At 38.8% G+C, this 71624-nt stretch overlaps 5 protein-coding genes across 8 annotated transcripts in view; 2 read left to right on the top strand and 3 right to left on the bottom strand.

Moving 5' to 3' along the window:
• Positions 1-2996: 2996 nt before the first annotated feature.
• Positions 2997-20183, bottom strand: e2f3 (E2F transcription factor 3). Of its 2 annotated transcripts, XM_053490513.1 has the most exons (8): positions 19711-20183; positions 16187-16289; positions 13945-14164; positions 13620-13787; positions 13364-13478; positions 12439-12577; positions 12073-12328; positions 2997-3059 (listed from the first exon to the last, which is right to left on the bottom strand). In XM_053490513.1, exons 1-7 carry the CDS (start codon positions 19957-19959, stop codon positions 12081-12083), a joined length of 1242 nt encoding a protein of 413 aa, XP_053346488.1. In that variant the 5' UTR covers positions 19960-20183; the 3' UTR covers positions 2997-3059; positions 12073-12080. The 2 variants fall into 2 exon arrangements, with proteins under 2 accessions (XP_053346488.1, XP_053346487.1); XM_053490512.1 differs by lacking the exon at positions 2997-3059 and having other exon boundaries at positions 8415-12328.
• A 2749-nt stretch (positions 20184-22932) lies between these two features.
• srfbp1 (serum response factor binding protein 1) lies at positions 22933-26593 on the bottom strand. Its single transcript, XM_053489746.1, has 3 exons — positions 26519-26593; positions 24849-25488; positions 22933-24578 (listed from the first exon to the last, which is right to left on the bottom strand). Exons 1-3 carry the CDS (start codon positions 26545-26547, stop codon positions 23109-23111), a joined length of 2139 nt encoding a protein of 712 aa, XP_053345721.1. The 5' UTR covers positions 26548-26593; the 3' UTR covers positions 22933-23108.
• Positions 26594-26686: 93 nt separating this feature from the next.
• On the top strand, positions 26687-39091 carry maco1a (macoilin 1a). 2 transcript variants are annotated; one of them, XM_053489595.1, is made up of 11 exons: positions 26687-26954; positions 27714-27855; positions 29666-29792; positions 30536-30659; positions 32128-32306; positions 32879-33329; positions 34958-35116; positions 37111-37293; positions 37550-37670; positions 38101-38275; positions 38373-39091. In XM_053489595.1, the coding sequence occupies exons 1-11, from the start codon at positions 26875-26877 to the stop codon at positions 38573-38575; spliced, it is 1944 nt and encodes a 647-aa protein (XP_053345570.1). In that variant the 5' UTR covers positions 26687-26874; the 3' UTR covers positions 38576-39091. The 2 variants fall into 2 exon arrangements, with proteins under 2 accessions (XP_053345570.1, XP_053345571.1); XM_053489596.1 differs by lacking the exon at positions 26687-26954 and adding an exon at positions 27208-27294.
• A 1216-nt stretch (positions 39092-40307) lies between these two features.
• ldlrap1a (low density lipoprotein receptor adaptor protein 1a) lies at positions 40308-57073 on the top strand. Of its 2 annotated transcripts, none has more exons than XM_053490169.1 (10): positions 40308-40389; positions 48994-49136; positions 49383-49495; positions 49774-49888; positions 50789-50861; positions 50967-51056; positions 51778-51896; positions 51987-52021; positions 53422-53466; positions 56900-57073. In XM_053490169.1, exons 1-10 carry the CDS (start codon positions 40308-40310, stop codon positions 56949-56951), a joined length of 867 nt encoding a protein of 288 aa, XP_053346144.1. In that variant the 3' UTR covers positions 56952-57073. The 2 variants fall into 2 exon arrangements, with proteins under 2 accessions (XP_053346144.1, XP_053346145.1); XM_053490170.1 differs by having other exon boundaries at positions 53422-53453.
• Positions 57074-70001: 12928 nt separating this feature from the next.
• The window catches only part of fndc5b (fibronectin type III domain containing 5b), a 24106-nt gene continuing 22483 nt past the window's right edge, over positions 70002-71624 (bottom strand). The window contains exon 6 of the mRNA XM_053490149.1: positions 70002-70559. The gene's annotated coding sequence lies outside the window, so the exon portion shown is untranslated. The remainder of the gene's footprint in view (positions 70560-71624) is intronic.

The raw sequence follows: 71624 nt of genomic DNA on the forward strand, positions 1-71624 counted from the left end.
GTTCTTGGCTGCGTTCTTTTTTTCTTATCAACAAAATGTACTAGGTACTTTTGAAGCTGCAAGAGATTGGACTTGAGAGACAAGAGGTAAGAACTCCTTCTGTAGAAATACTGAAGTAGAAAAAGTGCCAGGTTTGATACTAGTAGTGACAAATTGGACGTAGCCGGCTCGCACCCGAAAAAGGTGTGATGAAGAATGCATGTCTTAGTAAAAGAACCTGTTCCTCATCAGCACCCTTTATCACTATGCTGGATTTAACAAATTAAGGCTTGCGATGGAAAGAAGGAAGGAAGGAAAAGGGTAATACGAGATTAGTTTTTAGGTTTAGTGAACTGCATGTTTAAAATGATGCAAAACATACAGTGCTCAAACATGTACATTTTCTCCAAAAGCAAGCACACTTTCTTTAGTTTTCTTCGAATTATGTCTGATGTCAGCAGGAAAAGTCTAGTCAAGCTCTGAAGTCTCTACATTACCTAATACCAAAATCCCTTTATTTATCAAAGCTGTTCTCTGATCTTGCACCTAATTTAATGAATGCGTCACTGTTTGGACTGCTGAGTAAGATTGATCATGCTGATAAGCTCAAGACCCATCAGAGCCAAGCCCAATTTTTCATCCTTATGAAAAGCATGACAGGACATCCATACGCGCAAAAGCCTCCTTGATTGGAAACAGCTTGCACATCCTGGTCCCAAATGCATGCTAATGTATTCTTCTGGTTATATTGATAATATGCTTAATGAAATTAATTGCAATCAGAGCTTGGCAAGGACGCAGGCGATTAAGGTCACCTATTGGAGCAAGCTCTGCAAAACTGTTCTTATGCAAATGAGGCGCAAACTAAAATAAACTAGTTCACTTGGCCTCTTGACATTCCCAACTGGCTGAGCTTGGTAGAGAAGAGGAGGGTCGTGTAAGTGTATGCAAATAAGATGCAGAAAAGAGACGCAGACTGTTTTTGTAATGTCTGAAATACAGATGCACCAATCCCGTTTTATCTTTCATGTCGAAGGTCAGAGTAACACCTGATACCCAAAACTGACATCCTTTCACTGTCCAAATGGACTCTCTACAACTTTTTGTTGCTGTCTTCTGCAAAGGCATTTGGTGTCTCATGTCAAAGTGGAAAACCTTGTGTTCATGGCACCAGTGGATAAGAATGCACTGGGCTGCTAAAGTACTGATTGAAAAGTTGTGAGTTCAAATCCCAGTTCCACCAAGCTGCCACTGTTGGACCATCAAGCGAGACCCCTAGCCTTCATCTGCTTAGTTGGATCCGGTTATACTGTGCAGAGAATAAACCAAGCTTAGAATCTCGGACCCGGGAACATCCACACTATGATGATGTTCTTTCTAAATACCTATTCAAATAAATCACAATTTGTGACCTTACCAAAATATTCAGAATTACAGAATTATTAAAACACCCTCTGGCCAAAATTGTATAAATGCATGTGAACGTCCTGTTTTGAAACCATGGGTTTATAAAAATAATTGATTGATCACATCTTCTATAACGCTTATTCTGGACATGCGAGGCCACAGTGCTAACCTCTACGCCACCGTTCCGCTGGTAATATAAGTGATCATTTATAAAAGCCTCTAAATTACTGAAAAAATGTTGGAATGTGGCTGTGTGGATTTGTCCATACAGTAGCAAGAACACAAGAGTTTGGGCAAGGTCTGGTGCAAAGGTGGTGTTCCCTTTCATCAAAAAAGTGTTTAGATCAGGTCACATAACTTCGTTTACACCAACCTTCATAAAACCATGTCTTGTGCACAAGGGGTAGGGTCATGCTGGAACGTGCTGGCATCAAGTCCTTAGGTCGGGTGAAGAAAAATTGCAGAGACATTCTAGGACAACTGTCTACCCAGTTCAACTCATGGGTCTGAATTGCAAATGCAACGTGTGGATCCTTGCACTTGGGTGTAACCTCTGCTTGCTAAAAGACTGATGCAAGCATCACACGCTTTAACATGTGGTTAGACAAACAACACCATGACACAACTGACGTTAGCTTATTGTTGCTTATTTCTGATTGCTAACCAATTGATTTGATTCAGTTCAGAAGGAAAAACATTTTTGAGATCACTCCATACATGAGTCATAGATGACAACCAGTTTGTCCTGTTATATAATTGAACTTTCAATCTTATAGCACACAGATAGAACAAGGATAGATTTGTGGTCATACATCTGATATCACCCAAATTAGGATGGGTTTCCCTGTAGGATCTGGTTCCTCTCAAGTTTTCTCAGGGCATTCGTTCCTTGCCACCATCACCCCTGGCTTGCTCAACAGCAACAAACTCATTTACTCACTCACCCATCGTCTGTACCAGTTAATCCTGTATGCAGGGTTGTGGGGGGCCTGAAGCCTTAGTTGGAATCTCAGGAGACTTCAGGTGTGAGTCGAGGATACACCCTGGACAGGGTGCCAATCCACTGCAGGGCACACACACTCCCACACTACGGACAATTTGGGAACGCCAATTAGCCTGATCTTCATGTTCTGTCTTTGAACTGTGGAAGGAAACCGGAGTACCCGGAGGAAACCCACCAAGCATGGGGAGACCATGCAAACTTCATGCACCATGGATTTATGTTGGATTACACAGATTAAGTCATAACCAAATACAAATACGGATACAAGTGTGGGATTCTACAGGATGCAACAGTATATGTCTGATTCTCCTTACTAACTGCCCAGTCAGGGTCATTTGGGTTTAAATCCGGTCACTAATGTGCATATATTTTCGGAAATGGAACCATGTAAAAGGTTGAAGAACTGTCCAAGCCACGGAGTCACACACTATGCTGGCATTTCTACATCTAACCTTTTCAGTATTTCCAGCATTTCTGTATTATTTGACATAGTCATATCCATAGTTGCTTTTCATAAGGACATGTATACAGTATATACAGGACCGAACTAGTGATGAAGCTTCATGCCCGAAAGGCGAAGATCAGCGGTGTGCCAATTTACACTGTCCTCTGAGCAGCTGCTAGTGAAGCAGGGGGCAGACGTTAGCTCATCTATACAGGAACAGGTCACCTGGAGAGAGCGAGAGTGTGTGTGTGATAGAGCGAAAGCACTCGACCGGAGGGGAAGTGTGAGACGAAGCTCAGTCAGATCACAGGGTTTAAGCAGTGGACCAGAAGGACACTCGACTCCCTGCTTGAAAAGTCATACCAGTAACTCCGTCCAGGGAATTAGCACATTTCCACAGTCAAGAATTTAATAAGAGCTAAATGGCAAATTCATTTGTTTGCCATTAGCATGAGCTGCATGAGGAACGCAAATCCATTAGAGCCGCACCGCCATATTGATCAGCGAGATCTTTGGGAGGACTTTGGGCAGCACTCAGAATGGATATGTTCAAACAGATGAATGGAGATCTATATAACAAAGTTGGCTTGTGACATTACGGTATTATTATTATTATTATTATTAATTTTATTATTATTATTATTATTATTATTATTCAGATTCACTATCTGTAGGCTCTAGCAAGATGGAGGCAGAAAACTGGCTTATGTGAAGCATTTTATTCAACCAGTCTTCATTCAAATGTGATTTTTTTTTTTTTTTTTCAGAAACAACTCAATACATCAAATCTGTTTCACGGATGATTCATCAGTCAAACAGACAGCACCGTGTCTCTGTGCTTTTCATCAGTTCGACGAACAAACCAAAGCAGTAAAAAGAAGCTAAAACACTCCGTAGTAACAATTCACTTAACGTCAGCATTCATAAGGCTACATAAGCCCTTCATGACAGTTGATGTTACACTGAATAAATGTTAACACAGGCTTCGCTCAACTGCTTCTTTCATATTTGATTTTAAAATGACAGATTTTTGACATCGCGGCCGTTTATAACAGCAACACTGATACTCATTAAACTGTTAGAACAGATGTATGAATAAGTTTCTCAAGCATGTTACCCGAGTTTTATATTTGTTTATAAGACTTTTATTAAGATGAAGTAAATTTTATTTCAGAGAAAAAACATCATACCAGCCTTAAAAATGCCATAACCTAATTAAACCGGCGTCACTTCACTATGCCATAACACCTGGATGACAACAAAATTGATAACAGCCTTTTTTTTCTAATCTGTCAGTTCATATGTTATAATGCATAATTATAAAAAAGCATTATACTTCATAGCATTCGAATTCATTATTATAATCATTAAAAATTGCTATAAGTGATTTACAGAAAATGCCTAAGCTAATCTCATTTATTTTAGAGAAAAACTCGAGATGGATCTTATGTCGGCATACATAGACCCTTTATTTCATAGGTATTAGTGTTCGAACTAGTGCTAATAGCGCATTATAATACATTTGTGTATATGTCCACGACTAAACATAATACATAAAGTAAACTGGTGCATTATAACATGTCATAAACTATACATAACTGCATTCTGTTAACAAGTTAGAAGTGCATGACGAACATTCTGATAAACTGTAACACCCTTAGTATGAGAAAAAAACTAATTATTATAACATGTTTATAAGGCAATATTGACGCATTATAACATGTTATGAATGTTATGGCATATTGGCTTCATGGAAAGTGTTTTTTTATCAAGAAAATCACATTGCGATATTTAACTATTAAATGTATCGTTTTTGTATTCAAACATTTATTTTGTCTAACGACAAATAACAGCAAAACCAATCTCATTAACAGCATGTTTGCCGATTTATTAATTTATCAACTCTAAATGGTTTGTTGTTGGGTATTGACGTTGATCTTACCTAAAATAAATTGAAGACTTTTTTTTCCAATTAAATTATTGCACAGACCCATATTGCGAGTCAGTTTTTTAATTAATTTATTTTTTTAAATGCAACTAATTATGTAGATTTGGACGTAGATGATCATGAACAGCTTATTTATTAAGTATCATGCATATTATAATACCTTTTATAAGGCATTATAATGTTTGTTTTTTAATACATACACATTTCCTTTATAGAAAGCCCTAATACACATTGTCACCTGTAGGAACGAGCTCTTACAAGCATTTATGTAGATTCAGACTCCAGTCGTGATAAAGGGCTTATGTCACCTTATGAATATTGAAGTTGAATGTTAATGCTACCTTTTTTTATTCTCCCGCGTCTCCTGCAGACATTGTACTTATTATGGACTATAAAAAGCTGACGGTCATGTCAAAATAAAACGGGACGGCTTTTTAGGAACGACTCTCATAACCTAACAGTGAATTAATCTGGCTTAACACGGGCACTGCCATAAATAATGACGCCTGAATTCCCAACACGAACAGAAACGTCTTTAATGGATGGTAAATAGACTCACACGTGCATTCTCCCTGAAGACCCGCATCATTCGCACACAGACAAGATTTTAGGCTCAACATGCACGCTTTGATGTCAGGTCAAAGGAAACACAGCGCAATGACATCGATAACAGCCTTAACACTGATCACCGTAGTACAGCGTCCCACTTAAGGCAAGGGTTTGTGTACACTAGACTAGAACAGGAAGTCACCAAACTGGCTGCAGATTGACTCGCCGCAGTCCTTTTGCTCCACATTACCCTCCGTGCTTACAGATAAAGCGCTCAACCGCTGCTCGGTGTGAGCGAGAAGGCTTTCCGGCGCCCTCTCACTCTCACTCCCGCAGCCTAAACATACCGAACGGAGCTCGGCTCTGATTGGCCACGTCTCGCAGCGTAGCTGATCCCCCGGCAAATCAGCTCCGACCAAAATACGGCGAGTGAGTTTTATGAATGGGGGAATGGAGTACGGCAGGCGTGTACGCGTGCACTCGGGTTTTACAGCTCGCATGAATTCCGACACGGTCCTGGTGCATAACAGTCACAGAGCAAAAGATTGTGATTTGAGGAAAAAAAAAAAAAAAGAAATGGGGGGAAAAAACAAGACTGCATTAAAAAAAAAATTTATTCTATTTAAAATTAAAATAAGCAGAAATATAAAAGACTGACAAACAAAAATTCCAATGTAGGATAAGTGAAATAACTTCAAACACGGTGTAATCACCGAATCTGACGTGCTTGCATTTATAATGACAATTCCCTCAAATTCGATTAAGCAACATGATCTACATCAACTTTCCATGAAGCCAAAAGTGGGGAACTGGGTTAAGTGCGTCTCGCACGCCTTCCGATGTAGACACAGTGCCACCTACGTGCAGACAGACGCAATGGTCCAGACGCTAAAAGAATTACATCACAGCTTCCCCGTCCATTCACCGCTGCGCCCGACCAGACAAAGAGCCGAGGAACATCATTCAGCTACGAGGCGAGATAAGGGGAGGCTGCACCCTACGCCAGTCATCCGGCTCCGTTCTAATTACGCCGTCTGCTCCCGTGCCCTGACTCACAATGAGACGCCTGGCACTCGGCGGCCTGCGCCCGAGACGCCGCCCGATGACACGGTGACACGCTCCAGCTGTCAGGAGACGTGGACATGAGGAAAAAAAAAAAGAATATGGAACATGCACAGGATTAAGGACGCGTCGCTTAAAACAGAGCTCGGGTTCACATGGAAACGCAGAGTCGTGAAAAAAAATTATTTCATTCCTGAATGTTTTTTTTTTTTTTTTTTTTTTTTTTTAAATAAGGCGATGGAAGCTTTTGGATGATGTTTTCAGAATTCTCATTTCACATCTCGGTTTAAGGACATTCAATTACAATTTTCACTCAAGCTCCTTTCATTTGGAGTGGCTGCCATCTAGTGGCAGGGGGGGAATGGGCAGATTGGGAAATTTCACCATATCATAGAAATTAATAAATGATAAATAACACTTCGGAAGGACTTGCACCTTCTTGTGGAAAAGAAAAAGAAATAAATAAATACAATTGACAATCTGATAACAGCATTAAACAAATGCCTGGAAAAAATTAACAAATATATATTTGGACTTTTTATACCAGTCATAATTTATTAAATCATATGGATCCAAGACTTATGCAACTTAACCAGGAAAGAAAGCCATAATTAGTCATAATTCCAAAGGGCTGTCATAATTATGAGCTAAACATTATGATTAACAGAATATCATTTTAAAGATGCTAAGTCGCACTTATGATACACCATTAATCTTCCAACCGAGACAATCACAAAATGATGAACTCTTAATTATGACTAATTATGAGATAGTACATCAATTATGAAATGCTTGTAGTAATTCAATAATAATCAGGTAGCTGGAAGGTGTTATTCTCATAAAATTATGAGATATATATACATATGTAATAATTATGATTTTGTATTTCAGAATCATGACTCGACATAGCAAGGTTATGACTTAGTGTCTTATAATAAATTATTTATTCATGCAGCTTTCGCATATTAATATAATTTAAAACAATTGTACTAAAATACAAGGGCTGTTCGAGTTAAACCGGGACTTCTGATTGTGCAGAATTACTGAACACAGTTATGAGAGTAATCTCAGTATATATAGTAGTAATATACAGTAATCTCCTGCTACACTAATGCACTTATCCCAGTGTCTCACTAGCGCTTGTACACCATCAAGGTAAATTGTTCTTTCAGTGCTCTAGATCCACGATCGGACTGCCTGCCTCACATCTGACACGCTGGCCTCCCGGGAACTCCCTTAATAGCCCAAACATGTGGAAATGGCTTTCTGTAATGTACAAGTGGTGTCGGTGAATGTAAATGTCAATCGGTTTTACGCATTTATTCAACAGAAATGTCATCACAAGTCCCGGTTATTATATAACTATTATATACCAATTTTTACCAGTGTAAATTTTTGTTGAACTTACATACTCTGCTTGAAACAAAATTAATTGAAATATGTTTGTTTGTTTTTTTCCCCATCTTTTTCAGCTTACTTTAAATTAGACACATTTTATACTTGAACAATAGGCTGGATTTTAGATTTTTAGATTTTTTTTTTTTAAACATTTGATGCAAAAGTTCTTTTATACAAAATGTGTGATTTTTGGTCATGTGACAGCTTCACTAAAAACTATCTGCGCATCACTATGGTTGGAACAGATGAGAGGGGAAATGAGGTCGCTGCTTAGGTTGTTACATAAACAACCAAATTTTAAATTCCATCTTTAGGTACTGTGAAGCCTTTCGAGGTAAAAATGATATACAATGTTCAATTTCTTTTAATATAAAAGAAATGTGTGTTTGGGGAGGTCAAAACTTTTGCACACTAACGTAATAACTATTTGACCCACTATGACACCCAGCAGTGCTTCTGAGACGTTTATACAGCACAGATCCATCATTGGTGGATTTTCTTCTGTGTAATTTTATATGACGATCAGTTTATTGTATTAATTAGCCATAAATAAATAAATAATAAAATCTGCCATAAAACCACCAGGACTTCATTTTGAAAGAGGAAGTGTATGGACTACAAACTTTGCATTCAAAACTTTATTAAAAACAGTTTGCAACAATGCACACACACACACTCACACACAGCCATGCCACAAGTATAAAACTGCATTTGGGAGAAAAAAAAATTTAAATTTAAAAAATTTAAAGCAGTTGTGGTACTGGAGAGAATTTAAATCGGACCCTGAATCATCTGCATTTTGCAATTGAATTTATTTAAAACACTCCAGACTCAAAACAAGAATAAAAAGACACATTTTAGCCATTTGTAGTCATTTCCAGGTTTACAGAAACACTTCCACAGTCTTTATTTATTTATTTATTTAGTTAATTAATTATTATTATTATTTTACATCATATTTTGGATAGTAAAGTGCAGGAAAATCAGCTGCCAGTGCAATCATATGCAGGACGTACAGAAGATTTTTCCCTTCTTGTCATGAAGGTGGATGTAGCGACATGTGATCCACACACACAAACACGCGTGTATGTATGTAGGTTAAAACGAGATCATTGTGATAGGTGTCAAAGGTTTCCTTCATGTTTAATCATCAGTAATGAAACTGGCACAAAAATCTGGACGCGCGGGTTCTGAGACGGGAACGTCACTTTGGTCATCATCTAAAATGATAGATTTTGGTGATGGGTAAATTTGACACTAAAAATGAAAATCAGAAATTTAGGCTTAAATAAATTAATGAGAAGGGCAAAAACTGTAAAGACAAAAAAAAAAAAACGTTAAAAGGCGACACTTTCAGCGGTTGAGGTGTAAATCAGAGCCTCAACCCCAATTTAATCTGGACATCCCTAAAGGAACTTTCTGTACATTGCAGAACCAGAACTCATGTATCATTAAAACTGAACTCAAATGGACCTAAAAACTGAAAGTAACTGAAAGTAAACCCCGCCCCTAATTTCGCTCATTATGAGCTTCATGCGAGCTTTTTCTAACCCTGTTAGGAAATTAGCTGGATCGCAAAGTAATATTCGAAGCTCAGCGTTATCGTGTCACGCGCAGGCGTCTATTCGAGATCTCCAAAGGACAATAAACAGAAACGAATAAGAACAGAACAGTAAACTGGAGTACAGGTGAATGGGTTTATACCAGCGGCCGGAAATAAAGTGACCGGATTTGTTTTCTCAAGGCTTCGACATGAATTGTTCGTACTATGCAGTAGGTACAGCTTACGATAGAGAACAAGAGGAAATTATCTCCTTACAACTAAATAATATTATTATTATTATTATTATTATTATTAATAATAATCTGAAGTGGACAAGTCACAGGATTTCGTATGTATTCATCGTTAGAAAAAGACAAAATAAACATTAAGTCATATTAACTTTTTCCTCTAAAACATTTTCCCTAAGTGTGTGTACGCTCAAAGCCGATTTACAACAGGTGCATAAATACTGAGCGAATTAATTAACTTTTTTTTATCGAGGGCGCAAACATGCTACATCAGGAACTCGATCGGGATCGAATAATAATATCTACCAGAGCAGTTGTTTGAAGCTACCATTGAAATGATTAGTTCAATTTTTAAACAATCGTCTAATTCGATTTAAAAACGCTAATGCTTACTAACATCTGATTCGTCTTAACTGCTATATTTCTTACAGGTTTTAAAGTTAAAAAGTATTTAAGATCCACTGAAATGCTGTTTAACATGTTTTTTTTTGTTTTGTTTTGTTCCTCCAGTCCAGTAGGGGGCGGCATTGCATCATGACACGATACTGTTGCAAAAAATGAAAGATTTTCTGCAGAATCTCTAGCATTTTTTTTTAAAGCTTATGAATTCAAGAATTTTTGATTTTACACATTTAAAAAGTTGACCTAAATAGTTTAGACTCAATCGATCAACTCGCAATTAATCGCTACTAAATCAACTAATCGATGTAAATTGCACAGCTCATCATCCCTTCATACGTTTATTTCCTTAAGTACGCATTAATGCGCTTAACTAGCTAGTTAACCGTAACATGTTATTTTTCAGTAGCTACAAATCTTTTCATCCTAGTAAGTTACGATTACGAGCAACGAAAACGCAGCTTTTTTTTTAAGCTGGAGCTTCCACATTAGAAGCGGACGAGATGATATATGTACGCTTTCATCGCTTGTTGGTTTGAAATGGTATCGATAAAGAAAAGAAAGTCATCTACACTGTACGTATTAAAAGACACCTGATGTGCTAAAGTCCCTGCTTGAAGCTTGTCCACCCTTCAGTGCCCTTTATCTCGAAGCCCGAGGTCAATATTTCTATGGTGAATCCATCATGCCGTGGACTTTTCGGTACAGAGTCTACACTATAGCTGAGTAAGAGCATAACCTTCTGAGATGACATCATCGCCTATTTAAAGACGATCCGCTCAGTCCTGATAGGATTCATAGGAGACTGCCCTGAGAGAACCAGTGCTGTGGTAGTACACGTGATCTGCACGTCTGCGTGGCGATCCCTCCACGCGGAAGGACTGGAAGACGTTTGTCCATGATGATGCAGGAAGATTAGACTCTTCCGAAATGGAGGCACGATTCATGTCCAGAATAAGGAATATTAATAATGGGTTGAAATCAGCAAAGCGCATACCCCTATCTCACCTATGCGGTTTGACTCACGGTGAGATGCGGTCTTAGGCGCCGCGACTGCCTGCCGACGTTCCGTGAAGTTCTGCAAGCTTCCGCGAGGACCGCCAAAAAATTAAACGTTAAATTTTTCGCACTGAAAGATGGAAACGTACTCAGAGGGCCAAAAACCCGCGGTGGATCATAATGAACCGTCATACGGCCACCGCGCGAAACCGTGTAGGTGAGATAAGGGTATCAGGAAACTTTGCATGTAATTCGTTCCTTTATGACCTGAAATAATTCAATAAGCTTCACTCTGTGGTTTATTGTACACGTTTAAGTGCACTAGCTTTGTCCGCTGATTAAAGAAACAGGTATTAGCAACGTGAACATGCAACGATCGCAGCTGCTTTCTTCCAAGCTGTAATCAGTTAATGAAATGTCATATTATGTTTATTGTTATGTTAAACAATGAAAAGGAAAAAGCTAGAGTTACCAAACTGATCATGGGAATTTCTTAAAATTGTAGAAAAAAAAAAAAAAAAAAAAACACGCGTACGTTGCTCGCTAGTGTGGCATCCTGTTTAACGCGATATTAGGTTTAAGACGTAAGGCAGCAAGAATTAGCTGCATATTTTTACCTTGATACAAATCAAGCCCTGAAATAAGAGATTCCCCTCCCCTCCCCAGTGCAGTTTTGATCTCGTATAGTTCTATGGGATTTGTTTGTATTTGTCTGTAAACGCCAGACGAATCTTCTGAAGCAAACCAAGTTTGCGAGACAAAATTAAAAACTACCTGGTTACCAGGTTTCAGCTTTTTTTTCTTCTTTTTTCTTTCTCTCTCTCTTTTGTGGCTCAACTGCAGACATCCAAGTCCAAGAAGCTTTCAACATCCACTACACACTAGGCACACATCACGCTTAAAGGGACAAACGTCCCCACCGAATTTACAGAAAAAAAAAAAAAAAAAAAAAAGGTATCAAAACTACCAGCAAGGGGGGACTGGCGATCCAAAAGTCCAACTGATCCAGCTTCGACCAGAGCATCTCATCGCACCCCTCTAATAAAAAAAAAATAAAAAATAAAAGTGACACGTAAACCATCTCCTGTTCACCTTCAGGCTCAAACCATGAGCAGCTCGTCCAGAGGCAGCATGTCCAGGTCGCAGGAGTCGAACAGGTCGCTAATGCCCTGCTCCTCATCCATGCCCAGCGGGTACTCGTCTCCCAGGAGCGCGGGCGAGAGAGTCACGAACGGCCCCAGGATGGAGGACAGGGACGAGCTGAAGGGGGACAAGGGCGCCGTGTTGGTCTGCGTCACGCCGCTGTTTGACTGGGTAGAATTGGTTGTTTCCGTGTCTTTGGTGTCTTCTGTGAAAAGACCAAGGTTCAAGGATCCACCTTAAGAAATTTCTTTTGTTATATGTATTAATTTGTTTCATGTACTTAACAGCATATCTATTCCAGCAGATGTGGCTCACCTCTGGACATCCGGAGGAAGGTGGTGTCGTTCCCGTTGACGTCCACGCCATTACGAAGAGGACTGCTGGACTCGGTGGTGTCCGTGCAGAGGAACACGTCGATGGGGCCTTTAGAGCTGCTCAGATGAACCTGTAAACTCTACACAAGAGAAACACAAGATGCGATCACTCTGCACATACACACTGTGCATGTACACGGGGCGTTCAAGTCAAAGCGGGATTTTGGATGACATTTCTGGTGAAATAAAGGACATTTATGAAAGACTTCCAACACGGTAAGGTGATGCAGCTCTTAGCCACAGGGGAAACCTTTTAAAAAGGCCAAATATCCATGATGCACCTTCAGAGTCAGGTTCGATTCCTGTCTCTCCCTGTGCTTTGTGGGTGTCCTCTGGGTTCTCCAGGTTCCTTCCACAGTCCAAATACATGCAGATTAGACTAATTGACATTCCCAGATTGTCTGTAGTGTGTGAGTGTTTGTGTAGGTGCCCTGCAATGGATTGGCACCCTGTCCTGTCCAGGCTGTACCCCGCCTTGGCCCTAAGTTTCCTGAAATAGGCTTCAGGTCCCAACGACCCTGTATACAGGATAAAGCGGTATAGACCATAAGTGAGTGAGTATATCCGTTAACGAGGGATCACATCCCTCATACAGTTCTGACATTTCTACATGTTTGGGCCATTAAAGGAGTTCCTGGGAGGCCGGGGTTTTAGACATGAAGCAGGCCGTCTGGTCACGAATCCGGCGTACAGGGAAAACGTTCTACCTTGATGGTATCCAAGCACTAGTGAAACACTGGGATACGTGCATTAGTGTAACAGGGGATTATATAGGCAGTTTAGAGATTCTGCACAATCAAAAGTCCCGGTTTGACCTGAACGCCTTGGCACTGATGATGGCGATGTTTTTTTTTGTTTGTTTTTACCTCCTTTGGATCGGGAACCTCCAGTTTGGTTTCTGACGGCGCTTTCACAGCAATCACAGTCTGATCCTGCAAGCTTTTGATTCGGCGGATGTCCTGGTAGGTGACGTAGGCATACGTGAGAGCAGATAAGGAAAACGTGCAGGTGGATTTGATGGAAGTGCTGATACGCTGAATACATTTAACGAAAACAAACACACACAAATTCCCATGCAGAGGTAAACACGAACACCCTGCGATCTGACACGGTAAAGGATATTTCTGGTTGTGCATCTCCTCGGTCATCTGCTGCACGTTGCTGGTGCAGGCTTGAATGAGCTCGTCCAGTCGTCTCTCCTCGTCCCGCAGGGCCATCATCTCCCTGCTCAGGGCCTGCAGGGGGCCGAGCGGACACGGCGGCCCCGATTCCGAGGGTAGAGTCGAGCCCCTGCGCAAGCACACGGCAAACATGAGCTGTAGATATCATCTGTTCGTTTTGTTACTTTATTAAACAACAGCGTATATAATATGCAGAAGCAATCCATAGGAATTTAAGAAAAATTCAAAAGCAAGAAGTCCAATCGTGTAACCAATCGTACACTTACAGCCACTGGATGTTGTTCTTCGACTTCTTCTTGATGAGGCGGACGCCCTCCAGCACGTTGGTGATGTCGTACAGGCGTCTCTTCTGGACGTTGAGCGCGTCGGCGGCCTGGTTCAGATCCAACACGCCGTCCGAGGACTGGGCCAGCAGCTGGCAGAACTTCTTGGTCAGGAGGCCGAGGGACGTGTCATAGCGGGACTTCTCAGGCGGGGTTTTAGGAGCTGACGCAGAAGAGGGAACGAGAGGGAACTTTAACGTTTAAACAGTCAAATGGTTATTACGTGTGTGTAAATCCAGCACGCTCACTTCAGGACTACTGCCACATCCAAACTTTTTTTTTAATCAGCGCATTGACTCTTTATTATTACTGTATGTTATGTTGTGTTAGATGTGATAATATGGTGCTGTTCCTATATTATCCTGCAGGTGGCGTGCTCTAAACTACTCACGCAGCACAGGATAGTTGCTAATTTGTTTTGAATTGCAACAATGAGAAATTATATTGAATTGGGATTTTTACAAGATCAAATCAGTACATAGGTATCGTGATATGATATCATATCGTATCGTATCGGGTGATCCCATGTGATTCGCATCCCTGCTACAGAGCCAATGATCTTTTTAAACCTACTAAATTTTTTTGCTAAATTAATGATTAACAGTCCATGTACCTCCCTCAGGTGTGTGTTCATCCGGGCCTATAATATATTTGCAATTTATTTAACCATTAATGTTTTGGCTCTTAACTTGAGACGCCCACACCAACAACTGACTTTCGCAAAACAAAAGTTTTACTTGTTATACATGTATAAGTGCAACGTACCAGGGCGACACCTGATGATCCAACTTTAGCATTAGGATCTTGGGGTTAAATCCGGTGGTTCGAGACGGTAGAATCGGACTAATGAGTGCTTTCATTACGAGTCGATTCATGAGTCAAGCTGAATTTGGAGTTCAAGAATAAGCGTGACTCATAGAAAATGAACTAGACATTACGTAATGTCTATAGAACGTGTAGTCCTCGGCTCGCTCATCAGAGACAATCTTGTCATTTTAAATCATCCACATTTCATACAAACGTCCATAATTCTGTTGATTTTGCGACAATGTCACCTGCTAAAAGCGCTATTCAAATTAAATTGAAATTATCGATAAAAATCGTCACGTAAAGCTGATGACCCCACAACAACGACGTAAGAAGAAACAGATTTGAAATTTAAAGATTTGCTTTTATTTTCCTGTGTGTTTCCACGTGTTTCAAATTTGTATCACAATATATGACTATACTATAATAACTTTATTATAAATTTTTGATGCCTAGTTACTTTTCAGCCACCCTGTATATGTACACAACCCATGTCAGATACACTGGTCTTAGTCAGAACCAGTGCACCATAGTTACACAGGTACGTCTCTCTTATCTTAGGGCTGGAGCTATGGAATATTTTAGTAATCGAACCAAAAATGTAATCGGATAAAATGTACTTTTGCTTAATTAAACAGCAATGTAAAATTTATAAGAGGAACAAAGAAAAATTTGCTTTTCTTTTTAGAAAAATCCCCTTTTATTTTTTAAATGCATATCTAATTTATCAAAAATAAACATTGTCGTTATTCACAATACAAGGAATAGCTTAAAGTTGACTGAGATGAATTAAGTGCTTTACAGTGTCATACATTCTTATTTTAAAGCCTTTTCTCAGGTGCTAATGACAAATGACTTTAAGTATCAAAAAAACTAAGGCACACATTAAAATTAATTTTAATATAATTGTATCGCTCCCTTCTATTTTGCATCCCGCAACAGAACACTCCCTCGAATCAATACACAGCTAACTGTGTGCGTCTCCTTCCGCTTTGTGGGTGGCGTAATCGCTTCTTCTTCGTCTGTGTTTAGTGGCGGATTGAATCCGGAAGCGCGCTGTGTCACGCCAAACAAATAATTGTGCAAAAACATAACGCAAGTTTTTTTAATTTATTAAAAAAAGCTTTGAGGCAGAAGATTTTGCCTCGATTGTTTTTTTTTGTAGTCGAATTGACCAATCACCTTGGACAGAACCGATTCTGTATCAAATGCACGAGCTTGTGATTGGTGCACCACAAACGCATTTCTTTTTTCAATATCAACTCTGTAACTGAATATATCAGATCAGGATCTTTATGAAAAGCGAATCAGCACATAGGTATGATAATAATATCGTAGCACCCGGTTACGACTGGTGATTCCTGTCCCTATTAGATACCTTTAGGGCTCTTCATTCGGAGCGCCGCTCTGCGACCCCTCGGTGTCCGGGCTGGTTCGCTGTACTGGTGATCCGCGATGTCCAACTCCAGACGCCTTTTAGCCTGAACAGACAAACAGTTGCTGGTAAGTTAAGACGATTAAGGGAACACATCTCGGTCATAAAACTAGCCTGATAAACACTTCCGTGATGATGTCAGTAAAAAAAAAAAAAAAAAAATCAATAGACGGCTAAACAAAGCCCTGAGTAGATTAAAGCAGAATACAATGTGAGAGATGCTGATAAGAGCTCAGTTTTAGATTGTGCACTTTCATTGGTCCTTAGATTCCCACTTTTTATACGGTCAGATCAGATAATCTTAATAAAACAGGCCGTGCAATAACGTGTTCTCTATGTTGGATCAGAATTATGACAATCCGCCAGAATTTTAAAGTTTTATTTAATTAAATTCAACAATCGATATTCTTGCTTGTGCGAAAAACTTTCTTCAGCGTGAGCTTGTTGTACTGTAAAGAAAAACTTTCTCTTAGTTCTCTGGTTTTTATCTTCAGGTCTAATGGTTGCATCAACACGCTCTTCATATAGGATGTGGACGATCTGATGGAGTGGAGGTCCATCGCATACGTTGCTACATCATACGGATTTATATGATATATGAACGCATGTGTGATATGGCTTGGGAACGTGTTACATGTTAGCGATAGTAAAAAAACAGGAAGTTGTGACAAATTTACATGAGACAAACGTGAATCAACTCTAAAATGGGAGGAAAACTCGAGAAAGAGAACTGGATGCAACAGCAAAACAAAACACGCATCATCCGACATCGCGGACTTTACTGTGCGATGGCACGATCCCAAAGCCCATAATGCACTGGTTGTCGAATACTGTACCGAAAGCAACACCGTTCTAGATGTTACGCAGCAGATGTTTCACATCACACAGTTTCTTGCCTCAATTTTTCTAAAATGTCTCAAAGCACATTAGTCTTGAAACACGAACGTTAAAAAGTGCTCAACATGTGCTTAAAACTTTAGAGACATTTGATACTTACATAATCACAACATTAACTGAATCAGCACTTAGTTATCATATATCGTATTGGGAAGTCTCTGGTTATTCCCATCACTAATAATGATGTAATAAAATTATAACAATAATAATAATATAAATAATCTGGGATTGATATGTGAGAAAATAATTTCTATGTAAAATTATTCATTTGCTTATTCTAACTTTATTATTAAAAAAGCATGGTGTCCAGGCTAGTTCGCTGTACTGGTGATTCGCGATGTCCAACTCCATACTGGACACCACTCAAAAGTTTGGACACAACTTCCAATTCTTTGGTCTATGCTGATTTGAATTTCTTTTGAACAATGCTGAAGCATTGCAAAATATGCAATATTCTCCTTTAAACATTTGATATTGAGATGTATCTGCTATTTATGATCTGTAAAGTCTTCATAACGCCTCTAATCTGAGCTGCTGGTTGTTAATTGGTGATTTCTGAGGCTGGTAACTCCAAATGAACTTCTCCTCTGCAGCAGAGGTAAGTTTTGGTCTTGCTTTCCTGGGAAGGTAAGTTTCATCATGGTGCTTGATGGGTTTTGCAAATGCACTTGACACAATACTGTTCTTGCAAGAACTATTCCAGAACAGCTGACCTCTGTGTCGTAAAATTAAACTCGGTTTTATTTATATGGCGCTTTTAACAGTGACCATTGTTGAAAGCAGTTTCACAGACAAAATTTAGGATGTGCGTATTAGTATAAATCATAATTATCAGATTGTCCCTGATGAGCAAGCTAAAGGGGGGTGGGGGAGTGGGAAAACTACTTGATCTGACAATAGGAAAAAAACTTGAGAATTGTGTTGTGAAAAACAACAGTCAAGCTATTATGTTCCTCGCTAGACGAACAGTGCTTTCACCACCATGTCAGATTCTGGGTACCCAGGGTCGGGCCCAAGCATGTTTCGGGTTGCATCAAGCTCGTCATCTGACAAAATACCTGTTCTGAATCAAACCACTGGACACGGTGAACCGACCTGAAGACACCGAAAAGAAAACGTCCTTAAATCTTTACCACCACAACCGCAAAGTCCTGCATTTTTATTTTTAATCGTTGGCCTTAAAACAGCGTTGTATTTACCAGTCAGGCTTACAAACCTAAAAGCTGTTAAACAGTCAAGCAAATCATGAGACTTGCTTCAAACTGGAAGCCCCCATCCCCCATCTACACAAACCCAGGCCTATCCCCAAATGGCTTCCCTTCTGAGACAAAGTGCACTAAATACAGAGACACAAGACGCTGAATATTTATAGAGACACACGAACAGGACACGTCTCTCATCCCTTAGTCCGTCTGTGATGTGATGGGATGTGATATGAACACGAGTTAGTGTTAACACCTATTGTGTGTTTGATCTGGACACCTCCTGTTTTCTTCTTACACACAAAAACACTCACACACACACATATACACAAATGCTCTACACATACAGTAGGTCATGAAATAAAGCTTACTCTAGTCTATAGAGAGCACTGAATTAAATGTTTGATGTCTAAGGATGAAACTGTGGCCTTGTTTGTGTAAGAGTGTGTGTGTGTGTGTGTGTGTGTGGTAGCTACATGAAGTAGCAGCATTACTCAGGTTTAAATAGACTCTCTGACAAACGTTAACAAATGCTGCAACTTAAAACACACACAGACAGAAAAATGTATATACTTTAATAAAAATGTGTTGTCGTGTGGTGTTGAGGTAGTTATTTGTGCGCGCGCGTGTGTGTGTATATACACCATTAGCCACGAAGCTAGCAACACTTTGCTAACTTTTCTTTCGGTTTTAAAGCCAAACAACACTCTGTTTATTACATTTCAAACTGAAAGAGGTCTCCAAGTCTGTATTTATGTCATAATATTGCAATACCTCACACTTTATAAGTGTATAAGGTCGCACCGGTTAGGAATTTTAGTCTTAAAAGTTTTGTCGTGAGAAAAAAAAAAAAAAAAAGTTCACTTAGCTTCGTGTGAAATAATAACAACAATCGTGTGAATGGTGCTAATAAGGAGAAATCTCCAAGACTGGATCAGGACATACAGGTCTGTGACGTAACTCGAACTATGGAGTAACATTTGTATCAGTGTAACGTAAAAGATCAAAGTAAAGTAACAAAAATATATAGACAATATAGGCACGCGCCAAGGCTGGGTTGTGAGGAGACAGACAGGCCCGTGGTGGTGGTGTTAGAACTGGGACACAAGGCCAAAGATATAGATATTCGGTCTTAAACTAATACAAAAGATCAGGACCTGGACCTGGGTCCGATCTCTTACTGATCGATGTGGTGTCTAATTTCTTTGGTTAGTTTTTTTTTTATTATTTTTAGGAAGTGCATTGCATTGCATGCAAGCTGCTAATGTGTTTAGCTACACCTTATAGCACCATGATTATTTATACTAATGCATCAATCAGTAAAAAAAAAAAAAAAAGAATCCCCAAATTTAAAAACGGTTGAGTTACCGGAGGTCGTCCCAAAGCAGGTCTCGAACCGGTGGTCTTTGCAGCTCCTTGGAGAGGAGTCGTCGTGTACAAGCTGCCTGATGAAGACACCCGGACGTGATTAGAAGGCTGTGACGGCGGTGTGATCATGTGGATCATGTGTGTACCGGGATAAACTACCGAGCCCGAAATCAAGCCCATATTCGGTTCGACACGCGAGGCTGTGTTGATAATCGCCGTGTCCGAGATCGAGCAGATCCCCTTTCTCATCTTCACAGGTCTGCCCTTTTTTTGTACCTCCCTCCTCTACTTCAATGCTGTTTTTATACAAATCGCACCAACACACCCGCAAAATAATCTTAGATATCGGTAAAGGACAGTCCTAGGTGTTCATTTCGACCGAGATGTGCGGAGATCGGTGCCGAAAAAGCAGCAGATGGAAGCGAGAACGAAGCGATCGAGCGAACTTCCCTCGGAGCCGCTTCGGAAAAAATGGCTCCAGGAAGCGGACAATGAATGAAGGGGGATGCGGTTTACGCGCGAAAAGGCGGCTCGCGCGAAACTCAGATTTCCCGGGAAAATTTTGAAATGAATTTGCATGTCGAAGCGCATTGGATGCCGCCGAGACAGCGCCAGGTGTGATTGGCTGAATGTTAACTCAGGCTGAGCCAATGGAAATAAGGAAGGCGGAGACTTCAGTGCATGGCCACAGGACGATAGTAAGGTGTGTGTGTGTGTGTGTGTGTAAAGGAACTTTACCATTTAATGTTTCCCTCCTGAACATTATATATATATATATATATATATATATATATATATATATAGCTGTCAGATGTGTTTATATACTCTTGTAGTATATGTAAATGTAGTATATCTTTTTTTTTTTTCATATAAAGATATGATATAAAGATCAGTATTTCTTGTTACTACATCAGAATATTTATGCATTAACAAAACACTACACTTTCAACATCAGTGATTGGTTGTTATGAACAATGCAGATCTGCGATTGGTATATGGAAACAATGCTCTTTAGTGATTGGTCCCTAGTCACTAACTGCTTAAAATTACTGAAAGACAGCTACCTAGGTGCCGATTCGATTAAAATTGATTTTATTGATTGTATATGGCAAGGCAAGTTTATTTGTATAGCACATTTCATACACAATGGTAATTCAAAGTGCTTTACATAAAAGAGAAGAAAATAATTATAAAAGAGATAGAAAATAATAGCACTAAAACTTTTTAAATTATTTAAATTTGATTTAAAAATAAAAATGATTAGATTTAGAAGCAAGTAAAAAAAATAAAGTAAGCCTAAAATAGCCAGTGCTCATTCAATAAATGCACAGCTAAACAGATAAGTTTTAAGTCTAGATTTAAATGTGACTAATGTTTTAGCATATCTAATCTCTTCTGGAAGCTGGGTCCAACTGCGGGCAGCATAATGGCTAAAAGTGGACTCCCCTTGTTTTGTGTGAACCTTTGGTATTTCTAACTGACTCGATCCTAACGATCTGAGTGGTCTGTTAGGTTTATATTCAGTGAGCATATCTGCAATGCATTTAGGTCCTAGGACATTAGGTGATTTATAAACAAGTAAAAGTACTTTAAAATCTATCCTAAATATTACAGGAAGCCAGTGTAAGGACCTGAGGACTGGTGTGATGTGATCAGATTTTTTGGTTCTGGTCAGAATCCCTGCAGCAGTGTTCTGGATGAGCTGCAGCTGTCTAATGGTCTTCTTGGGAAGGCCGGTAAGGAGTGTGCGTCTTGTAATGCAGGCATGCACGGATTTCATTGCATGCAATTTCTTGGCTAATTAACGCACGTGGTGATTTGAGACTGGTGTAAATGTGTGTAATGAGTGGGTTTGAGACTAATTCACTCAGAGTTTGGAGAAAATGGCTAGTTGGAGGTTTCTAAAGCGTAAGATTCCTCTGTGCTCAGTTACAGAATCGGGTATATCTCAGGCTGATCGGCCCAAACGCCGGTCATGGCCAATCAATTGATCGATCAATTGATTGTCACCCCGTTCAGGATGTATCCCACCTTGCACCCAAATTATCCTGTGATAGGCTTCAGGCACCAGCGACCCCATACAGAATAAGGGGTATAGAAGATGACCTAATTATTACTACTCAATCTCATAGAGATCTCATAATCCACATATTACTCTCTCATTTCACAACAAAGTAATGTCTTGCAAAACTCACCAGCATACTGTAGGTTTTGTTACATTGTCCTAACCATGTAGTTAATTTCTAAGAGCTCTAAGACTTCATCCTGAAAGACAGCAAAATGACACACAAATCTACAATCAGCTCCAGACCTTTTTTTTTTTTTTTTTAAGTAGGTGTATAGAATTTCTCCATTCAGCACTGAACACTTTATTTGGATGGTGGATCCATAATGATCAGTCTAAGTGGTGTGGTTTCCGAACACAGTACACATTTGTAGACCACATTTCCTTTTTAAAACAGCACACCACACACACGCTACCCATTTTACTGACTCATATGTAGAGAATAATTGACCATAGTGCACCCAATGGCTGCAAAAGTGCAGAAAATAATCATTTTTTAAAATATTAAATTCTACATTGCACAATTTAGGCTAAAATTCTCATATCTGATTGATAGTGTTGATTAATTTTCTACAAGAGCAACTATTGGCAGTTATTTTTGTATATAGTGTTTATGTTTCTATGGCACCAGCTCTTTTTTTAGAAGATGCTTAATATAATTTATGGTTAGGTTTATTGAATAAAATGTGTTTTAAAACTCACTGTGCATTTTTATGAGTTCACAGAGATGTTTATTTAACCTTTATAAAAATACTCTCCAGTTCCAGCATTTCGAGGGCTCTCAGTGTTTTAACACTTTCAGAACAATGTCAAAAATGTTTTTTTTTTTTTAAATCTGATTTCAAGGCATCAAACTCAAGAGAAATAAAAGAAAGATGCAGGAAACACTGGTTGATGACAGGAACTAACTCGTCTTATTGATGTTATAAATGGTTAATAATCATGCACTGTTATTAGTTTATAAATCAAACATGGGCAAACTGCTGTTGTATAAAATGAATTAAAGCACTTAAGGCCATACCGTTATTGGAAAATAATCAACCTCAAGATGGAAACAGTACATTTTCCTATAACTATAAGCCCTTAAGTGTTTTCTTCCTTACATAATGCTGTAGATACCTAAAATGATTCCTTAAACAAAACATTTAAGAACAGAATGAAAACACATATATACACTTTATTCAGGATTTACACATACAGCTGTGAAAAAAGTCTTAAACCATCCTGAAATGTCATCACAAATGAATGATTCTGACTCGAAAGGCAAAGTTTTATTTGACCATATGGAATCAGTGTAAATGTCTTAACCAATAAAGAACGATCATGTAAGGTGTTAATCATCGTCGTCATCGAATTTGATCTTTTTTCCCTGGAAGGCTGTGATCTGAGACTGCTGCTCTTTCCTCTTCTTGCTGGCTTCCCATGACGGATGCAGGGCCTGCTGGAACGGCTTCCCTGCTCTCTTAACGTTTCTCTGCTCAAATGCAGGTTTGCCAGGTTTATCTCCTCCTGGACCTTTCTGCTTTGAACCTTCTCTGGATCCAGGCGTCTGATTTTTAAACCCCTGCAACCTTTTGTCCGTTCCAGAACCTTGACCTTTAACCCAAGATGGTCTCTCGTCACGTTTCTGGTTCTGAAAACGTGGTGGCTTGAGACCGGCGTGTTTTCCCTTCTGAGCGGAACTGCCGGATTTGGAAAGAGTGGAGCAGAAGACTGACTGCATTTTGAACTGAGGCGCCTCTTCCTGTCGAACCTTATTCGGATCGTTTGTTTTCTCCTGTTTGGGTGCGGCGTCGCTTTTCTTCTTCTTCAGCTTGCTCACTTTTCCGAGGAAGAAGTCGTCGTCATCATCGCTCTGCTCGGAATAAGAAGACTGCTTGTGGAAACGCTCTTCGGTGCTGTCGTCGAAATACTCTTTCTCTCCGTCGGAATCGGACAAATCCGACTCTTCTTCTGCTTTTTTGTTCGCTGGTTTTTTGGAGTCAGGTTTGGGGACTTGTCTTGGTGGAGGTGGAGCTGCTTCTTTGCTCTTGGATGGCAGACTCTGGACTGCTTTCACAGCTGGTTTGGGAGTAGATTTTGGATTTGCAGGAAGTCTAGCAGGTTTTTCCAGCTCTACTGATTTTAATTTCTCTTTTGCAGGGGGCAGCTTGGTGTTCTCTGGTGGCTGTGCAACAGTAGAAGTTGGAATTACCTTCAAAGTCGAATGTGTCTCCTTTAATTGATCACTTTCATCATCATCATCATCATCCTTATCATCATCATCGTCGTCGTCGTCATTATCACTGTCGTCGTTGTCGTCGTCACTGTCGTTTTCGTCGTCATCATCATTGCTATCCTCACTAGTCACATCCTCCTCCTTCTCCTCATCTTCAGCCTTCATCATCTCTCTATCTTCCTTATTCCGCTCTCCAGCCTTTGCAGCCTTTATCTTCTCTTCTTCGATGGCTTGTTTGACGTCTTGAAGCTTCTTCACGAAGCGTGGGTGCGCTGTGATCCTTGCTGTTGCGCTCTCCATCGTGCTAGACTGCGGATCCTGAAACACTTTTTCCAGATCTCCAGTGTTCCCCTTGAGGGCTCTGATGGTCACCTGGTCAGGTAGAAGCGCCCTCAGGACCTGCACTTCTTTCTGCAGCCGTGCCACAACCTCCATGTTCCCTTTCAGCTCAGACTCTTCGGCTTTTGCCTTCTTGAGGGCGGTGATCTGCTGGGTGAGATCGCGGATAATCAGCACCCGGAGCTTCTTCACCTCCTTCCTCATCCTGACCACCTCAGCTGGAGTGCTGTGTGTTTTTAATGAGCTCTGGGAAGAAAGAAAATATAATAATAAATTCTTAGTTAGGATAAACAAGATATAATTCAGTAACATGAAGCAATTCTGAAATCTGGTTTGCTTAGATGGCATTGATTCATCAATCTTAATATAGGAATAAATTAATCCATTTGTATTTAACATGAATGAAAGGAGTCTCCAGTGTTAAAGCTGATCTTTTACACTGTCTTACATAAGAACTCTTCCAAGACAATAAATACTAAACAACTAATAAATGATCAAATAGGTTTGAAAGCAAACCTCTTTTGTTGTGACTGGATCTTTATCCTGCTTCATTTGGTCCTTTAGTTTCTCTTCATCATCTACTTTTTGGACCTTTTGAGAAGAATCATCATCATCATTGTCATAGTTAATATCACCGTCATTGTCGTTGTCCTCCCCTGAACCCTCATCATCATCATCACTGTCTAGCTTTAATTCTCTCTCCTGTTGGTCGGCATCACTAGATTTTTTCTTCTTTTCAGCTCTCTCAGCGCTTATCCTCTCCGATTTAAAGGCTTGTACAGCGGCTTTGATGCTCTGAATTCTCTTGCTGAACTCGGGGTGCGTGGCGATGCGGGCTGTGGCTCGTTCTGAAAGGCTGGCATCTTTCTTCTGGCACACTTTCTCAAAGCTGATGTCACTCTGCAGGGCAGCCTTGGTGACGCTGTCTGGTGCGAGTGCTTTCAGTACGTGAATCTCCTCGAGCAACCTCGCCGCTCTCCTCTGGTTCCTCTCCAGGTCGGCTTCGGCCCCTTTCTTCTTCTTCAGAGCGACCATCTGGCGGGTGAGCTTGCGGATGATGAGCACCTTCACCCGCTTTACCTCGGCTCTCATCTTCACCACCTCATTGCTGAGGTTTAGTGCTGCAGGCATCTTTCTTCTGTCTTTATGTAGATCACTGGAAGAAGTAGAGCAGAGTGTTACAGCCATGCATATTTAGGGCGACACAAAAAAGTTTGCTGGGGAGCATAAAGATTGGACTTTGGAGCAATGGAAAAAGCTCATATGGTTCGATACGCTCAGATCGACCTTATTCTAGAGCGATTGTCTGACATCTTGCCTTAGGGTTGGAAGGGAAGCGTATGAAGTGATGCATGCATCATGCATAGTGTCCACTGTACAAGCCTCTGGAGATGGTGTTATAATCTGGGATTGCTTTAGTTGCTCTGGTCTAGACTCAGCAACAAAACAAAGTCAGCTGCTGACTTGATTGAGCAGGTTATGACATCTATGGAGTTTTATATTAGTTATATTTCAGGATTCAAACTGTGAAAGAGTGGTATGAACTGATCACCACATTAAAGTGTTGTAATTAAAACTAAAGGTAACTGAATGAAATTTTAGACTGGGTGATTGATTTATTATTAGTTTTTTTTTTTTTTTGGCCAGGCAGTGTATTTAAAGGGTTTAGAGTCTTTAAATGCCTGAAATAATTCCAGTAGTCATTATCTCACATCACGCAGGCTTCTTGAGGTACATTCAGCCAAAGTAAGGATTTAATATTGCACCAGAATTCGGATGTAATTCAGATTGTGTGAAGTTTTGTAACCTAAACAAATGTATCTTGTATGATAAAAGTGAGGGGGAATCATTAATTCAAGCTGACTATCTATCAAACGTTGGAACATGTAAACAGACAGTAATCTATGACATGATTTCCTATTAACTTCGAAAAACCAAGAACAAATCTTTAAATATATCACTCTGATCGTACTGCAGCAAAACTTAAGAAATCTACAAAGAAAGGTCTCTGGGTTTTATATTGTTTACCAGCATGGCTGAAAGAAGGCATGGAGGGCAGCATGCTCTTTACAAGCTCTTTTAGTATTTACTGCTAAGCACTGACGTAATATTTTATACATATAAACTATTGATTCGCTTATAACGTACGTATCACGTCTTAAATAATATTATTATCATTTACATACCTTTTAAAACTACTGTACAAGCTTTGCATTTACGCATGGAAGTCTGTCGCTCAGGGCGCCGCCATGATCCCTCACGTAAGAGTGGGCGTGGTCAGACGACGTCACGACGTCTGCGGACACGTTGGATAAAAGGGGCGTGGCCTTCTTTTCTATGGATGGAGTTGTTTTTATTTATTGCTTTGTGGCTGCTTGAGTCGGAATGATGATGTGACGTATTTCAGTGTTAAGAAGACGCTATTGTGCTGCTACTCAACAGAACGGTTGAGGGAAAAAAAATAAATAAGACACGTGTATATAGTAGATGTGTTAAATATAAATATAAGTATATATATTTCTAGTCGATTAGGGAGGGGAGAATGAAGCGGCGCAATGCGGACTGCAGCAAACTCCGTCGCCCGTTAAAGCGGAGCCGTATCGCCGAGGGAATACACGGCAGGTACGCGGGGAGGAGGCGCACCGCAGCCCGGCTGCTTCAGCACCACCGCCGCCGCGCCGAATATAGTCTTTTGTATTTTTCCCCCCTCTCAGTAGAAAATGTTCACTTACAAATTGTGTATTTTTTCCAGACAAGAATTATTAGGCTAAGCTAAGTCATTTGGGTTAATTTAATAACGGCCTAGAGTTAGCCTTTAGCTAAAACAGTCAGTTTAACGGGTAATGGAATTTTTAAATTTAAAATTGTGCTCGCGCGCAGTGCATGTAAGTGTAATGAAGCAGCGCGTGTGCATGGCAGCACATCTCCAGCTCATCAGGTTGCTCTGAGCCAGCATGGCATGGTAGATATGACACCAGATCTACTTTCTTAAACCTTGTTTAAGATGTAGACTTTTCACACATTCATTAACGAGCCTCAGTCTCACCTATAACACGAGTTGCTTACAGTAAGCCTTGACTTCCTGTAACCATCATGATTTCTCTGAGAACAGTCTTGAACAGCTGGTTTAGTTAATATGTAAAGTGAATAAAAGTGGGAAAAAGCAACGCTCAAATCATCAAGTTCAAGCTCAAAGTTCAGCTGCCAGCTAATGAGCCTGCTGCATGTTTACTTCTCGTCTTATCTCATCATGATAACAACTACAGATTGTTTCTGGCCTCGCTGTGAATGTTCAAACCAGTGCAAAAAAAAGAATATCCTTGCTATTTGATTCTGTGAACGGTCCTCCAACGTGACACATTTTTACCTCTTGTTTCGCAGTACCTTCCTGTACCTGAAGTTCCTTCTCGTGTGGGCTCTGGTGCTTCTGGCAGACTTTGTCCTGGAGTTTCGCTTTGAGTACTTATGGCCTTTTTGGCTCTTCATCAGAAGCGTGTACGACTCCTTCAGGTACCAGGGACTGGTGAGTATCAAAATACTTACCAGCTACATTATACGAGGGTACTGCGCTCCAGTTTCATTAAAACTTCTGCTGTTCGCTGTCATCTTATCAGGATTGTCTGTCACTGCTGTGCGGATGTGAACTGTTGCATCAGTTCATTTGTAACTTTGTTACGAGCAAAAATTAATGCCCCCACTTGTAATTTGAATAAAAGAAGAGTGGCGTTAAGCAATCTGTTTTTTGTTTGTTTGTGGTCTGAGGGTGTACCCGGTAACAACATAAGCAGAAGAATTTGGATAGCTTTAAACTAATTTTGGAGCGATACTCTAAGGATGGTACAAGTTTCTTAAAGAGAATCATTACTGGTGACGAGACATGGATTTATCACTTTACGCCTGAGAGTAAACAGCAGAGTATGGAATGGAAACGTCCTCAGTCGCGACTGAGAAAAGTCAAACATCAGTTGAAACATTTATGCTTTCAGTTTTCTTGGATTCTCAAGGGCCAGTATTGGAACATTATCAGAAAAAAAGGTTTATTTAAGGACTTAAGTCTAAACTGCAAATTATATGGTGATGACTGCCATCCGTGATTTTGCAATCTGCATCTGTACACTTCTGCTCACATTGTTAACACTCTGCAAAAACTTTGTTTTGAGGTGTTAAAGCATAGTCCTGATCTTGCTCAATCAGACATTTAGCTGTTGGGTCCCCTGAAAGCAGCCCTACGTGGATGAACTTTCACTGGTGAAGTTCGCCACGAACGCACCGCTGACTTCACTTCTTAATCAAAAGTGAATCTTCATCCTTGTAGGGCTGCTTTCAGGGACCTTAACAGGCGAAAGTCTGATAGAACAAGATCAGCTCGCAGCTCACCCTAAAACTTTTATAAAAGTTAATAAAAATAAATTCTACAGCCTAAGTGGGAGTGATTTGCGGCTCACCCTTGTATATCAGCGGCACTTAACTGGCGAAGACACCATGACGCAACATGCCGTAAGAGAGCAATCGTCAAAATCAGGGTGACATGTTTTTGAAAATGCTGTTTTTCAGTGTCCGTATGTCCTGAAATGTTGCATTCGTCTTATTCAACACCAAAGTTCTTAAGACAAACTCCTAACGCCAGAAAAATTACATCCAACACTAACATGTGCTAAGCATCTCCTCTCAGAAAGCCTTATCATAGCAACATTTTTAATTTGCATCTGTCATCCAAGACCTTGTATACATCACGTATAGAAATTATAAGAATAAGTGCAATCATATAAAACTGAGCAGTAACAACTGTCAGAGCAGCTGTTATGGAAAACGAATCAGCACCCTCTGACCCATCGCTGATGTGGTGTTATAGCTAATAATGTGCCATCACGTTTTGTTGCCTTAACGGCTTTATAGCATCATTATGATGAATGCATTAAAGACATTGTACTGGCTCCAGATCACTTAAGTGTAAAATTAAGTGGATTAGTCGCATATTTATAAATAAATAAAAACATCACCTTTTAACTGATGTCTCGGTTAGAAATGAGGCCTAAATAATCTGCTTGAACCTCCCAGTGATTAATCATTGTCACATATTTAAAGCTAACACTGATAAATGGAAAACAGTTGTATTAAGTTTGCAACATTTCCTTGTTTTTAATATCTGCATAACTATCACAGTGTGGGAAGTTAATTACATTTCTAATGGGAATTCTGTTTCTCACATATTACACAACCAGAGTTTGTTTACAAATTTAAAAACACATTTTTTTAATGCTTCTAAAGGCATTCAGTCTCCTAAAGTGAACACATTGTTAACTTTTTTTCTTTTATTACTTTTTGTCTTTCAGGCGTTTTCTGTGTTCTTTGTTTGCGTTACGTTCACCTCAGACATCATATGCCTGCTGTTCATCCCTATGCAATGGCTGTTTTTTGCTGCCAGCACTTACGTTTGGGTGCAGTATGTATGGCACACAGGTATGTTTTGTTATTATGACAAAATATTATTATAACCTTTTTTATTTATATATTGTGTGTACAGCGACAATTTATCAATTGATTTCCAGCTCACTGAATGTTCATGGGAATGACTGCCACGTCAGCCAGGACTCCCAGGTTGATAAAAATGCTCCTTGTATAATAATTGTCAGGTTTATTGATCATTACAGTTGATTATTACAGCAGGATATGTTGTAAACTATTGTTGAAATTGTTCAACATTCTCATGTTTAAAAAAAATCTGCATCCCAAATGAATTAAGTTTTTTTTATTGCCCTTTCTTCATTTCTGTGGATATTTAAAAGCCTCTGCTTGAAATGCAAGCCATTTCACTACTTTTATTTTTGTCTTACCTCCACCCTCTTCATTAAACATTTAGCACGCATGCATATTTAACCTCACATAAAAAAAAATACAAGACTTCCTCTGATAATTCTCTATTAACCAGAAATGAGGTGCTGAAGAGTATCTAAAAAGACTAAAATTTCCAGGAATAAATCTAAGACGGTTGAGGAATTTAAATTATTCATCTTTGTCACATATTTAATATTCAACACAATTTCTGCAAGAGTTTTGCTGTGTGTGTGTGTGTTTGTGTCTGTGTGTATTTGTGGCTGGTTGTTGCTAATATGAGAGCACTGTCTAAGATGGAAAGTGAAAATCTTTCCGTTACTGTTGAATAGAATGTCTTTAGCTAATGGTGTGTGGTTGTGTGTCCTTAGAGCGAGGTGTTTGTCTGCCCACAGTCTCTCTGTGGATCCTCTTCGTCTATATCGAAGCCGCCATCCGCTTCAAAGACCTGAAAAATTTTCACGTGGGCCTGTGTCGTCCTTTTGCTGCTCACTGGTATGTAGGGATGGGAACCACCAGGGGCCACCTGATACGATATTATCACGATACCTACACTAGGTGTAGGTTCAATTTGTATTGCGATACTGTGACTATCATGATTTTAAAAATATCCTGGTTGTAAATTAGTTTATTTCCCCCATATTTTATTACAATTTTGAACACACTTAGACAATGATTCGCTCCTACCACAAAAGAAACTAAGCTGCCTGCCTGTGCGTAAATAGTTTGGAGTACACCGCCTCTTGGATTATAGAGGGCCTGCAACCACCTCAAATACAAGATCAAAAAAAAAATTGATTTTAGAGTCAGTGTAGCAATAAATGAATCGTGATATGTAACTTAATCAGTTTTCCCCATCTCTACTGATAAGGCTGTTTAACGAGATGTCTTGCGCGTATACATCAAAAACACAACAAGCAGTCAGGTGGCAGGTTTTATTGTCTTTTATTTTCGCAGATAGGTCACTTGTATGTGCCATATTATTATAGTATGTGCTTCTTAGCACACTGGTAACAGACCTGTTAGTGCATATGTGTAGCTATGGTTGCAGTGTTGGTGTGTTGGGGTATCATGAATGGTTATGATGTATGACTGGATATTTGCCACACTGGATTTATTATTATTATTGTTTTTTTAAAACACCAATTAAAATGCATTTTTGTCTATTCCCACTTTTTTTTTTTTTTCTTGGTTCGGGTTCCTTACTGCTTACAGTACACTCAATCCATCTGGTCATCGTAGCTACATCCAAGCCTATTCATTCTATCTCCTCTTATATTTGTATGCTTGTGTTTAAGCATGTACTGCAAATGAGTCGGTGAGGAAAAAGGCTGTTTGTTTTTTGATAAGCTCACTTTCAGGGAAAAAAAAGATAAACATGAGTCAGAAGGGGATAATGAGGTGTGTGGTATTCTTTAACAGTCATTTGCTTCCAAGAAATAAAAAAAGAAAACAAAATTTGAGGAAATGTGGACAGGCAGCACCTAACATGTGTGTACAAAACAGTACCCATAATGCATTGCATATAAACATTAAGGCATTACCTTCCCTTATGTTACATTGCTATCATCGTTGCCACTCTAATTTTTTTATTTTTTTCTAAGACACCTGGACACTATTTTGAAACACCTCAGTGTTGCTACTGGACTGAAAGCTGTTAGAAAAAAGGCAATCAGAAACAATCACTTTAAGCAATAGACCTTTATGGTCCTAGTGTCCGAGGGGAAAAACCCTTACATCATTGCTGAGTCCCATACTAGCATCACTAACGTTAAAAGAGAGCTAGATTCAGGGTTGGAGGTGGAACAGCTATTGTAATGTAATTGATAAATGAGCTACCTTGTTTCTGGATCATTGCCTGTAACCGAATAACAAATGTGATGTTTTGTACCACTTATTGTACATCGGTTTGACTAAGGTGGCATCAAACCAAGGAGCTTTGTCCTATTTGTTTTCTCCACAGCATTGGCTATCCAGTGGTGACGCTGGGCTTCGGCTTCAAGAGCTACGTGAGCTATAAGATGCGCCTCCGGAAGCAGAAGGAGGTGCAGAAGGAGAATGAGTTCTACATGCAGCTCCTGCAGCAGGCCCTGCCTCTAGAACAGCAGATGCTACAGAAGCAGGAGAGAGAAGCAGAGGAAGGTAAGAAACACTTCATTTTATTATCTTTTTGTTTGTTTAACCTTTATCCAAATACCAATCACTGTGATTTGGATAAAGAACTATTAAAGAAGTTATCGTATACTAACTCTAGAAGTGACCATGAAGATGAATTGCAGAATGTCTGCTCATTATTACAACATGCCCTTTTTTCCCCCACAGTCCTCTAAGGATGAGGATGTTGGACATAAAAAGACTATAAGCAATAAAACCAACATAGATTTAACTTAATGTTTTCTTCCCCCTCCCCCCTTTTTTTTTAAAGACTTAGATGTCTATGTTCTTATTTTAGTCACCTTGTTCTGCCACATTTACTGCTGCTGAGTATTTTAATGATGTCTGTATTGACCTGTTTCTGGCAAATTGTTATGCTAATGAGCACGGTGGACTCACCGCATTTAAAAATCAGCATCTCCTAAGCTTAGAAGTGGAAATCTAACATCACACTGCTTTATTTTTATTTCTGATTTTATGAGGTGGTGGCCAGAATCTTCACACCTTTCCTCTGTAATATATAGACCAATCACCCCTTCTTCTTCTTTTCCTCCATCTAGGAGCGTCTAAGTCCATGTTGGATGCAGATCCAACGCATTTGGCTCAGAACGGCACCAAAAAGCTGCCCATCTCTTTCCCGGAGCTGGAGCAGCGGGCCAAGAAACAGCACCAGCACAGCATAGGAATCAACAACAACATCCTACACACCGTGGAGTCGAAGCTGCAGGACATTGAGTACATGGAGAACTATCTGAGCAGCAAGAGACTAAACAACGAGCTGAATGGCTGCACGGAGGACGTGGGTGGCACAGATGCAAGCACCGCCTCCTCTTCCTCCAGACATTACAAAAATTCCTCCCCACGCAGCCACATTTCCACCAATGGCAGTGTGCCATCCTCATCCAATAGGAACGAGAGGAAGCAGAAGAGCTTAGGGAAGAATGCCCAGCGAGAGCTGATGGAAAACTGTATACCCAACAACCAGCTCAGTAAACCTGACGCTTTAGTGCGGTAAGATGCCTCCTGATGTGTGGCTGTTTATAAGCAACCCATTTAGTGTGTTTTTATTTATTACATTTTTTTGTGGTGTTTATTTAGCATTATGTCGAGGATCTCAAGTCTCACCGCTTTGTAACAGAAGTACTAACTTTTAAATTTCTGTAGTTGCTGTGGTATAAGAGGAATAAAACATTTTGTGGTGTGCTGTTATTAAAAAAAATAATCAACTTTGCAGTGGTAACGTAACCAACCCAGTGGAAATCATTTAGCTGTATTTAGTCTTAAATGCTGTACCTGGTGTGTGTGTGTGTGTGTGTGTATATATGTGTATATATATATATATATATATGTATATATATATATATATATATATATATATGTATATGTATATATATTTATATGTATATATATTTATATATATATATGTGTATATATATATATATATATATATATATATATATATGTGTAAATATATATATATATATATGTATATATATATATATATATATATATATATGTATATGTGTATATATATAAGAAAAATGCTACTGTATACTAGATTATGTTGCCATTACCATTGTGTTCATTGTCTTATATTTATATAAGATTATAGCAAACATAAATTCATTCATTCTTCTGCAGTAACTGCTTAGGGGTCAAAATAGATCCAGAGCTGGAACCTTGGAAACAAGACACGTGGGATTCCAGTCCAAGACTGTACTTTATGTACTGTACACATTCATGTAGACTCTCTAGTTCACCTATACCCCTTTTCCACCAAGCCGGTTTAGGAACTAGTTCTTTGTTTTTAGACAGCCAAAGCACCAGCCCGCACGCAGAAAAAAACTTGCCTCAGAGCCTGGGGGCGGGATTATCACCACCAACTAAGTTTGTGACCTTCACCTTTTTTTACAAAAATGGACTCAATATGCAACAGGTAGCCTAAATGCTCTCTATTAAGATGAAGCCAGAAGAACCTGCAAAGCCATGTTGAAGTTGTTTTTTGCCATTGTTGTTTTTTTTCCCCTAGCATTGCTGGGAAAGTAGAGGCGTTCACAGACGTATACAGCGTCGTAATGATTTGACTCTCTATCCCATAAACAGGCTCTGAACCAGCACAAGACATAACCTAACACCTGGTTCAACTTGGGGGTAAAGGGGTACTAGTAGGCATCATCCTTCAGGAGGTGGAGGGAAAACCAAAAACCCAAAGGAAACCCACACTGGCACAGGGAGAACCCCTGACTGACTTTTGGATTGCAATAATTTTTAGTCCAGAAAAAAATTCAAAAATTGTCTGAAATAAAGAAACTAGTGACGTCTATGCACATTACAATTTTATTTATAGTATATCTATTTACAAAATGATATGACCGTTATAAGTCTAAAATCATTTTAAAATCCTAGACAGCCTCTTTTTAATTCTGAAAATATTTCTCAGTCCATGCTATGAATACTGAGTTGTAAACAGAATGCAAGTGATCGTTGTTGTGGAGGCTTTCATATGACCACCTATTTTATCTAGTGGTATACAACTAATAACTGGTGCATGTCTCAGATTCACCAAAACTGCACAATTTGTACCTGATGTGTTATAGTTTGAGTAAAATAAATTCTCCATGTTGTGATTGTGTGTGCAGTCTGGAACAGGATGTAAAGAAGCTGAAGGCTGATCTGCAGGCGAGCCGCCAGCTGGAGCAGGAGCTGCGCTCTCAGATCAGCTCTCTGAACAGCGCCGAGAGAAACACTCGCTCGGAGCTCGGCCAGCTCCGCCATGAAAACGAGCTGCTGCAGAACAAGTACGAATTCAACATGCCATCAAGACAAAGCAACTTTGTTAGTTCAAATGTGAATTGGAGCGTAGCATTTATATTTGTCTAGAGGTTCTGTAGAAAATGTTTTCATACTGCAGTAGATGCTCCAGTCTCTCTATCACTATCTACTAATGTGGAAGTCTGGTTGTACACAAGTTGCAAATAACCTGTGGTAATACACGAAGGTAAAACATTTAGGCTCATCATGCTGATTCAGCAAAACAGTCCAGCTTGGAGGAGTAGAAGCAGAAGTAAATGATTTTAAAACGAAACCAGGCCTTTCATATTAAAATCTGTGGTGCTGCCACATTTTTCTTTCCATAGGTTGAACAGAGGCACAAGGCTACACATTTGCTTAACAAAGCAAACCACCTAAATGCAAGCATAATTATTTCACTGTGCCCAATGTGCCAATACGTGCATCGGTAGAAGTGCAAATTTTATTAGACTGTGGTAAGAAAATGCAATGTTTTGGGTTCTCCTCACCCAAGTATAAAATGGTGGATCACAGGAAAGAGCAATAAGAAAACATTCCTTAGGGTGAAGTAAACTTAAATCATAAAATTCTTGTTGCTGCCATGTGAAAACCACCAGAAGAGTGAGAAGTGCAGATTTGGTACCGATTCCCCCTACCTCGTCACATTCTAGAGAGCAACGCCAGCCAGAAACTTTCTTCAGGGTGAATATGGGTTTGTAATGGTTAAACAATTGATTGTCTGCACAATTTATTCTCTATTTATAACTTTTTTGAGCTTCACCCATGTCATGTCTCATAAGCATTGTAACTAGTGGTGGACAAAGTACAAAAATACTGTACTTAAATAAAAATAGAGCTTTCACAGATGAAATATTACTTAAGTAAAGGTAGAAGTCCTCCATTTACAGTTGTACTTAAGAAAAAATATAAAAGTACTTGCTTTCAAATTTACTTAAGTATCAAAAGTACAGTAAGTCCCCTACATATGAACATTGGAGTTACGAACTTTCGAGGACACAAGCATGCGTTCACGTGTGTTCAGTCACGGAAGTCGATTCACATTTCCGTGTGTGCATGCATCCTCTGCAAGTGGTTGTGGTGTAGTGTACAGTACTGCATAGAATACGGTAGTGCAGTACAAGCCCTTGATGCCTGGAAGCAAGCATTAAAACACTGGGGATGAAGCTTGTATCGCTAAGGATCGCCAAGCAATAATGGCAAAGACAAAACTAAAAATAATTGAGAAAATGGAGCAAGGTGAAAAGATGGCCGACACTGCACATTTTTTTTATATGAATTGTTCAACCATCGGCACGAATCTAAAGGACAAGATCATGGAACATGTGAAGTCTGCTGAGCCAATGATGTCGACAATAATATCAAAGAAGCGTGGATAAATTATAGACAAGATTGAGATTCTCGGTGTATGGAGGCAGGATCATGGTTGGTTTCTGCTAATATACTGTGTATAGCCAATTGTGTTCATAACCTAGTAACTATTTAATGTTTGTTGGACTTGCAAACAAATTGGACTCACAAACAAGCTCTCGGAAAGGACAAGTCTTCGTATGGACAAGACTTGACCCTTCTATGGACAAGACAAGACCCTTCTTCCATCCTTCCTTCCTTCTTCTCTACAAACTTCCAAACTGTTAATGTGCTGTGTTTGTCTGATTTTTAAACACCTGCTATATTTTATGTAGGAATTATGCAATTACATACAATAGTCAGCAGGTGGCAATATTACCACTTTAAATAGTACACACCACTGTGGTTATGCTACACAATGCCATGCAAATTGTAGTGAAGTAGAAAATGCAGCTATTTCTTATAAGATGTAGTGAAATAAAAGTATTAAGCTCTACTTAAGTAATGACGATATTAAAGGAAATGTGAGTGTTTACCTTTTACCTCTGATTGTAACTGGGCTTACTTGGTGTAAATAATAAAAAGTACTGTTCAAAAGCTAATTAATTCATCATGATTTGTGTCTCTGCATCAGACTTCATAATGCAGTACAGTCCAAGCAGAAAGACAAGCAGACCATCACTCAGCTCGAGAAGCGGCTGAAGTCTGAGCTAGAGGCACGGACATTAGCTGAGAAACAGCTGAACGATGAGAAAAAGAGGAAAAAGGTGGAAGAGGCAACAGCTGCCCGGGCTGTCGCTCTCGCTGCTGCGTCTAGGTAAAGCCTGAAGAGTTAAAATTTTTTGTCCATCAGACACTGGGCAGCATCTTAAAAGCTACTACATACCAGTTATTCTTTAGGTTTGTGTGAAGATCTGTAAAGAAGTTGACTGTAGTAGAGAGGAAGTAGGGACAAGCATAAGTCAAAAGTATCTTATAAAAAAAAAAACTTCCATATCTCTTATGCCATCTTAAATCATTACAATTGGTGATGGACAATTGGACAAATTTTTTTTCTTTTCCGGATGCTCTAGAGGGGAGTGCACAGACTCCCTGAGGAGTCGAATCCGAGAGCTGGAATCTGAATGTAAGAAGCTCTCCCATGACCTGAAGTTCAAAGAGGAGCAGCTTCGAGAGCTGGAGGGCAAAGTACAGGTAAGCCACAAGCTTTTCACCAACACAAACCGTTCTTACATTCCAGCTTGCACAAGAAATTCAAGTGCAATACGTTGAGATCTGCATTTTTTTGTGCCGTTACACATGGTCACAGTGGCTGTGCCAGGCTTTTTTGCTGACGGCACCATTTTTAAAAGTTCACTAGTTTCATGGCTTCTTAAAGAAATGTATTGGACTTTTTAGGAAAGTCTAATGCATTTATATGGCTTTACAATAGGTTTAAAGTCAGAATAAGTTTAAGGGCCTCTAGAATGTTACCATTAATGGTGTCATCCCTCTTAAGCAGTCACAACATGTAGTGTATAGCTATTAGGATGCTTCACGAAGGAGGAAAAAAGGTGAATATGTAGAAAAAAATACTATACTAAGACATCACTTATGTTTTTACTTTTTTGCTAAATTTTTTCAGGAACTGCGCAAGTACAAAGAGAACGAGAAAGACACAGAGGTCCTCATGTCAGCTCTGTCAGCCATGCAGGATAAAACGCAGCACCTGGAGAATAGCCTGAGCGCCGAGACTAGGATCAAACTGGATCTTTTCTCAGCGCTAGGAGACGCCAAAAGGCAGCTTGAGATCGCACAAGGTATTTTTATCCTTTATACCAGTAAGACCAGTTTTTCTCAACTCTCATAATTGTCACACTCACACTCGTGCTGGTTTTTGATTGTATCTGTGCACAGGTCAGATTTTGCAAAAGGAGCAGGAGATCAAGGAGCTGAAGCAAAAGATAGCAGAGGTCATGGCGGTCATGCCGACCATCGCATATTCGTCCGATTCCAACAGCATGCCTCCTATTTCACCTCACTACTCGTCAAAGTTTATGGACACAAGCCCATCTAGCCTGGACCCCAACGCGTCCGTCTATCAGCCGCTTAAAAAATGACCCCGTTTGTTGACCAGGATCAGTATGCATACCTCCTTAAGAGTTTTCTTTTTTTTTTTTTTTTTTTACTATTATTATTATCATTCCTTTTCAGTAATCTGTACTGTGGTGTTGATTAAATTACAGGAGAAACAGGAAAGGTTCTAGGTTAAGAGAACCTGATTTGAAGTTTGCTTAGTTAGTTGTGCTATGGCTTACCTTTACTGCACAAAGATTTAATTTCGCTGTCTGCATTTTTGTGACTGTAAATGCTAGCCAGAGTGGCAGTTTTTTGTTAAAATAATATTAATTACTTTAAATGTAATTATTTTCTATATATATAAGTATTCATAAGTTACCAATTTCAATGTTTAAACATTTTGTTTAATTATCTTCCCAGTATTACCGTTTCTCTCAGACCTAAACCAGGTCTACTTGGTTGCCTTTATTTTTTTATTTTAACAGTTTTCCTGAAGTATCAACAGTGTTTTTATTCGCCCATGTTAATGACAAATTTCAGAAGAGACTAATATTGGTGTATTTTACAGTCAAAGCAAATCCTGTTTGTAAATGGACCGAACCTGAAATTGAGCTTGTATGCAGAAGAAAAGCGGATTGATTTCAAGACATTGTTTATTGCAGTGCCTTGAATTTTTTTCATTTTGAAGTAATTTAACTGATTCTCTCTTACCTAACCTGATGATCCTGTGTCACATAAACCTGCAACAGATCTAAATATTATAATTATCAAGTTTAAGTTATGATCGATTCTTCTTACCAAGAGGTACCGACTTGTTTACAACATTGAAATGATATAAACTTTGTGCTGAATGTTTGAATAATGTTAATTATAAGTGCCATGTACTTTCTTCACATAGAGACCTAATTTCTTATGTGACTCCTCTAAGATCTTCCTTATGTCAACACTCTCATTTTGCAGCAGGGATAATTTATAAAATATCATTGGTATTGTAAGGATGTGTCAAGCATCTTTGTCCAGTTAGAACCTTAAGAATTAAAGGTTGCTACATAATCCTTGTTAATTGCTCCTATGGTCTTGTCCCAACTTCAGAATAGTATTTCTGTGGATTGTAATGAAATTGTACCTTTTTTTCAAAGGGGTAACTTTTTGAAAAGTAAAAACTAAAGCATTTGCTTGTTTTGCTGTCTGGTTCTCTGATGGGGAATGATTTCAAGTAAAAAAAAAAACTAAACAAAAATACATTTCTGTTGCTGCAAAAATACATGTTGCTCCAGATGTTTCAGGGTTGGACCAATATACTGTAAACTTCCAGTGTCCTACCACTATGTAGAACTTTTTCTAATAGCCACACGAGGGCACTTTGGTTCAGGTTGTCCCTATATAGAGAGAATAAAGCAAAACCCTACAACTATGATTATCTTACAGAGAAAGGTTCAAAATGTAATAAAAATTAAAGGGTTATGTGCAAAAGTGCAAGAAATGAATTCTCAGCTTGCATATAAAAGGCAGAAGTGAATGTGTTGTGGGGGAAATTCTCTAGGAGGAAGATGAGCATAAAATTTTATGTACAGTGCTAATAGATGAGGTGGCTTTGCCGAGTTTTTTATGATTGACACCAGTAACTCCGCCCACTCAAGGCTGGCTTGAATAATGAGTGCAGCTAAATAACAGTATTAAAGCAGAAAGGAGAAAGTTCACAAAGGAGGATGAAACGCCTATAAGCAGTGAATATTTGCATTTGATTGGGGTTTTTAGTATTTTGATTACAATATGGACGTGTTGAAATCAGCGAGAAGGGTCATCCGGAGTCCGAGTGTCTCCAAGCAACCGTGGCACGCAGCTAAACATAAAAGTGGGTAAAGATTTTAAAGATACTTCTATCTTTTGACTCTTGAAGTCTTTGGCTCAATTAACATTATTCCGTATTACATGGACTTATATCTTTAGTACAACTTTTGTTATATGTTTGTTTTGATATGTTTATCATGTCTACATATTATGTACAGACCCAATTAATGTAACTACATGTTGTAGAAAAATATTTGCATGCCTGTAAGAAAAATTAAATATATATTAGTCGACAGACCATTTTTTTAGATAAAAACTAAAAACCTAATGTAGGCTCCTGGGATTTGCATAAAAATAGAAAGGAGTAATAGTGACAAAGTTATGCATATTCTCCAGCATGCTCAGTAAAACCTAACAGCTGTTTTACTTACCGTGCAAACGTCTTGGGCACAATAAAAATGCCAAAATCCTGGAAGCCTACATTTTAGCGTTTTTTGTTGTTGTTGTTGTTTTTGTTTGTTTTTATCTGAAAACTGGTCTGTTATGTAATATATTGATTTCTTACAGGCATGAAAACATTCTTTTGTAATGTTGTTTATTTATTATTATGTTTTAGGTATGTTTGGAAATATTGAGTGGTTTTGTATGTAATAATGCAGACATAATAACCATATATAAATATAATGTGTACTACAGATAATAAGACTTCTGCAGAGTACTTTAAGTATTAATAATACACACATTGCTGTGCCCCCCATTTTTTTGCATATATGTCAATTGCAAAATTTAGATTCCCAGTCAGGTTCGATTCCCGTCTCTGTGTGCATGGAGTTTGCATGTTCTCCCCGTGCTTGATGGGTTTTCTCTGGGTACTCTGGTTTCCTCCCACAGTCCAAAGATATGCAGGTTAGGCTAATTGGCGTTCCCAAATTGCCTGTAGTGTGTGAATGAGTGTGTAAGTGACTGTATGTGTGTGCCCTGCGATAGATTGGCACCCTGTCCAGGGTGTACCCTGCCTCGTGCCCAAAGCGTCCAGGGATGGGCCCTAGATCTCCCCGACCCTGAATACAGGATAAAGTGGTATAGAAGATAAGTGAGTGAGTGGGACAAAAGGTACATCATTTGTGGCGTAATTCTGGCCATAATGTAATATGGCTTCAGCATGTCATCCTAGAAGCTCCATTCTTTTTCAGACGTCCTGATAATATACTACAATCTTGTTAAAGGATACCATAACTCTTTTCTTATGGTGATAAATTATTTACAGCTTGAAAAGCCCATGAGTCTACTTTCTAAAATGAAAACTTCAACATGGTCGCGACACCATAGGAGCTACTTAGTGTTTAAAGGCTTCTTAATACCACATTCCTAGAATTCAAGCAGAAGAGAGATGAATCATATTTCTTGGTAACATGCACTTCGAAAGCAGTTTATTTGGCATTCTAATAACTGGCATGTTGACCACACAGCATGGCCAACAGCTATTCACACTCAGCACTTTCCAAATTTTTGCACAGGTATAGGTGCTTCAAAAAGCATACAAACAGGCATGTTTATTACAATAGAGACAAGATCCAAACCCATTCAGTCATTATTGCCCCATAAACCTCCTTTCAACATCCACCAGTTATTTTCTTTGTTAGAATTTTAGCTATGTATCGATATAAATCAAGTGCAAATGAACCAAATGAAAGACATGTTTAACATTTTACAAGCGAGACCTAATCATGCCCCCTGCTTAAAAACCTCCTTTTACCATGTTACAGAAATCATTTCTTGTTCAAAATCAGACTTGGTGCCCTTCCAAAGCTCCAAAGTCACACACTTTTAATGAAAAATTGCACCATTTGCTGCAAAACGACTGCTTTGTAATGAAGACTGACTCAAGTGGCCTTTTTACAGGGATTTATGGAGCTTCGATTTATAGCCAGATCTCTTGGCATGTCCATGTCCTGCTCATACGCAGAAGGTCGACTAACTAGGGGGAAACGCATCAGTAGCAATGAAATGTAAAATGATTAACTGAACCTTTTATTGCTATGCGAATTTTCGAAGAACCCCGACAAAATTAACCCCTGAGCCACTATTGTTCAGGCAGGTAGTCCATGTTAAAAAGAGAATGTAAAAAATAAATATTTTTTTTAAACTCAGTCGAATTTGCTTGTTGAGAAGAAAACAAAATCGCACTACTGGAATTTCCACCTGCTGTGTTAGGATCAGCTAGCAGCTTGTGCTAAATCTTTTAAATCTTACATGGGTTGGATGGAGTGTGACAACAACTGGAAGACACATCTGTTTGAAATGGATGGTGTAGAAGCAGGAACGTCCACGTTAAATGGAAATTAGGGCCCGTTTCGGAAATATGCTCCAGCGGGAAACAAAATGACGGCACAGTGGCTTAGTGGTTAGCACTCTCGCCTTGCACCTGCAGGTCCTGGGTTCAATTCCTGTGTCTGGTCTGTGTGCATGGAGTTTGCATGTTCTCCCCATGCTTGGTTGGTTTTCTCCAGGTTTTCTGGTTTCCTCCCACTGTCCAAAGACATGCAGATTAGGCTAATTGGCATTTCCAAATTGCCTGTAGTGTGTGAAGGTTGACTGCAGGTCCTACCACAGTTACCGTTGGACTACAGAAGTTCCTAGATGGATGGATGGATGGATGGATGGGAAGCAAAATGATTCATTACCTCAATCTAATATGGCTGGTTAAAGTGACTGCACTGTGCATTTTGGAAACTGATTTTATGCACGCCTGTACAACTTTATGTCCTGTTGTACTGTTGTCACAATTTCAAAAACACACAACTGTTTTAAATCTTTCTTTATACTTAATAGCATTAAGATTTTTCTTCTTCTCATCAATGTTCCACCAACATGTTTAAGCACGACTATGTGCACAAACTGGACTTCATAAAGATGTGGCATGCCAAGGTTGGAGTCGAGTGGAGAACTCGAGTGTCCTGCACCCACATTCCTCTCAGCTTTTAGATTAAGACTCAATTATTTGTCACATGTAACTTACAGCACATCTGTGTTTTGTTGAACTGAGATATCCATCATGACAATATCTTACTTTGTTTTTTTTCCCTTTGTTTATTTTATGATATGGGGGGAATTATATAAACTAGAGTCATTTCCTGTTTATTTCAAAAGGTCATAGTATGCACAGCACTGCTACTTCCCATTAAAAATTAGATTTGTTCTGATGACCTCGATTAACCTGTGGTTCCTGTGAGTCTGAATTATTTGGAACAAAATATTTGCCCTAACACTCCTTCTTGCCTGGTTCGATTCCCAGCCAATGCAAAACCCCAGCCATTGAATGCAAATGAATAAAAAGGGAGGGTTTCGTCAGGAAGGACCTCCGGTGTAAAACCTATGACAAGTTATAGTTGGCGACCCCTTGATGGGAGCAGCCGAAAGACCAATGGCCATTTGTTTTAACCTTCTTGATTTCAATGTTCCCATAGTAAAAAAAAAGAAAAAAAAAAAAAAAGAAAAGCCTCCTGAGTGTCTCCTTTATGCATTTTCTGAGATTGCCTGAGATCACTTTGGCCTCGTTATTGATCTCCTCTAAGAGTGCCTGAGGATAATCACCAGTAATGCGCTAGAGGTCTTATTTCCAGAAATGTCACCTGGGAGCTTTTACACCAGAGGCTCCTTTACTTTTCATTAAATCACTGCAAGACGTTTAATTACAGGACAACTTGTTAGGTCTGAAAGGGTTTTTTTCCGTATCGATAGAACTAAACATGTCGCAGAAACTCAGCTGTAAGTGCAATGCATAGCCAGTGAAATCATCAGGTTATTTTGCTGCCCGGCAAAAACAAAAATGATTACACTTAGATTACTGCATTGATTAGTATGGTTCAGCTGGCAACTAATTATTTAACCCTAACTGATGCAGTGAGTAGCTTCTCATTTCTTAAACAACCATGTCATAGGACAAATCCTGTAGTCATGGCAAAGTTTCAGAAGGGCACTATGTAAAGAAAACAACTAATGGGATTTCTGAAATGACTAAAATGGGGTTAAGAACTGTAAAAACCTTTTATTAAAACCTGGAAGGATAGTGGTGGACCATCATCTTCAAGGAAGACGCATGGTCGGAAAAACATCTCGAATGAGCATAATGGGAGAATCAAATGTTTAATGATTTGCAATCAAGTAATTAGAAAAGCAGCACTCATGGTTATGTTTAATAGTTAATGTAAGAGCGTTTCCACACACAATGCAAAGAAAACTCAAGGGATTGGGACTAAACAGCTGTGTAGACTTAAAAAAAAAAACACGTATCAGTGAAACTAATCTAAAAAAAAAGGCTTTAGTTTGCTAGGGAGCATAAAGAATGGACTGTGTAGCATTGGAAAAAAGTCATGTGGTGTGATGAGTCCAGATTTACCCTGTTCCAGAGTCATGGGTACCTAAATATACCCATAAATATACAGAATGACCAGGTATTTCCATAAATGGATGTTTTCATGTCTGATGGCATATTCCAAGAGACATCAGTGTCACACATGGATTTGCCACCACAGAGTCTAGACCTTAACCCCATTAAGAGTCTTTGCGACGTGCTGGAGAAGACTTTATGCAGCATTCCGACTCTCCCATAATCAATACAAGAAGAAAATTGAAGAGAAATTAATGTCACTTTGGATGAAAGTAAATGTTGTGATATTGTATAAGCTTATCAAAATCAGGCCACGGTTGTAATCAAAGCAAAAGGCAGTGCAATGAAATATTAGTGTGTGCAACCTTTTGGCCAGGCAGTGTATCTGTTGTCAAGTTTTTAAAGAGTATATTATCAGTCAGTAGGATTCTATATGCAAAAGTAAAGATTCACAAATTAAAGACTGTGTAAAGGGTATTATAATATAAAATTATAATCCACAAGGGGTGCTCAAGTCAAATCTGGATTTGTGGTGGAATTAGCCATGAATGAAGGTATAATACAACTGACATTTCCAGAGTACAGTACAGTGAAGAGACTCTTAGCTGCAGTAAAAAAATAGAATTGTGCATTTGTTTAAAATTTAAATTTGAACGTTTTAAAGAAGGCCATATGTCAGGAATGATGATCCTGTCTAAGGTGCCTCAGACCCCACTGCAGTCATTTAGTGAACATTTACATGTAGCAAGTAGAAGGCCTGATCCTTAAAAATCAACGGGTAACTTGTCTCCATCTTGTGGAAGAGACACATCTGTCTGTGAGAACTGTACGCAATCATTCACAAACACCACTTACAAATTACAATAACTCAGGTGGGATTTATTGCCACATCCCACGTACAGTCCTGACCTTACTCCACATGTTCAAAGTTCAAAGGAGTTCCTGGGTAGTCAGCATTTCACCTTCATGGTGTCCAAGCACTTGTTAAACACTGGGATAAGTGCATTAGTGTAGCAGAGGATTATATAGTGAAGTAAAGGGAGTTTTTACTCTTATAACTGTGTTCTGTTATTCTGCACAATCAGATGTTCTGATTTGACTCAAACATCCCTCATAATAAAGAATACTTTTTTTTCTTTTTTTTTTTTTATCTCAAATAAAGAAAATAGGCTTTTGTACCAGCTTTTCAGTCATGCTACTTTGGGCACACAGTCTTTGTTTCTAAAAAGAATTTCAGACGTAGTTGCAGGTGCAAAATTACTAGATTTGCATAGATATTTCTGTGTATATGGTGCTTTTATGTGGAAATGTGTAATTGTATATCATTAAGGCAAACACACAGAACCAGCCAGCGTTTTGCTCAGTCTGCCATACAGGCTGTTAGTAAATCGTTGTCTAAACCCCCCAAAATTTGTATTTTAATCAACAGGGGAGACAGAAGGCTTCCTTTGAGATGCATCAGGGAACATGTCACTTCTTATTATATATATATTCACATACCTCATATTGAATATTGATTAATTTGCTCTTACTTTTACTCCTAAAACTCCTAATATATATATATATATATATATATATATATATATATATATATATATATATATTGGTTCTAGGAGTTTTAGGAGTAGAAGTAAGAGCAAATTAATCAATATTCCTAAAATAGGAAATCACTCCTATCTTCACCAAAACGTATAGAAGAGCTCTGGAGGTGTCCTAACTGGTTAGGAGCAGCAGGAAAATGGTGTTCTGGCAGAGACATGTGTGGACATTCAATGGAAAAATATACTAGAGCTTATAAAAAAATAGAGTTTGGACAAAAATGAAATAATACAGATCATGTATTATGCCGAGACCAAAACCTACCTCTGCCGCAGACGAGAAGTTCATTTAGAGTTATCAGCCTAAAAATGACCAATTAACAGAACCTCAGATTAGAGGCGTTATGAAGTCTTTACAGAGCATAAGTAGCAGACACATCTCACCATTAACTGTTCAAAGGAGATTAATGCATTTTTTGGACGTCTTCAGCATTCCTTTACAATGTAGAAAGAAAGAAAAATCAGGAGTGACCAGGCAGTTAGAAAGTGTTCTAAAACTTTTTAAACGGTAGTGTATATATAAAGGGCCTGTCTACATGCCACCAGGCACATTGGATATTCAAGGGTACAACAGTAGCAGCCTGGGTTGAACCGAGGACCTCCTGAACAGCAGTCCACCAGCACACTCACTTATTATTTATTCAGTTTTTTAATTTTCAGAGTGTAATATTCCTCCTGCAATTTCAACACTTTCATCTGCATTTTAATTTTCTCCCGTTTTAGCTGATCCAGCGTTAATTCCTCATCGCTGGGAGTATGGGGTCTTGTCCATGAATCCTCCACTGGGACAATGGGAGTGATGATGGGCTCAAGGAATTTCCTGTGGGAAAAAAATGCAGTGCAATAAAATATATATATAATAATAATAATAATAATAATCTGCAATAAAAGTTTTAAATGTGTAGGATTAGGAAATGATCCCACCGGTCCTCTATCTTCATGACTTGGAGGAGTGGGGTATCATGGCTGGGTACAGGCGAGACTGGAACTTTACATAGCCCCAGATACTGCTGCACACACACTGCCAGGGCACTTAGAGGTTTGGGTGGAGTGCCACCATCTGCACGGTTATGGAACAACGGAAAAAAAATGGAGTAATTAATATTGCAATTAGCAAATTGAACTGGACACTTTTACACAATTTAACAGTGTACACACCTGATTCTTGGGATTCCCTGTAGGCTGTAATCTCGCCCCTGCACTTCATTAACACTGCGTACCAGCGCTTCTCACACTCCTCAGGAGTACGGGTGGCAAACCGAAAGGCGGCACTGATGTTTTCGGAAATGGCCGTCCATGCATTCTTCTTATCTTTAGAGGTATAAGTGGGAGCTTTCCCTTTAATAATATCTCTCCGCTTCACCACCTCCTCCGCCAGCAGCACGCTCTCATCCTCCCTCCAGTTCGGCTTCCTTTTAGAACTCATTCTTATCAGATTAACGTTACTCACTCACCGTCTCACAGTCACTCCTATGAATCGCACATTTCAAGCTGAAATCATTCCTAGCTCAGAGCAGGAGATAAAAGTTATTTACGAAGCTTCCTATTCTTACTTTCAGCGAGGAGTAGGATCGCTCCTAAGAATGCGTGTGACGTCACTGTTCGCGACACCGAGAGCCGTAAAGCAGGCTGCACGTTACACTGGGGGTTGTAGTTTTCAACGGTTTTTGTAGTTTTTAAACGGCGGATAAACGAAGCGCCGGTTGTGTGAAAGGTTTAAGGACACGGACACAAGTTTTATTTTTGTTGTGTGAATTCTGAACATCTAAAAACAGCATGGATAAAGCATTATAAACACGACGTTTACACAATATTACAGCGGAAAGGAAAACACGCGCACAGCGTGAGGACGCGTGACGTCATCGGGATCAGACCGCACCAACCACAAAAGCCCCTATAACTGAGTTATAAATAAATATTTAACACTAAATGTGTTGCTATATATATATATATATATATATATATATATATATATATATATATATATTGTTCTGATAATATGATAATATCATTAATATTATATGAATATGAAACATGAAGTGTGTATACTTTTTTTTTTTTATAACAGCCTCTGAGAAGGCTTTCCACAAGGTTTAGGAGTGTGTTTACGGGTATTTTTGATCATTCTTTTCAATTATATTATTATATACACGGTCACATAATAGCATCAATAATATATATGTGTGTGTATATAAAATTAGTGATGTGTATGTATGCAGCATTTTTTTTTCTTGTTGCTGATTTCACGCTGCATAATCTGTGTAACTGAGAAGGCTAAGTTTGATTTATCACCCGAAACTGTCGACTGTGACAAACCCAAATTATTACTGTGTCAGATCTGCATCTTTCCTGTTACTAAAAAAACATACAGAAGTAGCAGTCAAGATGTGTGCAGACAGCATATGAAATGTTCACAGACATTTGCAGATGTTTGTCTTTATCATGGTCTATTATAAGCCTAAGCTTTCTGATATGGCTGTAGGGTAAAAAGCAAACAATTCAAGGTGATAGCATATTTTCCAGGAATGTTGTTTAGCTTTGTTTAAATGCTTTTGAAGAACTTTACCAGTTCTGTCTGCTTCATATATAACCCATAATTATTTAACACTTTTTATTTTATTTTATTTTTTTATACCGTAAACTCTTGTTTGTAGATTTTTACCTCATTCTATTTTCCTAGAGCTTCCAGAGAACTGGACAGACATGAGGGAGACCCTTGTGGATGGCATGACCTTTAACCTCAGGTACATGGGAATGACACTGGTTGACCAGCCCAAAGGTGAAGATGTGTCAGCTGCTGCCATCAGAAGGATCGCTGCAACGGTGCGCATCTTCACATCCATACTACCTGATATTTACTTACCTAGTCGTTTCCTTTTATCACGAATCTGTCATTAGAGGATCTTCACTGTGTAATCTGACATAAAAAACATGTTCTAGCACAGGCTGATATAGAAACTGGTCAAGATAATTTTATTGAGATAATTTGGTATGATGTCCCAAGTAATCTTTCTTGCATGCATGTTTGTACTAATCCTCCTTTTTGGATGTTAATTTTTTTTTTTCTAGGCTAAAGCTGGTGGCAAGAAGCTCCTTAAAGTTTCGCTTACAGTCTCTCCTCAGGAAATGCTCATTTACGACCGTATATCCAATCAGCCACTAGAGTGCATCTCTATATACAGGTGAATGTCTCTGGTTCTCTATGTGAAGCACATTAGACTTACCAAGGAATACAAAATTTGAAAGAAAATAAGGAGTGAAAAAGTGATATTTTTGACATCATCATTATTAGGCAGACACCAAAACACGCCAATCATCGTCAAAGAAGTCTCACAGTGACTATTCCCGCTTGTATAAAGAACCATAATATCTGTAATTGCTCCTATACAGTCTACACTTGTACCGCAACATACATCTATTTAGTATTTACTATAACATCCTTTTCATCACTTCCCTCCAGAATGTCGTATTGCACTGTGGACAAAACGCACAACAAAGTGTTTGCCTACATCGCTCAGAACCAGCAAAATGAGACGCTGGAATGCCACGCGTTCCTCTGTGCCAAGAAAAAAGTGGTGAGTGTCTTTATATACAAGTGTGTGGTTTCTTTTTGTTTATTCTGTTCTTTTTTTAAACCAATACATCACCTCAGACACCAGCTTAGTAAGAGCCAAGATCGTAATGTACTGTACAGAATAAAAATGGGAAATATGCAGGATTTTCTTTTAACAAGTAATAGTTGCAGCTTTGTTGGCCTTGTTTGAATTTTTTTTTTTTTTACTTCATGGCATAAGTAGACTGTAAACAAAAAGAACAACCTAAGTACAAATTTTGCATAATAAATCAAATAACAAAGCAGCAAAAGGCAACCAGTACACCTTAAAAACTGTTTTTTCTTGTATTTTTTATTTCCTTGGGGAACAATAAAATATTATTACAATCAAACAAATGTTTTTGTTAGTTTGCTTGTTTGTTTATTTTATTTTAAGACCGCATATAGACCTCTTCCAAATGGTTGAGATGTTACTTTATGGTCAAACTATGAATACCCTCACATATACCAAAGAAAACATCACAAATGGTTTTAGGCATTAGATTGTCTTTATTATCTTGTTTTATGTTATGCTTGGAATCAATTGACAAGGTATACTCTTTAAAGGCACAAAAACCTCAAGTTGATTTTTTTTGGTATAGCAAACCTCAAATGAGTGGTAGAGATAGCTCAAAATGTGCTCTACCAAAAGGTTGAGCAGAACTTTAACGGGTTAACCAATTTAAATCAGGTGATTCATGTAAATTTCCAATAAACTCTGCTATTTTGATGTTGTTGAAATTTTTTTTTAATGGAAACATGATTCATTAATTTGAAAGCTTGTAGCATTTTCCATTTTTGCACCAGTCTCAGGTTAAAACATTTTCTTTCAAATTATTTTTATTTATTTACTTTTTTTAAATATAATTTTCTCTTTTCTAAGGCTCAGGCTGTGACACTTACTGTTGCTCAAGCCTTCAACCTGGCCTTCGAGTCCTGGCAGCTCGGCCATGAAGGTTAAGCACCATGCTTCATTACTAAGAGATAAACTGTCCACACTAAGTCATTTTTTAAGTTCTGAAAGCATCTTGGATCAACTCTCTTTTCCTCATCATTTGCAGAGAAAGAAGAGAAGCCTGGCTTGGTTGTAGAGACGAGTAATAATACTCCATCTGATGTATCAGTCTCTCTGCTCAGCCTGAATGGAACTGGTACTGAACACACACTACTTATAGCTATTTACTTTATAATTTTCTTTTTTATATATACTGCATATACTGTACATCTCAGGAGACTTTTTGCACAAATTGGGGTAACACCCTAGAGAGGGTACTAGTCCATCTCTGGGGACTTACACACACTCACAAACTCATTCACACACTAAGGACAATTTTGGAACGAAAATTAGTCTAATCATTTCCAAATTGCTTGTAGTGTGTGAATGTTGACCAGAGGTCCTACCATGGTACAAAATGGGAATAAATACAATGGTCATCATCAGCCTCAATGTTCCCTAGTTGGACTTCAGAGGTTCCTAGATGGACGCATGGATGTAATAAGCCTAATATGCATGACCGTGGGAGTACTTGGAGCAAACACCAATCGCATGGAGGAACTTTTTTTTAAAATGGAAAGTCCATAAAAGTCCACAGTTTTCTTAAGATCTGTATTGCTCTTTATCTGATCTGGATAATTTCTAATGAACGGATACTGTAGATAGATAGAGTATCTTTATTACTTCTAAAGGGAAATTGGAAATTAGAAGCTTGTTGGAGATTCTGCTATTCTTTATCACGCTGAAATGTTATAAGAAAATAATTTTTCCATCTTCAAGTTTACAAAGTGAATTTAAAAGATTTAATTTAGGACACAAAGTGCATGTCGTTTGTGCGAGGAATTATGTTCTATTACTTTAAGATGTACTTTTTTTAGATGCAGTTAAAGAGAACTTGTTGGACTTTGAGGATTGCCCCAAGGTTCAGGTAGAAAACTGTGAAAATCTGGAGAACCATCTGGAGATGCCTAAAAAAACTGAAAACAACATCATCTGGGTAAGAACATCCCACTGTGCCTATTGTGCACACACTTATTACTTTGCACCTATAAAATGGCTGCATCTAAATTTCTTTCACTTTCTACAGGAGGTAAATGATGGTCTGGATGAAGCCTTTTCAAGGTGAGACTCATCTCCTGCCTCATAAACTCCCGTTTCAGTCTCTTGTGTGCTTTTTTTATGCAGACTAAAAGGACACGTCCTGGAACAGGGAACATAATGAAAAAACGATTACACTCATACTGTATACTCCCACCTACTGTATCACACTGGTTTCTAACTTTGCTGTTTTAGTTATTCACCTCACAGAGTGGGATAAAGCTTAGCAAAAGCTTACTAGAGAAAACAAAAATGAAAAATGTAGAATGTTTCTCAGCTGGAAGTGGAAACCAACAGTGAAGTGGAATATAAGTCTTTATTAGAAATTATGAATTCTTTCCTAGCTTATCTCTATAAGCTATTTGACTTCCCTGTTTCTTGTACTAAAAACTTGTGGTTGGTTAGATTTAAGAGAACATGGGTATAGATTGCATAGAAATATTTAGTTTCTTATTTGAACTTGATTTAATTGAATTAAATTCAATCCTGGATTTAAATGATTAGTTAGGTATACAGTACTGTGTCACCCCCTACTTCAATTCTTCATGTCAACTTAAATGAAATGTTTTACCTCAAAAAGCTGCAAAGTGCTAAAAGATAAATAAAAAAAAAATGTTGTTTATGTTGTTGTTGTTTGTGCCTCAGCAGCAACCTCATTTCCCTTCTCGTCCGTTCCAACCACTTAGCATTCAGAATCAGCAGTATACTCATCATACTTTTCATCTCTCATCATCTGCAATAGTTTATCACTGGTTCATGGTTTTTTTTTTTAATAATTGAATCATTTATAGGTCACTGTGTGGCTAAACAAACAAAAAACATTCCCCTGATACTACTCAGATACAGGGACTGAACTGAGAGTGAGAGGAAAAAAATTGCCAAAACAAAAGACAAAAACGTCCATAAGGAAGCATGGAAATCGATTACTCACGGCCACAGTAAAAACACCAAGTCTGGCTCATTGGGAGAAAAATATGAAGAAATGGGGGTGGCTCAATATATTTTTTCACAGTACTGTTTGTAAAGTAAACATGAACAATTTACATAGTTATGAAATTTTTCAATAAATATACCTCAAAATTAATGTATGTAAATCATATGCAGCACACAGATTGCTAACAGAACATTCAACCTTACTGCACAACCATGGTTCAATCCTGATGATGATGATGATGTTACACATGGAAGTAGGCATAAACAAAGTGATCTGAGAAGTCATCCATACCAGAATTCAGACTTTTTCAGAGAAAATAATGAATAAAATTTTCTGCCATGTGGGCAAATATTCTCTAATGCAACATCCAAAACCTTTCCTTAAAATCTTGAGTCTGTTGTTGATTGTTGGTTTCTATAATAAAATAGTAAAAGTAAATAGTAAATTTTTTTGTAGTGGTTCTAATTTTTTTTTCTCTCTTTGTCCTTAGCTGCAGTTTGGAAAGCTTTGAGTACTGTGCAGGTAATAGTTTTAGGTAATTTGGTTTTCTTTGAAAATAATCTAAATTCATCATAAAATAACTTTCCTTGTTGAATTAGTAATGTTGATTAATCTGTATGTCTTCCATCATCCCAGCTCTCCTTGTGCTAAAAAACAACGGTACCTCGGGAGTTCTTAAGGCCAAATTTCATACTGTGACAAACATTTTGTCGTAGAAAATAATGTACATGCAGATAATCTGTTTCAGGCAAACAAAAATATTACTAATATTCACCCTCACTCACTCATCTTCTATACCGCTTAATCCTGTATTCAGGGTTGCGGTGACCTAGAGCCTATCCCAGGAGACTTATGGCACAAGGCAGGGTACACCCTGGACAGGCTTCCAATCGATCGCAGGGCACACACACACACACACACCGGGCAATTTGGGAACGTCAATTAGCCTAACCTGCAGGTCTTTGGACTGTGGGAGGAAACCAGAGTACCCGGAGGAAACCCAGCAAACACGTGGAGAACATGCAAACTCCATGCACACAGAGACGGGAATCGAGCCTGGCCGGGAATCGAACCCAAACCCTGGAGGCGCAAGGCAATAGTGCTAACCACTAAACCACTGTTTTGCCCCATTACTAATATTATTACCAAATACTTCACCAACCCTATAATCATATTTCAAATTAAAACATTTAGAAAAGACATGTAAATGAAGTAAAATATGAAATACATAGACATTAAACCTAACTTACCCTTAATTTATAATTCATCTTGGCATTGGTTCCTTTAAAAACAAAACTAAAGTGGCCCAGTTTTGTTCTTCCTGCCAGCTTTGATAACATCTTTTAATATATATATATATATATACTATGTCTTTACTAAATCTTGCACAAATGCAAAATATGGAAACTATGGAAGTATGTGCAACTGGAAGTACATGCTCGTACGCTAAAAAAATGCGTCACATGACAAGGCAACTTGCACCTTCATTTAGTTTCTATGAAAGTTCAATTAAATGTTATTAAGTGTTTTAACTTGTCAGTACATCAGTTCATAATAATTCTCACTTTATCAGCAATCAACCAGAGAACTGATATCTGATCCGTCTTCCTTCAAAGGTTTTTCAATTTATCCATTTTTGTTAGACTCAGGATTGTGTTAAGCTTCGACTGTAAAATTAAACACACTATCAGGCTTGCAGCTGTAGTGGTCATTTTTAATATATTATTAATGATCAAATGAGAACACATGGATATTCATTAGTATTTGCAAACTATGAAGATACTATGATTGTATTTTACTTAACGGCAATGAATCAGCATATTACAGTCATGAAATCATTGCATAAGTAGAGCGCATACATTTGTACCATAGCAGCAACTTAAATTCCTGAAACTTACTGGTTACAGCGTGGCTCTCAAAGCTTTACATTAATCAGGTCATTCTAATAATGTTTAGGTAGTAATTACTATTCCATACAGACTTGGTTTATTTGTGGATTATACAATTGAGTTAATGAGTGAATGGCTTAAAAACACACATACGCGTGACACACGTCAAAAGACGGAGGAAAAGAGATCGAGTGGTAAGGGTAAATTCTGTCATGATGTTGCTGTTCCTTTTAAAGAGTTGCCACAGCTTAGTGCTGACAGTAAGGAAGCCCTGCATCCAGTGTCCAGACTCGGGGCATTGGCTGGGAATCAAATCAATCAAACCTTGTGGATGGCAGGTAAGAAGCCTACCACTGAGCCAAGCGGTAATCTGTTTATATTGACTATAACGTACAACGTGAACAGAGGGATCAGGTCACCCCAGGCCTGCAAAACCGCAGAGTGGTGGAGATTTGACGTGGATGTTTAGAGAAGGCTTTAGACTGGAAGAAGGGAGAATATCAGAGCCTTGTTGAGAAATACCACAAAGAAGGGTGGAAAGCAAGGTGCTTACCTGTGGAGGTTGGGGGCAGAGGCGTCGCAGGCTGGTCCCTTTGTGGAGCCGACACAGCACTTGGCATCACAGGTAAGAGAAGGAGAAGAACCACCTAAAAGAACCCGAGAGCCTGATCAGCCTCAACTGGGTCACCTAAGTAAGGGTGTTTGATGTTGGAAAGACTTGAAACACCCAATGACCTGCAGGATACACTAGTGATGATGTACCCTAGCTTAGCATCAGAAGATGTTCCATTACAAAAATGGTCAGTGGTGGCTCAGTGTACTGGAGCTCTGAGTAAAGATAAGAAGGTTGGAAGTTCAAGCCCCAGCTCCACCAAGTTGCCACTGGTGGTCTCTTGAGAAAGGTTCTTAACCCTCTCTCCTCTGGGGTCTCATATCATGACTGAACTCTGACCATACTTTTTAACAAGCTGTGATATGTGAAAAAACATCACTGTGCAATTATGTACAGTATACATTCAGGAACATCAATTACAGTATATTTACAGTACTGTGCAAAAGTCTTAGACAGATACAAGTAACTGCAGTTGAGAAAGGATGTCTTAAAAATCTACATTTAATAAAATGCTATAAAAAGCAGTAAACAGTAATTAATGAAACAAAGTAAATAAGTGTGTGATGAACCTGTTTCTAAAATGTAGTCTCAACAATTTGTACAGTTTTATACGAACTAGCCACAGTTTTTGTCCCTTTTTAAAAAAATCCAAATTGCTTATTTTTTATGCATGCAAATCCCAGAAGCTCTCTTTTTGTTTTTTTGTTTTTTTTTGTCTGAAATATTCTGTTTCTTTTCTAGCCCACAGATATTTTCCTGTAAGATTAAAAATTGTTGCTGGAATACTAATGTTTGGAAATTAGATTTGTTTTTTTTAAGTGACTTACAGTAATAATGAAGTCATGAAATAAACATGTATCCCAAAGTTTGCAGAAAAAAAGAAAGATCAAAGAAAAAAAAAAACAAGAAACAAAACACAGAGTGTCTAAGATTTTTGTCCTCTGGTTCATTTTACTCAATTCTTTCTCTTGTCACATAATCACTAGTGTGCTGGTATTTAACATAGCAATTAATATTATTACATTAAAAAAGATATGGACAGCATAGTCGGGTCCAGAGGTCTGAGTAAAAAAAAATGGTTTAAGAAAACACAATCACTATAAGGATATTATTTTTATCCATGGTTAATGTACTGTAAATCAAAGCATTAAAGGCAATATTGATAATGATAAAAGGACTGACTTAAGGGTGTGTTAGCATTAGATAATTCATCACAGTTTTATAAAATAAAGCAAATGATGTCTGAACAACATATTCACGTAGTGTTTATTTTACATTCTCATAAATTTCCCACAGCTGATAAATAATTCATAAACTGTTCTTTTGGGCCCTGTACAGGAACAGCAATAGTGATCAAGCCGTAGCTGTCAACTTCTCTTGATAAAAACTCTTTGATCTTTAGATTTAAACCCATCAGTAAAAGGTAACTGTTGTTTTTGTTTCTCTCTGTGTCACTCTTCGTGTAGGCTTGCCGAGTCCCGTACTAACCCCCAGATCCTGGACACTGGGCTAAATTAACCACGCAACATAGACAACCTTTTAGGCCCTCGAGAGCACATTGTAGAGGTTTGGAGTCGGTGCTGATTTCCTCCAGGTACTGCAAAGAGCCTGAAGATTACAGCGAACAGAGTGACCTATATACAGCCTCCTTCTCCTTCACTCCAAAGCAATATAATCTATTTTTTACTAAATACTAAAACTATGACTATTATATTCTACATATTTCAAAATTTTCACAATCAGTATATTTCCTTTGTTTAACAAAATCAGTATATATATATATATATATATATATATATATATATATATGTGTGTGTGTTTGTTTTATTAAAGAAGATTGAGTTGCCAGTTTATTAGGTATACACATCACTTTATACACTATATGGACTATTGTATCCAAATACATTTACTTTAATATGGAGTTGGCCCTACTTTTGCAGCTATAACAGTTTCCACTCTTCATGAAAGACTGTCTACAAGATTTTGGAGTGTTTCTGTCGGAATTTGTGCCCATTCATTCTGTAGAGCGTTTATGAGGTCAGGCCCTGATGTTGGACAAGAAGGAGCTCGATAGGGTTGAGGTCAGGGCTCTGTGTTAGGTCCAGTCAAGTTCTTCCACTCTGGACTCATCAAACCATGTATTTATAGTCCTTGCTTTGTGCACTGAGGCTCAGTCATGTGGAATAGAAAAGGGCCTTCACCAAACTGTTGGGATCATAGCGTTGTCTAAGATGTCTTAGATTCACATTAATGACATTAAGATTCACTGAGGATAAGGGGGCTGATTTGAAATGCCAGAATTAAATAATTAACAGGTTTGGCCAAATATTTTTTTCCGTTTGGTGTATGTATGTTAAACGTTTAACACCACAAACTCGATTGACCCATACTTGGCTATATCCAACTTTAGTTTCCCCTGGTACACATTTCATTATGTAGGTGGATCTCCTTAAATGGCAACTCATTAATGATATTTTTTTCATTACTAATATAATAAACTGATAAAACACATTACTAATACTTTAAGTAAGCTCTTGGCTCTTTATAAATAAATATAATAAAGTAGACACAGATTCATCATGCATGTTGTTTAACAAGTGTTGTAAGGTCTTTTAACTTAAAGTAATGCAACAGTGTTTTTAATTGACTCTCTGATGGGTTTTATAATGATGAAGGCATCCATACTATGTAACAACCTCATTTGAAAAGCTGATATTGGGATGTTTCTGCTCCTCCTGTTCTGTAAATCCTTCATAACGGCTCTAATCCGAGGTGCTGGTTGATGATTAATTGGTGATTTCTGAGGCTGGTGACTCTAAATTAACGTCTCCTCTGCAGCAGAGGTAATGTTTGGTCTTGTTTTCCTGGGAAGGTCTTCATGAGAGCCAGTTTCATCATGGTGCTTGATGGGTTTTATAAATGCACATGACACATTACTGTTCTTGCAAGAACTGTTCCAGAACAGCTGACCTTCACATGTTACAATAACAAATAAATGTTGCTGTTATTTTTGTTACTTATTCACATATTAAATATGGCACATGTTTCATTTAATAGTTTTGAAATTTCCACTATTGTCTTACCATGTTAAAAATAAACCACTAAACAAAAAACAAAAACATTGGTTTATAAGGTGTGTTTAAACTGCTACTGTAGCTGCAGGTGTATGTTGAAACACCTGTACCACTGAGCCACCAGTGCCCTTTCTCCAGGTGTATAGAGGTTTCTTACAGGTGTAGGAGTAAACTGTAAGCATAAATATTAAATCAATCATTCCAAGGAAGGAGTTTCCAGTTCAAGCATACAGAAATACGCATTTCCAATAACACCTCCTCACCTACTTCAAAGATGGTGGATTTCACTAGTAATATTTGATCTTTTTATAAAAAAGTGAGGAAACGTGCTGTTAAATTCATTGTTTTGTCCTGGGCTCCATCACACCACAATGCTGCTGATTAGTTTCTTATAGCCGTATTAACCATCATGCTTTATTTTATACTTAACATTTAATTAAAGCACAAGTTTTTCAGATGGGAGGATGTGTAAAACACAAAAACATAGAGATCAAATTTATGGAATATCAGCTTTGGTAAGACTTTGTCTTATGTTTAATAGTGCATTCAGAGTATATATAAAACAGATTTTTTTTTTGACCAGAAGAGGGCAGCAGCTCTACACTTTTGACATTTTGATGTCATGTGTTCTTCTGCTTTTTCCCCTTGCTATGTTTGCATGCATGTGCATATGTGCATGTGTCCATGAACACAAGCCTGTCTGTATCCATCCGTAGGAAAGACTATATAACCCACAGACCTGTGTGTTGCTCTCTCGCTTTTCACATGTGTGTTGTGTGTACCTGCCTCTCCATGCGGTCTTTTTGGGAGCGAAGAAATCTCAGCACGTCCCGGGTAGCAGCCTTCCTCTGAGCAGCAGACGCATTAAATAATGCAGACAGCCTAAGCTGTCGAGGTGAAGCTCAAAGCTCACCAGTCCACAAACCGCGTGTGTGTATTTGAGTGCAGGTGTGTGTGGGTTGAACCGGGTGACGCACGGTCCTCTTGAGGACTCGCACAGTCAAACATCTAAAAAATGTGTGGGAGGCAGAAAGGCTTGGCCCGTTTATTGTCTCCCTGCCATGAGCAAACATGCACACACACACACACACACACATGCACACACAGACACATATACACAGACTGAATTGCCTCCAGCATTCTCATCATAGTTGTCAATAGAAACTTTCATTTCTTGAAATAATTTCACCTGATATTTTTCTTTCTTTCTCTCTCATTTCCTCTTATTGATGCAAAAATGTTATTTGCCCTCCCTCACATTTACATATTCACAAAATTAAATTAGTGCCTCTTTCACCGAGCAGCCGAGGAACATAGACACATTTTAGCTAAGGCTGAGTGAGATCAGCTTTATTATCATTCCTATTCTCTCACACAATACTTACCATGATAATTTCCCTGATGTTGCAGTCTAGCTAAAAGCTGAATCCTAATAGCAAGATTAAACCTTATTGTATTTGTATCGTGGATCGACCTCTTAAAGTCACCTAAAGCCAAAATATCATGTTAAAAATGTCAAAAATGGAGTATGGAACAGAAACATCCCCAATCACTGCCCGAGAAGAAGTTCAAAAGTCAACCATCAGCTGGAGAATTCATCAGTGCTTACAGTTTTCTGGGATTACCATCTCAAGGGCCAGAAGTATTGGAACGTTATCCGGCGGGGGAAAAAAAGGTTTAGCAATCAACAGAGCTCGATACAGTGAGATGCTTATTGAAGAGCTGCAGCCTAAACTTCGGATTAAAAAATACTTATGCAATCTTCTGCTTACACTAGTCTTCTCCTCCACAGAGTCCTGATCTCGCTCCATCAGACTTTCCACTTGTTTGGTCTGTAGAAAGCAGCCCTACAACGATGGACTTCTCATGTAAAAGTTAATTACAATAAATTATACATTTTTGAGAGATGTTGAGATTTTGCTTCTGGAATAAAGTAAAAATTTAAAGGAGTAGCTGAAATACAAATTCAGGTCATTAGTCATTGTGCTTATGATTTTTACAGCCAAAGACATAAACTATTTTTTTAAGTAAACAGTTCACAAACAACATAACAGCTTGAAATTAAACTTGTCCCGTGAAAAAAATGGAGATCCTTTAAAACGATGTGTTTTTGTCCATTTTGTTTAATTATGCACATCAGACTGGTTATTAATGAGCACATATGTGGAATTTATCAGCATCCCATATTTTCACAGCTAAAATATGAATGAATGTGCTTGACTGAGATTTATGGCCACTTTTATAAATAAGATGTCTGATTTGTAATCTTCAGCTGTCCAGTTTTGGTATAATTTAGTTTTTGTTTGTTTGTTTCTGCATCCGCATCTTTTCGAACTGCTGGCTCACGCATCGTTGGGGGCGGCGTAACACACTCGGAGGACAGCGCTATCCGCTCCTTCCGCTTGCGTGAGCTCACAGACGCCCCTGATTGGCTGTAGAGAGTTCGGCCAATCAGCTCTCTCTGGACCTCCGGCTGCGAGAGGTAACAGCATCACCCGGGAATCGAACCAGCGATCTCCGGATTTTAACCATTTTGTCGAACTCTAGAGAGTTTCACTCTATTGTGTGCTGAAATTCCCAGGAGATTAACAGATTATAAAATACTCCTCCTCCTTTCCTTATATATCACCAGCAACCATGCCATTGTAAAAAACATTCTGATGTTGCTCAAGCTCTTGCCTTGTATCTGATTCATTGCACTCCTTCCACTAGTTCCTAATAAACTGACCATCGAGTATCTATCTCTCTATATTTCAGCTTGTTCCTGTGCCTGACCTATGATTTTAAATGTCCTGCTTAAAGGGCACTATCCACAATCGTTTGCTTCACAGAGGGTCCTATTTTTCATCATGACAGTGAAACTCAAGATAGTCAGAGGCGACAAATCTAATGGAATTGCATGCCTTGTGTGTGTGTGTGTGTGTGTGTGTGTGTGTGTTCCAGTCAGATGGATGACTTTGATCCTGAAGCTGCTACCGCTGAAGGGCGGATTTTATTGATGCTTCAAGGATGATGATGTAAGCACATGCGCATGCAATGTTCATGTGGTGTAACGTTGAATATGTTCGCTAAACTCACTAACTGGTGGCATTTGTGAGATGAATGAATGTGACAGTGCAGCACTGCGAAGACTCATGTTCCACTGTTGCAGCGTGGGAAGAGATCCCTAAACCTTTTGTGTACTGATCGTTAATCATAATAAGCGTGTTATTATACAGCAGGCTGAAGTATGAAGTTATGAACTTTCCAGCAATCCGATATGAAGACGCAGCTGTCGAAATTAAAGTGTTTAAGGAGGGGAATTACAACGAGATAAAAAATCGTTATTATTATTATTTTTAACTCCCGTTTCTGCACATCTACACAGAGCTAGGGTACTAAATCTATGTTAGCCAGCAGACTTCAGTTAGATAGATGTTAGCATTTTAGACTGACCTGAGGTCAGGTCCATTGAACTAATCACCTCCTTAATAACTATTATACGACAGGATGAGAAGCAAGGGGTGATATAGCGCATACAATCAATGGGACGTTTAACTATATGTATCACTTTGTGTCCCAATCATTAATCAGACTGACTGTCAGTCACCAGCATGGGTGAAAGTAGGTCCGTATGATCTGCTTTAAAGAGGAGAGAGCAGCTGCCTGCCGAAACCCACATTCGGAATCAACCACAGAATCAGCAAGAAAACACACCTCATAACATTGTCCCCTTAAACAACACTTTTTTCCGTTAGTAACTGTTACTGAACCATCTGTATTTTTTGTTCATGGGTAACATGAGCTACAAAGCTAATTAGCTTCTAACACAAGGCTGAATCCCAAATCCCTCCCTGATCAAGGTGTGCACTGGAGCAAGGGATTGTACACCTTAGCTTTCAATTTAACTCTATTTGGAATTCAACCCTCAAAACCTTAAAGTTAATGGAATAAGTTTAAATATTATTCTTATTATTATTGGAAAAGCAAATCCCATAATTTTTATAATCCATCATCTGCATGGTTTATTCTTTTTACCTTTGGGCGACATAGTATTGGTAAGAATTAAATTTTTTTTGCATCTAAATAGGTTAAGTGTCCATGTATACGGCCACGCTGTATACACACTTAAAAGACAGGCAGATCTCATGCTAGCTTTTTAGCTAGAAACTAGTAATTTATTGTTTCCTGTTTCATGGTCCTGTTTATCTCTGTAATGAGTTCTCGGGAGTTTTTCAGTTGATCACCACCACCAGTATGTGCATATACAGTACACTATGCCGATGTCATTAATTCTGGGTCTTACTTGATCCTTTTAACTGCTAATAAACCAATTCATCTTGGAAAATCGCTAACAAAATTTATTCTTTTACTATATTTTGTTATCCAAGTTTTTCAGAACATGTTTTAAACAATATATATTTTTTTGCCTCAAAGTAAAAGCATCAGCTTATACCAGGGACTTTCAGAAATCATTAGTGTTCCGTTCAAACACACTGAGATAAGTCTGGAGTGAAGGAAGGTGTCTATAAAAAGTGAACAGGATGGCCATATAAACGCAGACATAAACACAGACCAGCACCTTGGCACAGGTTTCAGATTTCTACATTTTCTTTTTTATTCAGAGAATATGGTTTTGCAGATACCATGTTTTTTTTGTGTTCTCTTTATCGAACCTGGACAATAGAAGTTTCTTTTTTTTTCCAGTCTTCAGTTTTTAAGATACTGCAAGTGCCCTTGGTGGCTTTGTGGTAGGTGTTTTTTGCTTGTAATGCTGATGGCTCGCGTTCGATTCCCAATCAATGGCCAAACCCCAGGATGCCTTGCCGCTTCCAATCCAGTAAAGAATGGGAGGGTTGCATCAGGAACGACATCCAACATAAAAACCTGTGCCAAGTTGTGCACGGATGGTCTGCTCTGGCAACCCTTTGACATAAACAGCCAATAGACCACCACCAACAATTTTAGATCTTTAGGTAATCCTGTGCCTGCTGTAACCTTAGATTTATGTTCTTGGCTGACAGGAATTAAAACTAAGATGATCTTATACTATTGTAGCCTTAATCTGCCTTAAGGTTTGACATGATATACAATCTTGCATGCATGGTTGTAAAGAGTGGTTATTTGGGCCACAATAAATTTCCTGTCAGAAAAAAACAGTCTGTCCATTCTCTTTATTTTTGGGGCTATTTGTTATACCAACTTTTCCTGTTCATCAGGGGCCTGAAGCCCATCCCAAGAACCTTGGCCATTAGGCAGGGTACACCCTGGACATGGTGCCAATCCATCACAGGGCACACACACACACACACACACACACACACACACTATGGGCAATTTGGGAACGCCAATTAGCCTAACCTGCAGGTCTTTGTACTGTGGGAGGAAACCGGAGTACACGAGGAAACCCACCAAGCACGAGCTGAACATGCAAACTCCAAATCAAACCCGGATAACCACAAAGCCACCATTCCGCCAGCCATTACTAAACTGTGAACATTATTTATTTTGTACATTTGAAAAGCATGTAAAGAAAAGGAAACATAGCCCATTTGAAAATATTTAATACTTTATTATTTTTGTGGCAGTACATAAGTAGACATGTAAGTTTTAATCCATATAAATTGTGTAATTTCGTATAGAACAGCAGAAACATGCTAGCCCTCATGAAGCATTGTTTTATGAACATCAAGTAACATAGACTCTGTGGTTTACACTGAACATTCATCCTCTTTTTGAAGCCCATGCGTCAGAGTAAATATGTGGAATGATGATATCGGTGACCATCTCGGGTTCTGTTTAATTACAACACAATATGATATAAATTCCACCTTTTGTGTTATCAGCATCTCTCGCTTCTCTCTCTCTCTCTTTTACTGTAAGTGCGTTAAGGCTTGGGCTCTGATCTCACAGTTGGGAACACTATAGAAGTAGCCACAAGACGACTCTATGTACAAGAACTGTAGCTTTAAACCATTAACAGGTTAAAGGCAGGATCGGGGATTACAGTGTTGCAACAAATTTATTGTAGTCTACATCCAGCGTACATTAAATAACACCTATTGGACCATTTTTACCCATGACTTTATTATATTTTTTCTTTCGTTCAGATCTATTAGTAATAAACAGTGTATAGTCCAAGCACAGGAATGAGCAGATGAGGGTTAATGATCTTGCTCAAGTGTCCATCAGTGTCTCACCAGGAATCAGGGGATGGAAATGTATAACCTCCCTGCTGGTCATTTATGATGATCAAACAATAATATTACAACATTTGAAATCTATACCGCCTATACCGTTTTATCCTGTATACACGGTCACAGGGGCCAGTGCTAACTAACCACTACCCCACCGTGCCGCCCACATGAAATTGTAACACTCCTACAGCTTCTTTACCCATTCCTGGGCTGCTTGATGGTTTGTAATAAAACACAGTGTGACATGCTGGTATTGGAAACTAATCACTCATCAGGATGTATGATCTGTTGCCTCACCATAGCTGCTTGCTTTTCAATAATAGAATAAAGTGTTTTATTTGTCTTGCAGCGCGGCAAAGAACTTTCTAAAGGATGATACTTTTATCCATTTACAGTAACTTTTAATGTTTTGAAGTACAAAACAAGTCATTATGTGCATTATAGAAGCAACTATAAACAGTAATATACCTTGTTAAGAGGGGAGGAAAATGCAGCTTATCTTGTTACTGAGAAACTGCAATAAGCAAAACGTCCTCTGTCCTGCAGACTCTCTAACGTTGGAAAACTTTAAGGAGGATCTTTGGAGGCTTTGGAGACAACGGAGGCTCCTTCCGAAAGTTAAATAAAGTTAGTTTCTGCAGTATTTCCACCACGCAAGTCTTGGTGTAACTTTTTGGTAGGCGAAAAAATAAATTCGAACTTAGGGCACAAGACGGGGCTCACCCCGGACAGGGCGGCTATCCATAGCAAGGCACACACATACGTACACTCATTCACACACCAATTTAGGAATGCCAATTAGCCTAATCTGCATAACCATGCATAAAGGGGTGGGAATCAAACCTGCCTGGGAACCAAACCCAGATCCTGGAGGAGCGAGGCAACAGTGCTACTGTATCCACTAAGCCACTGCTCCGCCAGTGTTTCTCAAAACTGCATCATTTCATTACATTTAAACATTATAAATGATTATTAAGGTAATACTATTTTAGAACAATCTTTAACAATCATTTATTCTTTTATTCATCTTCGGTAATTGCTTTATCCTGGTCAGGGTTACCAGGGTTGTTTTACTTTTTCTGCATGTTCTTGGGAAGTGAAAGGAAACCAACAAACTGAGGACGAATGTACGAATAAAACAACTGAAGTACAGTAACCCGAGCTCAAGATCGAACCGGGGACTCTGATAATGTGAGTAGGTGTGGTCAAGTGTTTGACTGGTATTGTATAAAAATATTTTAGTAAGGTTATTCCGCTATGTGTATAATGAGCCATGAATACGTTCATAATGTTAGAATAATAATTACATTATAAAATGGTTATAATTATGTATGAAAAGGCATTGTAGTTCACAGCAATATCTATAATATTATCTAGTAAAAAGAATGCATTTTAAGCAGTTTTAATAACACATTACATCACCAGTAACAAGGACGATCAGGTCTAGTCGGATTAGAGCATTACGGTCACTTTGAGTTTATCTACATTTCAGGTTTGAAATTAGACACACACATTTATTTACCAAAGAGAAAAGAAAATGAAGGCAGGACTTACAATGTGCTAGGAAAGATTAATTCATTCCATTATTTATGTACTTTCTATACCGCTTATCCTTTACATGGGTCACGGAGCACTTGAGCCCGAGGTAGGGTACACCCTGGACAGGGTGCCAATCCACTGCAGAGCACACAGTAGGAAAATTAGTCTAATTTGCATGTCTTTGGAGTGTGGGAGTAAACCGGTGAACCCAGAGGAAACCCACCAACCATGCATGGGGAGAAAACGCAAACTCCATGCATAGGCAGAAATGGAACCCTCGACCGTAGAGTTGTGAGGCAATATGGAATAAACACTGCTTATAATGCATCCTGTTAACAATTCCTAATGCATATATATAGATATCGTTAATTAAACCAATGTGTATAATGCGTTATGAATGCATCACATGGTGCTCACATAATAATAAAATCATGTATAGATACAAGCTTCATAGAACGTTTTTTTCTCTTTATGTCAAGGATCTAAAACAGGAAACCTTGTCAATTTACAAAAAGTCAGACCTTTCGCATTCTTACTTGCAGACTCTTATTATGGAAGTGATCTCGAATTCAAAGAAATAGTTTTTAAAAAAGCCATGGAAATTACTGGTTGTAATGTAACGTGGTCCGGAAGTCAGAGTAGAGTTCGGCGTTATTCCGTCGGGTTATTCCGTCGTTCTCACACTAGCAGTAGGAAACTTAAATGATCTGTAGAGGGGAAACCATAATCCTCTCCGCCTTATGTAAGCTGCCCAGACACGATATCGATGTCGGCCATTTTTCACCCGGCAGCCCTCTCGCTTTCTCCCTGCGGCCAAGGTTAATTAGCAGTCATTAGAGGAGAAATATTGAGTTTCCTCCGCTGGCAGTGGGAGGGATGGCATGAAAAATGAAGGAACAGATGACTCCGCCGAGCCAGAGGACGGTCAGCTAGGCTGCCGCCATGACAATGTAATGGCCGTATGTCTGGACGGGGAACTGCGTAAATGCAGTCAGACTCCTTCAAGTACCCTTCAACCCACTTGATTAAAACTGCCATCAATCAGTGATGGAGCTGAATACAAATCGCTGCCGAGAAGGCCTGCATGATATACTGTTAAATGCTATCTCAATATTCGGAATTGCGATACTGATATCTCCAGCATATGTAATAAATACACCTTTGAACATGTCACCAAGTGGCTTATCGTGTGCCGTTATTATATTTAATACAAAGTCAAAGTAAAAGGTTTTCACCAGGTTGCAATGTAACACTGGGTGTTAAAATATCACAGGCAATATAACATTCGCAGTACCGTATGTAGCAATATTATTATCGCTAATATGCACATCATGCAGCCAGATTGCCAAATGATATCAATTATAATGATTAGGGATGCTACCTGATACGGATATAACCATGCTCATTTATTCATACTGATACTCATAAATGGTTGTTGTGCTAACGAACTGGTGACACAAAATGACCGAGGTGTGGAGAAATATCATAATTAACGGAGATTCCAAACTGTGCTCTGTGAAAATATCACCAGGAAGAATTACACCATAATCCTACACTACAAGTAACCTTCACAAAAACGAGGTTACTCGGACATAAAAGCGAGAAAGAAAACACTGGCTATGTAAGTAAAGATGTCCAGGCAGTGCTATAGGTGCTCTGTACTCTACGTTGCTTTGTACCCTCAGCCATCATCAGTTATTGACAACGAAGGACAAATAAAACATACGTTTATCACCGCTGTACAGAAGCACTTTTCCAGAGCGAAACGAAATCCACCCTACACCGCCAACTCCAATCCGATCCAAAGTAACTAATGTAGCTAGCTAATGGACATCATTCAAAATGAGCTCGCTAACATTACGGTATAAAGCACAAGCCTGGTGGCGAAAGTGCATGATCGCGCGTCCGTGTGCTTTTCATGACCACTATAAAATCAGGAAACGGAGCTAATTAAGTAACTAACTCCGTAAGTATTTGGACAGTGACACGCTTTTCAGATTTTTCCTACTCTACGCCAACACAATAGATTTGAAACAAGGCAAATGAATGATGTGATTGAAGTGTAGACTTTCTGTTGAAATTTAAGGGGTTTGCCCCAAACTGTTTAGGACATTTCTACAGGTTTAAAAGTAATAGGATACATAATCACGGCCTGATTAAAAAAAAAAAATTAAATAGATAAAAGGTTCATCTTGGATTTCAGATATCCATGAAAGTAAATACAGACATTACCTCGACTGGTCACACTCAACACCAAAAAATAGATCACATGACCTCAAACCAACTGAGGCACTTTTCACATAATGAAGAAAACTGAATTGAGAAAGACCCAAACACAAACACTAACTAAAATACGAAAAAATGGAAACTCGACATTTGCTGATGTCCATGTTTTTTTTGCATCCAAGTATTAAAAATAATACCAGTATTTCTTATTACAGTATGTTAGTTTGACCTGTGGAAATGGAAGGATGTGTCAGGGAATGGGTCTACTTCCTAAACATTTAATGAAATTTTTTTATTAAACATTTCAATCAGATTTCAAATCCATTGCAGTGATTTGTATGAGAATTGTGTCACTGTCCAAACTCTTACGGATCTGACTGTATTCCCTGACATCCCTGATTGATAAATACTAATCAGGTTATGCATTTAGTTATCAATATTTATGAGTACTAAAAAAAAAAAAAAAAAAAAAAAAAACACATACCCAAACTGGGCCGGCCGGCATCCCTAATACTATAGACTAACAATTAACCAGCATGAATTTATCAGTAACAAATATTACAAAAAAACATTTACTAAGTAATAGTTTGGTCCTTATTCTAGAGCATACAAACAAACTCATGGACCTACATGAGTAAATAAATAATTCATTCCCCCTCAATGGTAGTGTGAGGTCACAGATGCATTACTGTTTTTGTTGAGCAAACCTCCACTCCACCTGCATCTGCGTTTTTAAACATACTACCCATATTGGCATGTCCTGCCATGGTTCGAACCAGACCTCTGACCTGCATTAAGCATGTTTTTATTGCTTCCTGCAATCCGATACCTCGCCCCAGGAGGATGACGTCCGCGTCAGTAACTGTGCTGTAAGTGACAAGTCCATCTGTCCTGACACTCCAATAACGTGCTGTCAAGACGCGCCCTCATCTCGCATACTTCACTTAACCTGTCAAACGGGGAAAAATGTATCACGCGTGCATGAGACAAGAGGGCGTCGGGGTTTTTTTTGAAGGAGACGGGACACTGGCGGGGAAATGGTCGGGAAGGAAAGGCACCCGGATCTCTACCGGAGCCATACGTCACAGCAGAAGCGTAATTATAAAGCAGCACTCATAAAACTATGACCGTTACCAGGTAATGACAAGCAAAAGAACTCATTACTCTACATTTATATACTCATCATCGACGACAAGCTGTTGAGTTACTCAAGACGCACGAGTGATTAAATATATTTTCCATCACTGTATTAATATAATATACGAATATATATCGTCTATATATCGCGACGAGGGTTGGTGTGGATGGTGTGATGGATGAGGTTCAGCGCGAGCCACTGTATTATTCATCCTCTGGATTTTAACTCGGATGCCCTGAGAGCGAGAGAGTGCTTATGGAGAGAGAGAGAGATCGCACTGCACCAGTGCACATTATCAAATTTACAGCGGTGACTCCTGAAAAAAAAAAAAAAAAATATATATATATATATATATATATATATATATATATATATATATGAATGGAAAGAAAAGGAACTAAATGTCATGGAAAGAGATAAAAAATAATAATAAAGCAAATATGCAGAGAGAAAGACGGAGAGATATGGGAAATAGCTTCAGTTTATCCCCTTCCTCCACGTATGATCCTGTTTCAGCACTGATAAGAAGAGAATGCTTGGAGGGGGAAAAAAGAAAAAAAAATTGTTCCCCTTCATTCATAGCACGACTCTGGTTTATTATCGTCTTCCCTCAACGGCGATGACACATTTCGCTTATCTGTGCGGGGTGGCGCTGGAAGCAGAGTGTCCTGGGATTCCTAGCGCTCTCTTCTCAGAGCATAGGGAACGTCTCTGTTCGGATGCCAGACCCCAGGGAACGCCCAGTCATGCACTTTTCCATTCTCAGGTCTTTTCACTTTCGGCCTTCAGATGTGCTCAAGTGTACTTGTCAAATGTGCTCGAGTGTGTCATTGTGTTTTTTATGCTGCGTAGACAAGCACCAAGGGGTCCGTATTTCTTGATAGGATGCGGTATTAAAGAGTCCTTTCAGATGAAGATGGGCACTCTTGTTTCATAATAATGTCATTTGATGGCTTTCTGGTGTGTCTCAGCACTGTTGGAGGAAACAACAACAACAACAATGAGGAGCCGAGAGATGGCCGAGGTATTTCAAAAGCAGTGTAGACAGAATTTGAATCAGATCTGAATCAGAAAGTTCTCACAGCCCTTCACTTTTTCCACATTTTATGATGTTACAGCCTTATTCCAAAATGGATTAAATTCATTATTTTCCTTAAAATTATACAAACAACACTCCAAAATGACAATGTGAAAGAAGATTGAAATCTTTGCAAATTTATTAAAAATAAAAAATAAAAAAATCACATGTATGTAAGTATTCACAGCCTTTGCCATAACACTCAGGTGCATCCTGTTTCCACTGATCATCCTTGAGATGTTACCAAGAACCTGATGGTCACTTTAAAAAAAGGTCCAGCGTTTCTTTGTGAAAATACAGAACTGGTGCGTTTCTTTACTCCTCAGTAAGAGGCACATGACAGCCCGTCTGGAGTTTGCCAAAAGACACCTGCAGGACTCTCAGACCATGATAATGTTTTTTCTTTGTTGTTGTTGAAGGACCTTCAGCACCAATTACAGTCCCAAGTCTTTTTGAGTATGATGCTACAAGATGTTTGTTCTTCTGAAAGGTTCTCCTCTCTCCACGAAGAACCACTGGAGCTCTTTCAGAGTGACCATCAGTTCTTGATCACCTCCCTGATTAAGGTCCTTCACCCCCAGTGGCAGCCCCTTCTAGAAAGAGTCCTGCTGGTTCGAAACTTCTTCCATTTATGGATGATGGAGGCCACTGTGCTCATCTGGACCTTCAATACTACAGAATTTTTTTTGTTCCCTTCCCCAGATCTGTGCTTCGATAAATTCCTGTCTTGGAGGTCTTCAGACGATTCCATGGACTTCATGGCTTGGTTTGTTATTCCTTATATCGGCAGGTGTGTGCCTTTCCAAACCATTTCCAATCAACTGAATTTACCACTGGTGGATTCCAATCGAGTTGTAGAAACATCTCAAGGATGATCAGTGGAAACTCATTTTGAGTGTCATGGCAAAGGCTGTGAATACTTATGTACATGTGATTTTTTTCCCCAAAGATTTTAAACAA

This window comes from Clarias gariepinus, chromosome 28 (genome assembly GCF_024256425.1).
Source record: "Clarias gariepinus isolate MV-2021 ecotype Netherlands chromosome 28, CGAR_prim_01v2, whole genome shotgun sequence".
NCBI lineage: Eukaryota > Metazoa > Chordata > Actinopteri > Siluriformes > Clariidae > Clarias > Clarias gariepinus.

What these genes read in the sequence shown, in the direction of transcription:
- e2f3 (XM_053490513.1), bottom strand. Translation starts at nt 19,959, where the DNA reads ATGAGAAAGGGGATCTGCTCGATCTCGGACACGGCGATTATCAACACA. An exon ending in CTGCTTTGGGACGACCTCCG is followed by an intron (nt 16,290 to 19,710) that starts GTAACTCAACCG and finishes TTGTCTGTTCAG; the next exon opens with GCTAAAAGGCGTCTGGAGTT. An exon ending in AAGAACAACATCCAGTGGCT is followed by an intron (nt 13,788 to 13,944) that starts GTAAGTGTACGA and finishes GTGCTTGCGCAG; the next exon opens with GGGCTCGACTCTACCCTCGG.
- srfbp1 (XM_053489746.1), bottom strand. Translation starts at nt 26,547, where the DNA reads ATGCAAAGCTTGTACAGTAGTTTTAAAAG. An exon ending in TTGTACAGTAGTTTTAAAAG is followed by an intron (nt 25,489 to 26,518) that starts GTATGTAAATGA and finishes TACTTCTTCCAG; the next exon opens with TGATCTACATAAAGACAGAA. An exon ending in ATCCAGTCACAACAAAAGAG is followed by an intron (nt 24,579 to 24,848) that starts GTTTGCTTTCAA and finishes CTTTCTTCCCAG; the next exon opens with AGCTCATTAAAAACACACAG.
- maco1a (XM_053489595.1), top strand. Translation starts at nt 26,875, where the DNA reads ATGAAGCGGCGCAATGCGGACTGCAGCAAACTCCGTCGCCCGTTAAAG. An exon ending in GCCGAGGGAATACACGGCAG is followed by an intron (nt 26,955 to 27,713) that starts GTACGCGGGGAG and finishes CTTGTTTCGCAG; the next exon opens with TACCTTCCTGTACCTGAAGT. An exon ending in AGCTGGAGGGCAAAGTACAG is followed by an intron (nt 37,671 to 38,100) that starts GTAAGCCACAAG and finishes AAATTTTTTCAG; the next exon opens with GAACTGCGCAAGTACAAAGA.
- ldlrap1a (XM_053490169.1), top strand. Translation starts at nt 40,308, where the DNA reads ATGGACGTGTTGAAATCAGCGAGAAGGGTCATCCGGAGTCCGAGTGTC. An exon ending in TCTGTGCCAAGAAAAAAGTG is followed by an intron (nt 49,889 to 50,788) that starts GTGAGTGTCTTT and finishes CTCTTTTCTAAG; the next exon opens with GCTCAGGCTGTGACACTTAC. An exon ending in CTGGCAGCTCGGCCATGAAG is followed by an intron (nt 50,862 to 50,966) that starts GTTAAGCACCAT and finishes CATCATTTGCAG; the next exon opens with AGAAAGAAGAGAAGCCTGGC.